Source organism: Copidosoma floridanum, unplaced genomic scaffold (genome assembly GCF_036245765.1).
Source record: "Copidosoma floridanum isolate Cflo_tuat_1 unplaced genomic scaffold, Cflo_Japanese_pri ptg000015l, whole genome shotgun sequence".
NCBI classification, from domain to species: Eukaryota; Metazoa; Arthropoda; class Insecta; order Hymenoptera; family Encyrtidae; genus Copidosoma; species Copidosoma floridanum.
In genome coordinates, this window is record NW_028321892.1 from 5163017 (window position 1) to 5235105 (window position 72089).

The 72089-nt window shown below is 33.1% G+C and overlaps 2 protein-coding genes across 2 annotated transcripts; one reads left to right on the forward strand and one right to left on the reverse strand.

The window, feature by feature from the left end:
- Nucleotides 1-7209: 7209 nt before the first annotated feature.
- Nucleotides 7210-15814, reverse strand: LOC149374720 (uncharacterized). The gene is made up of 5 exons (XM_089592273.1): nt 15770-15814; nt 14479-15728; nt 14167-14418; nt 7978-8113; nt 7210-7401 (listed from the first exon to the last, which is right to left on the reverse strand). The coding sequence occupies exons 1-5, from the start codon at nt 15812-15814 to the stop codon at nt 7210-7212; spliced, it is 1875 nt and encodes a 624-aa protein (XP_089448399.1).
- Nucleotides 15815-36916: 21102 nt separating this feature from the next.
- LOC149374721 (uncharacterized) lies at nt 36917-37564 on the forward strand. Its single transcript, XM_089592274.1, has one exon. The coding sequence runs from the start codon at nt 36917-36919 to the stop codon at nt 37562-37564; it is 648 nt and encodes a 215-aa protein (XP_089448400.1).
- Nucleotides 37565-72089: the final 34525 nt, after the last annotated feature.

Here is a 72089-nt window from a genome sequence, read left to right on the forward strand (position 1 = left end):
GCTTTATTGTGTTCGGGCAGTGCACGTACTGATATTGCATGCCGTAAGCTAAGGTCACTCTCTATTTTCATCGCTTCTATAATTTCTTCGCAGAGGATTCTCGGGTTTAGGCATGTAATTTTACATCCGTATGTTAGATGCAAGCCATATGTAAATTGCTTTATTGCCTCTGCCTCTGCGCTTTCTTTCAGAACCTGCTTCTGAATAGGGAGTAGGCTTGGCTTCAAATCATGCTGCATCTCAGCCTGTTATACAATCCTTGTACTCTCCCACCGTAATCCTCTATCGATTTCTGGTTTTGCTGTCTTATTATCTTTAGCTGTGCCATCAGCGTGTCCGAATTGTTTATGCTCCCATATCTCCTCGCAAGTTCCCGAAGAAATTCCTGAACTGTCGAAAATTAAGCCAGTCTAGGCACGAAATGGTCAGCCGCTCTTCCCTTTAGTCTGCTCATAAATGTGCCGAGAAAAAATAATTCATTTTCTGGGCCCACCCTTTCCGCAGTCATCTTTACTATCCTTTCGAATAGTGGCAGGTTGATTGGGTCTCCATCAAAGAACGGAATGTCTCTTGCCATATGACTGAGGGTGGGCAGAATGTTTAGTTGCGCTTTTTACGGCCTGAGTAGGTGGTTATGATTGTGTGTAGCGTGTATATCTCTTGTACGTTGGGGCGCGGTAGGTGCTATATTACTCCGTAGTATGTTCCTATTCGTATCTGAGTTTGCCAAATTTATGTAGTTATTAGTTAGTGGTGGTACCATTACTCTAAACGCGGCTTCTTTTATTTTTTTAAGTTCTTCTCAAATATCTTTGATTCTGTTTCATAGCTGTAAATTATGTACATCTTCTACCCCGCGGTACCCTCGACTTACAAAGGCCAAGAGCGCGAATCAATTCCTGAATGCGCGAATGCCCGACTTTCACGATTTGAGGCTCGCTGGGCCTTGTATTACCTTGTTCTTCACCTGTCGATGCCTTCTTGATAAATTAGCCTCGCTGTTACTAGGGAGAGTCAGTATGATATGCCTTACATATCGTACGTTACAGTCGTTTGTAAAAGAACCAAATTAATTAAGAAAAAGTTTTAAAAAATTTACATTCAAAAAAAGTTATGAACCGTACTCTATTATAAAGTAATCGAATTCTCCATATTGAGACCGCTCAAAGCAGAGTGGGTAAGGGTCTTTGCTAGTGATTAGACGTTCGGAGGTTTAAATCTGTTTTGGATTTTTTTTTTTTTTTTTTTTTTTTTAATCAGTTAAAGAAAAAACCAGTGGACGGAAGGTGCTTGCGTATCTAAGTATGAACTTATAATCCTGTAAAATCAAATGGCAAACAATATAATTTTGAATGTTAAACTTCCTTCTATAAAACAATATTGTGTACGAAGGTGGTGCAATTATTTTGGGAATGAGTATACCTAAGGTAATTGGGTATGATTTTAATAAATACTTAGTGAGTTAACGATAATATACGCTATATTATGACACAATCCAATAAAATAAATATAACACCACATTTATCACACGCGCTCACACAATTATTCCTAGTCCATATTTAATACTTAAAATATAATTGAGTGCAGAATATTAAGAAAAACAATTTTGTAGTTAATTTTTCTTTAATAGAGTAGTATTACATGCCAGTTAATGTCCCTTCAGAACGTTTATCACACATAGATTTTTTTGACATGTATTATTTAAACGTCATACGTATATTAAAATAGCATAAAGAATACCCACAAAAATTGCTGCTTGTTTGACTGTACTATTATTTTATACATGCTACATTTAAGAAAATCGATATTTAACATGTATCTTTATAAAAAAATCTCGTAAAATGGCATTTAAATGATTTTTAGGAATCTCTCAATTTTTTGGGTGTAAAAGATCACTTTTAGAGAAACCTATCGAATTTTTATATAGACCCACAAGTTGATTTTTAAGTTAATTTGGAAAGAAGGCATCAAGTATGAATAAAAGCATGTATGTTAGAACATTTAATATGAGAAATACAATTGCCAGCTTTACTGCATGCTTTAGCGTTCGTCTCACTTCTCTAAGCTTTTCCCCCACGAACTATGTGAAGAACCTTCTTAAGTCAAAAAATTACTTCAATTACAAATAGAACACTTGTAAAAGAGTAAAACACAATAAAAATTAATTATTGTAGTTGTACAGTTCAAAAAACTTTCTTCTTAATTTTTGAAAGTAATGAAAAAATATGAAAAATTCTATAAACAACTATTTACTTACTATAAAAGTTATATATTAAATATATAAGAATAAATGTTAATGAATGTATTGGAAAGTTGCTCTGAATATACTGATTTGTAGGTTTTCTGCAAAAAAAGTTTCTAAAAAAAAGTTATTCTATTAGGTAAATAATCCTCTCCTAAAAGAATGAGTGTCACGTAACTGTCGACAGAATACGCCGTGATCTAATTGGTCTTGAGGGACGAAAGGCGGTACATTTAAATGTACATATGAGATTAAGTAGACAAGCACTGGCTAATCGAGGTCGTTTTATTCGTTTGAGCTTAGATTTATTTTTGAAATTCAATCATTCCATTTAGATTAAATAATTATTAGAAATATGTTTAATCAAAAAAGTTTGGGGGGCTGGCGCGCAGAGCGCGCAGGGGCCCTAGTTTATTAAATTACCTAATAATTAAATCAAATGAATTAATATACATTAAAAAAGAATCCACATAAATATGTTACGAATTACACCATAATATGCAGTAATAAAACTCCGTTAATTGGGACTATTCGTAGCACAGGAGGTAAGGGCCTTGACTAGTGTGCAGCAGAAGGTCCAGGGTTCAAATCTCTTTGGAAACGGTTTTTTTTTTTTTTTTTTTTTTTGTAGATTTGGTTAAAAGAAGAAGAAATTCAATTCATAAAATTTAAAATATGTGGCCTGGTGAAGTAATGTTGTGTCATGTAGTGAAGAGAAAACAGAAGTTCGTTACGATGGACGAGGCAAAAGGGGCAATTTATCTTTAAAAATCTTCTTTCTCAAGAAATCATGGACTAAGTACAAGATTTATTTATCAACGATGGTCTAGAATCTGTCCTAATGATGGATACACCGATGACTTAATTTGATACAGATTCAAACAACATCCTGAATTTATCACATACTGAAGAGCAAGAAAAATGAAAAAATTTCAACAAGTTTTGTACTAGTACTGTCACCTTGAAAAATTAGTCAGTCAAAGCAAGTGACATGGTGACGCAATCTTGAACAGCACCAAGGCATCACAAGATAGCGATACCTCTGACGACGACGTCAATGAGGATGAAGAGAAGCGTAAAAAAGAGGAAAAACAGGAAACCAAGGTTATAGAAATTGTACTGAAATATTTTGTCAAAAAGCTGCAGAGGCACTCTGCATGGAAAACATCTCACAAGAGTGTATTGGAAACGCCTGAGTATTAAAATTACTGATTGATGACGATGACGACAATAATTCAAAACCGCCAAAGAAAAGCCTAAAATTAATGTTGAATAGTGTGAGTTTTTTCAATAAATATGAAACTGAATTAACGACGTCACTGAAAAAATAAGATGATTTGCGTCAGATGTGACGCACCACAGAAGTGTAAACTTGAAAAATTATCAAAATATGTATGAATTAACAGAGATAGCAAAAGTTTGTGATTAAAAAAGTCAGGAGTTGGAGGTTATTGATGTATATGTCCTTACACAAATATTGAAGCAATAATAAAAGAAATCAGTAGTTTTAATATCTCCTGAGATTACATGGTTTTCAGTTTGGAAGAAGCTGGTTATAAAGTAGGATAGTCAGTCTGTTTCGAAACAGCGCGTAGGGAGTTTATGTATCATTTACGATCATCTAAAAAATTACGTAAGATTTCGGTTATGACAAACTTTCATTAAGTATGGAACAGAAATTTTGTTAATAAGCATAAATTAAGTTCAGTACGGACATGTAACCTCTATCGCTGTTAAGGTGATCAAAATTTTATCTGGGCTAGCCCTAAGCCAGGGATAAATAGGAAATGTAAAGAGTCTACATTATTTAATATCCAAGCTATTACCGTATTACTAATTCAACAAGGTAATTGCTACAGGTTCATAAATTTTTTCATGCTAAGTGAAAATTGATGCAAATGGTTCTACGTTAATTATTTTTCTTGCTAATTTTTTAGAATTTATTTTACTAGCAACATGACAATAGGCATGTAAATTTTATGATCCAATTTTTTTAGACTTCATGCCACTTTTGTAATCACTTTTCTATCTTAATATGAATTTAATTTCTGGAGCACACTCAGTTGTGACATAAAGTAAAAATAATGACTTGGGAAGAACGTGAGTAGAACTACTTTTTTAAAAAGTGTGATCCAAACTTACAATTAATAGATTTGTTGGAGTAAAAGTCTTTTTAATTTGCATATTTAAGTTTAATTCTCCATAAATAACAACGTTTATAAAGTATTTTTTGAACTCAATCTTGTTGTCCTTATCATCCGTATTACTGTCATTATGATGCTTCTTGTCTGTAAAATCTTTATCTTTCACTAACGAACCAGTGAATTTTTTACCCAGCTCATACACTCTGCAACTTTCAGGTACTTATTTGTTTCAAAAAAACTAATTTTCTGGCACAAATGTTATTTAAAGTTAACAGCAATACAATGACGTGATAGCAGTGTGCTAGCTTCGACTATCCAACTGTGCACTAGAAGACCCTATACTTTTTCTTAAAAAAATATAAAATATAATAACAGAGCCAAAAGTAAGATCCACTAAGAAGTAAACAATATAGCTTACCGTTGCTAAAAATTATCTAAAAATGTGTGAGTGTAAATTTTAGTTAAGGGTTATCAAAGTTAACATCCTTATACACACTATTTGCTGGAGTTTGAATAACATCTTTCTTTTGACTGTGGGGTATGCTCATTACTAAAGTTACTATTTTTTTGATAAAAAAATTCGTTCAGATAAGGTGTGCAACAAGAAAGACAACCATTAAATATCTCTTGATAAATTTTTGTTACAATCTTATATCCTTAAAAGCTTTGTTATCCATCGATAAACTCTTTTTTCTTTGAGAAATTATATCATTTTTTGCAGTAGCTCCTGAAGTTGCTTTATTCTAAGTTTCTCTAAATACCTCTGATCTTAAATTTTGCAAGATTGTTTGATTGAAAAGATAAAAGCTAAGTCAAGTGAAAGATATGTAGTTCTGATGTACTTGTAGCCTATAGTTATATGTATGTCTATACGCACATAATACTGCACAAGCACAATGTAGTGTTAAAGAGGGAGAATAGTGCGGATAGAAAAGCCTAGGGGTAAAAAAGAGAGTAGAAGACTCGATTGTCCTGCACTGATTGGTCCCGTCATATTCATGAATTTCAGCGGTGCAGACAAGAAGTGTGTGTGTTTACAAATCAGAAGAAAGTATGAGTATATGTTCATTGATGTTTTTATAAGTTGTAGTATGTTTTAGAAAGTTAAAGATAAACCAAGTAAACTGATATATGTTAAAAATAAGTATACAATTTTAAACCTTAAACATTATAGTCATTATTTCTGTTGTAAAATAACTTTTTTTTACTTTCACATAATTCAAATTTCACATGGTTAGAAGACGTCTATCAAGCTAATTTTTTTTTTCAGTTCGAACTTTTTACTTTTCTATTAGAAACTCATAGTTTTGGCTAATACTAATTCTCAAAATTGTGTATCCGTCATTATATAGGAGTGTTGTGAATGAATGATGTAATTTTCCGTTTTGTTTGAATAACAAGTATCAGAAACAGGCTAATTTTATGCCAGTTTCTTTGTGCAGCATTCTCTAAACGTACACTTCGTTAACTATTTATAGTTGATCAACATTGTACTGCTGCAGTACGGTAACAAATAAACATAAAAGTTAATTAAGAATAAACTGACACATGTTATAATAAGTTAAATCGAATTTTATTTAAAGGATATTCAGATGTGACGTCCCCTCTTACTCCACACCTACTAATGTAGCCTACTGACTCGATATTTTGTCAGTCTTATACATTGATTTATATATGGGGATGCATCGTTATTTAACTTGAAATTTTTTTCATTAAATCAAGAAGCTCAAATTTATAAACTAAAATTTTTTTCATTTTGTCTCTAGATTCTTACAAACTATTTGTTTATAAACAAAATTGACGTCAACTTTCAAAGGAATGTGAGGTAAAGAGCTGAACATAAGCAGTTTTGAGCATTACATGGAAAACCATAGAAAACATTAAAATTTTGTAAATGATTTTTATTTCACACGACTTTATTTTGAATATTTTTACTGATAAATCAATAAAATTGATTTCTATCCATGTAAATGAACATAGGAACAAAAATCTCCTCTTTAATGCTAATTTTTTTTAACTATTTTTAATTTATGTAATTCATATACTGCTAGAGAGGTACTACAAGCATCACAAATAATTTGACTAACATATAAAATGTAAATAATACATAACTACATAAAGATATAAAAATTGTAATGGACATGGATCGTAAATAATTAAAAATTCGTTAGTAAGTAAATATAAAAAGCATAATTCATATCAAGGAGTACATTTTAATATACTCATGACATAAAAACCAATTGGTTTTTTTTAGAAAGTCTATTGTACTGCATCTTATTCTCTTGAAAAAAAAAATAATAACTTTATTGGTTTTAAAATTATTACAAAAGTTTCATGCTTTTATTAAGTTCTAAGAGCTTATAGTAAGTATTATTAAAACACAGCTATTTTTTAACGTTCTTCGTTGAATAAGTCTTGCATTTGTCATTCTGGCTTATTTTAAGGATTTTTTTCTCTCTACAGCTAAAAAAATTTTTTTTTTGCGAAGTGTACACAGTTATTGATTTTTTTACGATTGATAAAAGTTAATAATATTCATCGGAATAAGCACTTCTTAGTTCGTCGATAAGAAAAATTGAAAAAATTTATTTTTAGAATTGGCTTGCAGAGGGTTTAGAGGGTAGCACCCTAGTAATCTATATTTGGAGATTGGGTCGTCGGGCGCCCGTGACACGAGGAAGAGGACGGTAGCGCAGGGTGTCGTTAATAAGACGCGGCGCTCAAAGAAGACTTGTTGGTCTTTATTGATCTAATACAGTCTCAGATACTAAAGCACAATCTCTCAAATTAAACACTTGACAAAAGGTAATACACAAAAGTCAATCACGAAGCAATGCTGCTGCCGCCGTACGAGTTGAAACCGGACTGGCACAGGATGGCGTTGTTGCCAGCTAAGCTGGTAGAGCTGGTAGTTGGCCTGTTAATGGGCGGTGGCGCCTCACGGTTAGTTGAGAATACCTTACGCGAAGTAAGTGTCTGCTTGCGTCTCTTCTCGTCGGAGCAGTGCTGGCTTGGCTGAGGAGCCACATATATATATATAACATATGTAAATTGAAGACTTCTCGATAAGCTAAGTTGTTTTACAGGTTCATCCCAATTGTTTTACTTACAACCTTTTAAATTTAAGATTTATCATGAGTAAGTAATCCGGATCTCCAAGTTGATAAGTTTACGTTTAGTTTCTTACCATCTAGGGTCTTAATATTCTAGGTATAATTACTATTGAAATAGTTAGTAATTGAAAATTTTAATCGCCCTGCATGAATTTAATTTTGTTAAATTACGCGCAGTTTCAATTTAATTTTCTTGTCTTACGATACTACCTACCACTCGCTCGATGGTGAATTCTAGTTTCTCATAAATATCTCGAGTATTTTGGTATATTTTTGTGTATTAAAGGGACTTTTCAATAACTAGAAAGCATCCAGCTAGATCACCCGATCCATAGCAATCGCTAGGTCTTCCCTCACGTAATGATACCTATGCAATGGTAGTGGTAAGAATGGAACGTAAGTGCCATAAACACCAACGTCAATTAACACTATAATCTCACTGCGCTTACTCTCACTACTTTCTCTTACTCCTTCTCACCCACTGTGTGTCCTCGTCCTGTGACTTTATCGTCCAAGGACCAAGGGAACAAACTCCAGCAGTACAGGTTGCTGGCTTACCTCGACTGCCGCGTAACTTTTTCCAGTTATCTACCTGCTTCAGTAGCAGCACAGATCTTAATAAAAACAAAGATCAATTCAAGCAAAGGGAGATATGGAAGTAGTCTTAGAAAACGTATAAAAGTGAATAATTTACGAAAATGTTTGTTTCAAATCATAATACGAATTTAGTCTCCGTAGGTAAGAGAGTCCAATCAGGATTTTATGTTAACTTTAAAAAACATTAAGCGATAATTATAAGTAACCGAAGAAAGACCCAAGCCGTAGCAACACGTGTTGGCAATCTATACTTAATGCGTTGTATAGAAAAGTCGATTACACATGTGATATAGTAAAAAATAGTCCTGACATAGGTAAATAGAAGTGTCATTTTTCATATTAAAATGCCAGTGATGTATCGCTCATGATAAACAAAAAATGTGACAAAAGCATATATTACGTTAAAGTACAAGATTTAAGCAACTGTTAAATGTATAGAGCAGCTAAGATGATGGGTATCCCATTTCAAGGTTGCACAACAGTATTAAAAGTGCTATTAGAGATAGGACACACAGCCATATGCAGACCTATAAAAACAGCTTTAAAAAGCGGATCGAGATCCCTCCTCACGTTTGTCGATGACCACACACGGTGTTAGGTATATTTATTGCACAGGAAAAGTGTGACGACTAAAAAATTTATAGAACATTAAAACATGGTCAAAAATCAAACTTGTTAAAAGATAAAAGCTCATTAGTTATGTAGTGGCAAGGAATATTATAATAGTAATCTGTATCATGTACTAAAATAAGCTAAAATATCGTGACAATTCACTGTTCCTCACACAACGTAACAGAATAGGGTTGCTGAATGGAAAAATTGGACTCTTGTCGAGATGGCTCGCTGTTTGCTACATCAATTTGGCTTGCCGCATAGCGTATAGGTAAATCAGACATATTTATAAGAATAAGGAAAAAAGCCTTATTGACGATTCACAAAGATTCATCAATGCCGATTGGGGCTCTAATGTTGTCAATAGACATTCTTACACAGGATATGCATTTTTTACAGCAATAGGCACTGTATGCTTATGTTTAGTTAAGCAACGGACAGTTACGTTGATCAGGGTACGTGTTGAGTAAATGAGCTTTACAGAGGCTTCCAAGAAAAATACATTTTAACTCAAGTTCAAAGAGTTATGAAAGTCTAAAAAGTTTTGTGTTAAGCAATTGGGACAAAAATTGTAAAACAATTAAGCTTATAGAGGAGTCTTCAATTTACAAATGTTATATATATATATATATATATATATATCATATGTAAATTGAAGACTCCTCTATAAGCTGAGTTATATATATACTAGTGGGGATCCGCCTGCCTGCGCGCTCCGGGCGCCAACCCCTTCACCCTTGTTGTCTAATTTTTTCCAAATAAGCTTTGCATTAATATTTTATAAAGACTTAAAAAATGATAAAAATAGTTATTAGTATACAAAAAAAATGTTAAAGTGTGTTTGACAGAATTCGGACTTAAATTTTGGACCATTTCTATTATTTTCTTCGTTTACTTTTACTTCGTTAAATTTGTTTTAATAAGTTAAAAAATGTCTAAGCAAAAATGTGACAGTGAATTAGACTCCCAAATTGCAACGGAAAAAAAATTCTTCCTTTTGCATCTACAGAGAACTTTCTTACAATGGCTTGGACAGGTATCGCTTCTATTCTACTTTCAAAGGAAATGACAACTCACAGAACTTTCAGACTTCCTATAGACTTTAGCACTATAGAAAATGTGTCCTTCCAGTTTGAGACAAATAAACAAAAATTACAAAATGGAGAATTAATTATTTAGGATGAAGCTTCTATGATACCGAAAAAAGCGTTAGAAATCGTTGATAGGACTCTAAAAGATTTATTTAGTAGAAATAAACCCTTAGGAAATGAAATAATAGTTTTAGGTGAAGACTTTTGTCAAATTCTCCAAGTAGTAAAAAACGGAAGCAAAATTACTATTGTTCAAGAAACCATAAAATTTTCCAATTTTTGGCCTTTGTCTAATATTTTTTATTTAAATTAAAAGAAATAAACCGGAAGGTATTCATGGGTCATGGGACCCACGGTAAGAACAAAGTTTTTTAAACATGACATGAGTACAAAGACACACAATTTCTCAGGTAACAAAAAATAAGTACTGCATTCATGTAGTTCACTGAAACAAAAACTTGAAAAACAAATTTAAAAAAAATAAGAAAATTTAGTTCAGTACTCACAATAGTTGAACTTCGTGAGTACGTCATGCATAAATACAGTACTCACGAAGTTTAACTATCTTGAGTACTGAACAAAATTTTCATTTTTTTTTTATTTTTTTTTCAAGTTTTTGTTTCAGTGAACTACATGAATGCAGTACTTATTTTTATAGAGCTTCGTTCTTCCTATGGGTCTGGCGACCCCCTTGTTACCTGAGAAATTGTGTGTCTTTATACTCATGTCATGCTTAAAGAACTTTGTTCTTACCGTGGGTTCTATGACCCATTTATACCCCCTGGTTTGTTTCTTTTAATTTGTTTTTTTTTTTTTTTTCATTTCTTGTTTAATTTATTTTCATATTTCATTTCATTATTATTTCATGTTTCATTTTATTACTCTTTTTTTCATTCTTTTGTATTTCCTTAATTTCATTCCTTTTTTTATTTTTCTAGGTAATTTTTTTTTTTCATTACCTTTTTTGTTTCATTTTTTTTTTATTCCATTGTATTTAAGTATGACTTTTGTGATTTTATTTCATTTGATTTCCATATTTTATTTCATTAATTTTTTTTCTTACTTATTTTTTTGCAACTGTATAGCCAATTAATTTTATTTTTGTTTTATTTTTGTATAATTACTTAATAACATTTTGCCATTGTTTGTTTATCAAATTTAAAAAAAGCGCCCTTTGAAACCATTAAAATGATATGTAACTTAAATTATACGTATATAATCATCTTACTTAATTTATTTATTATCTATTTAATAATTTACTATTTTTATATAATTATGTGACATTGTAACATATTTTGAGTGTCGAATTCCAAATAAGCGCCCTTAAAAACTATTGATACGTTCTTCAACTCTATTGTGTATGTTTACTTTAATATTTTATTTATTTATTAAATAATTTATTTGTAACAGTAATTATTAGCATTCTTTTAATGCCAAAAAAAAGTCAGGTTTCAAAAAAATCGATTTATATTTTATGCATCAAATAGTTGAATGTATTATCAGTCAATGCATTTGAAAATGAAAAATAAGTTACGAACCACAGGATAAGTACAAGAAACCGAATTCCAATAGTCAGCAGCACTCGTAGCAGAGAGGGTAAGGGACTTGACTTGTATTTAGGTGGCCGAGGGTTCAAATCTTCTGATTGGAAAAAGTTTTTTTTTTCTTTTTTTTTTTTTTTTAGAATTGTAGAAGGAAGAAATTCAAAGTTACATAAAAATTATTGTAGAAAAACAAAATTCGTTTAAAAATTAATTTCTTGGGAGTGTGAAGGGAATGGTGGGCCGTGGTGTGGGGGAGATAGGGCAACACAGTTGGAAGATACAGGGCGGAGTTGGGTGAGGGCAACTGTGTAGGGGACTGATGGTGAGGGCGACAGGGTAAGGGGGAAAACTTAGGAAGAAGAAACTTCTAGTAAACCACTTCCTTTTCATACAATCTGTCGTTTTTATAATTCCAGCCCCCCCAGTACGCGACATAAAGAACTTCGTTCTAAAAATAATATACGTTAGATTGATAAAAAAATTTTCTTCATTGCTTCTAGATATAGGAGAAGAAAAAATTAAAATTTTTAGAATTCTTCAGACATGAAAAACAAATGATATATGTTCTAAAATTCCTAATAATGATATTGATTTTTTTATAATTAAAGCTATATTAACATCTTACAGTGAATACACACATTTTTTGAACAAAAAAATTGTAAATAATTTGGTAGGAACATTAGTAACGTATTAAAGTATTAATAAAGCAACTCACAAAGGAGAAGATGATTCAGACGACAGTATTTATATTAATTTTCCTACAGAATATTTAAATAGTATTAAAGAAGGTCTTCCACCACACGAATGGAATTTGAAAATTAACGCTATTGTTATGTTAATACGAAACTTAAACGTATCTGAAGGACTTTGCAATGGTACAAGATTACAAATTACAAAATTATTTAAGTACAACATCGAAGCTGAAATAATCACAGGTGAAAAAAAAGAAAATAAACTCTTTATTCCAAAAATAACACTCAATACAAACAATTTTTCTTCACTACCATTTATATTGTACAGAAAACAAATTCCGTTTACCTAAGCTTTTTCTATGACTATCAATAAATCTCAAGGTTAAAGTTTTGATGCCTTAGGATTATACCTTAGAAAACCATTATTTTCTCATGGGCAATTGTATGCAATTATATGTTGCATTGTCTAGATGTAGAAACCCAAAAAAAATTTTTATCCAATTTGAATCAGGAAACAAATTTGAAATTAAAAATAATGTTTGGAATGAAGTTTTGGAGTAACAAAAAAACAAATCTATAGTTCATTACTACTTTTAAACTTTCTTGCAAATTTTATCTTTCATCAAAAAAGCAAATTTCAGTACCGTCTAGTACCCAGATTTATGAAATCATAAACAATCCGTTATATGTTACATGTTTTCAGATACACCATCATGGATGCTAAATATTATCAGTGTGACAAATGTAACTCAGAATTTTCAAATTTAGAGTGTCTATTATCGCACAAAAAAGTTCACAAAAATAAACTTTTTGTATGTGATCTATGTAGCATTATAAAATTAGAGAAGAAAAACTATTTGCATCACACAAAAGAATGCCAAAACATAGAGAAAAATTTAAAGTGGGTTAATTTTGCTGTAATTCGCTCGGCTAAGGAATGATGCCTGTAGCGAGCCTTGAATTACTTGTGCAAATCTTTTATATTGATTTGTTAGTCAAATCGGGAATCGAGTTCTAGTAACAAAAAATCCAAAATTGAAGTCAAAATGACTTACATCACACTTATAATCAATAAGAAAATCGTGATTTATTCATGAATGTATATATACAATCGCATAAGAAATATGTCGCTTAGCGCGAGGAAAGAACCATGACGTGAGCAAAATTCTTATTCAAAGTTAACAAAGCTTAAAAAGTAAATCTAAAACAATTTAACTTGAACTATTAGAGCTTTGCATGAATCAAGACGACGAGTTGATAGGAGCCATGACCTCGTTTGTTTAATTCTAGACGAAGATTTTATGAAACACGACTTCAAGACGACGAGTCGATAATAAACACGACCTTGACAATTGAATTATAATCCAAAAAACTACTTATGCTGTAATACTGATGCGTGGACTGAGGCTGGCGAACTCGGGCTGAGCGAGAGAGTGGCTGCATTAAGCACTTGAGCTGACAAGGGCAAAAAAGAATAACATTGCCATGCTTCCTTTGGTGAACTCGGGCAAAGCGAGAAGTTGCATACTGGGTGGCTTCTAACCAGGGAATCGGCCGAGGCACTCGCTCGGAAGGAGCTCAAGCCGTCTCGGTTAAAGAGAGAGATAGTGAGAGAGCCAAGAGTAGGGCTAACACACACACACCAAACTGGATCTGAAACGTTCTCAACATTATGAGATTAACAGATGCGGTATTGTGCGCCTGTGTGAGCCCCCTCCTGGCCCCTCTGACTTGTAGTACCCACTCACTGAGCTGCGTGTGTCGCACGCCTCCGTCCAGGTCATACTAATTCGAACATTTCCGCCCACTTTGACAGAATACCGTCAAAAAATAATGAGTAAAAAAAAATACACGGGGATAGAATAGCCTAGCTTCGAATAGAGCTGGCCCTAGACTGCTTCTGGGAGCAAAGCAGCATTACATTATAAAGAAAAATAAGATTAAAATTAAGGGATGGTTGTAATTTACCCTGCTCGCAAAGCTACGTTGCGTTTGAGTTAGTAATAATTTTACATATTGGTTTTAACAAATTGATTGGGAACATTAAACAAAATTCGCAATCAGTATTTTCTTTTAGCTAACATTAAACTATTACAGTTCGCCACACTAATTCACTTAATCATTGAATCACTTATTCAGTTCTGGTTCGTCAAGCAATTTGATAAACCTAACGATTGATCGATCAAACTTGGTGTCTGTTGTTTTGATCGTAGCGACTTGTACCAGTCCGTCAGCACCTGGGTGTGTAGCGGTAATCATTCCCAAAGGCCACTTAGCTGGGGGTGAGAGCTCGTCTTTGATAAGAACGACGTCGCCCTTGGCGATATTGTTTTGGGGCTTCAGCCATTTGTTGCGCTTTAAGTGCTGGTGGAGCACCTCCTTTCTTCAGCTAGTCCAAAAGGAGTTGCGTAGATCCGACAGCAATTTCCAGCGACTGTTCAGCCGAATTGGTTGCTGCAACTCGTCGTAAGGCTCGGGGTGAGACAGCAGCGCAGATCCGACGAGAAAGTGTGATGGCGTAAGGGCGTGCTCTCCAGAGACTTTGCTGCTTAGAGGGCAAAGCAGCCAGGAGTTGAGGCAGGCTTCGATCTTGGCACACAAGGTCAACAGTTCCTCGAATGTTAGCCTTGTTTCTCCGATGACTCGAGTGAGGTGATGCTTTAAGCTGCGCACTACGGCCTCCCACAATCCTCCAAAATAAGGGGCTCGTGGCGGTATGAAGGACCAGTTCGTGCCTTGAGAGGCTACACTCTCGATCACACTGGCGGTGAAGTTTGATGATCTGCTGAACATCCGCTGGAGCTTGGAGGCTGCACCCTTGAAGTTGGTGGCGTTGTCTGAGTACAGGACATCGCACACGCCTCGTTGCGCGCAAAATCGAGCGTAAGCCTCAAGAAATGATTCCGTAGTAAGGTTGGACACCACTTTAATGTGCATGGCACGTGTGACCATGCAAACAAAAATCGCAAGATAGCCCTTTGTGGACTTTGCGCCTCGTTCTCTTGAAAATAGAATCCAGATGGGTCCTGCATAGTCCACACCTGTGTGTGCAAAGGGACGTGCGGGGATATCTTGAGCTGCTGGTAGCTGTCCCATCTGCTGTGCACTACTTCTGGTCGCAAAGCGAGTGCAGACGGTGCATCGATGTAACACTCCGGCAGCGACTCGTGGTCCTTTGATAATCCACATGGATCGACGCAGATGCGACAGCATTAGTTGCACTCCTCCATGCAACGTAAGTCGATGCGCTTCTTCGATGAGTCGCCTTACAAATTGACATGTGCCTGGTAGAATGATGGGTTGCTTCTCACTATAAGGCAGCGACAAGTGATCGAGTCTTCCTCCTACTCGAATGAGACCGAGGTCATCGAGAAAGGGACTAAGCCGACTTAATGCACTGCGATTTGAGACAGTTTGACCTTCTGCCAAATTCTGCCTCTCGGTTTGGAAGTGCTGTAGTCGAATTGCTCTAAAACAATATGTTCTTGCTAATCTCTGCTCTTCACCTGCAAGAGGCACGTCCGATGGCATCAACTGCTTATGCACGATACGTAAGCGCCAACGGCAGCAGTAGGAAAGAATTCTGAAGACTTTGGCAAAGCTGGAGAACTTTTGTAGCTCCGGCAGGTATTCAGGGTACGCAGCTTGCTTCAACTTTTCGGGCTGCTTTCTTTGAATGGCAAAGGCTTGGAGCTTGGTCAGACATCATAGGCGATGTAAGGGTGACCGTATACTTTCTTCTTGGAGAAGCCATTTGGGTCCTTTCCACCAAATATCATGCTTAGCAAGAGCGGCTGGAGTTAAGCCACGTGTAGCACAGTCCGCTGGGTAATCTCCGGATGTCACATGCCGCCACACTTCTGCAGGCAGCCCGATGAGTATCTCACTGGTTCTGTTGGCCACGAAAGTTGGCCATCGAGAGGGATGACTCTTCAACCACTTCAAGACGACCATAGAGTCTGTCCAGCAGTTGATAACGATTGGCTTTGTTGGTACATTTTCCAACAAGTGTTGGACCAGGTGTACTAAGAGAGTACAGCTGCACAGCTCGAGCCTGGGGAGCGTCTGTACCTTCGTGGGAGCCAACTTGGTCTTGGCAAAGAGTAAGTACACAGCTTGGCCTGGTGTTACTGCATATATGGCTGCTGCGTACGCTCATTTTGAAGCATCAGCAAAGCCATGTAAGTGCCATTCGTCCTTCTTTTTACCTCCAAGCCAGCGGGGTATCCGTATAAGTGAGACTTCTCGGAGCTCATCACGAAAGCTTGCCCAGCGATGATTCATTGCCTCAGGCCGGTGAGTCCCAGTTGAGATTGTTGAGCTAATGATCCTGTAAAATTATTTTGGCAATTACCATTGTCAGGGCCAACCAGCCAAGCGGCTCAAATAGACGAGCAACCATAGGCAAGATGGATCGCTTAGTGACTTCAGCATTAACAGAGACAGGCTTTGTGGTGAATGTGAGGACATCAAGATTAGGTAGCCACTTCAAGTCTAAAGTTGATATTACCTTATCGAGCTTCAAACTTATCTTCTTAGCTGAAACTGAAGCTAGACCTTGCAGGACCCTTGAATCGTTTGTTGCCCACTTTGACAAAGGAATACCAGTGGAGGCCAAGAGTTAAATAAGTTGATCTCACCGTTCTTGTGCTGCCTCGATCGTGTCATCACCTGTGAAGAGGTCATTGACGTAGAGCTTGTGTCGCAGTATCTCGGATGCATGTGGGTGAGATTCTGTTTCGTCCACTGTCAGCTGCTGCATGACCTTTAGAGCCAAGTATGGGGCTGATGTTGTACTATAAGTGACTGTAACGCACTTATAATCACGAATGGGCTGATCAATTGTTGGGTGACATAGTACTCGCTGCCCGTCCACATCGTCAGAATGCACCAAGATCTGTCTGAACATCTGCACGATGTCTGTGGTAAGAACAAATCTGTAAAAGCACCACTGTGTTATTACTTGAAAAATATTGGCCTGAAATTTGGGGCCCGGCAACAGGTAATCATTCAACGAAAGACCGTTTGAAGCTCGTTGCGACGCCTTGAAGACAACGCGTATCTTAGTCGGGTTCTAATGTCGTATAACAGCAAGATGCGGAAGATAATTCCTTGGTTCGTGAATGTGTTCAAACGAATAGCTTCTCGCAAAAGTTCTCGTCCTCCGTTAGCAGGGACTTACGGGGCACCTCCTCAATTTCCCAAAAACTTCTGAAGGTTTTCGGAGATAGGGGGTTCCGCATTAGGATCCGCAAATTCAAGACCCTTAATGTGCGGCCAAACTGAATGAACTACTCTTTCACTTGGTAAAAACTGCGAGAGCTTAGGAAGAACCAATGCAGACACGTTTAATTTAAAATCGAGTGTCCTGCTTGAGCTTATGTTTAGTACTATTTCTTTGTTTGTCCTAGACAAAGTTTCTGCACCTACACCGATTACCTTAATGTTGATGTGTTTCCAGTCAAGGCTGACGTCAGAGATGACGTGTTGGGTGATAAAGGAACGCTTCGCGGCTGGGTCGATGAGCACCATGGACAACGTATTCCCATCAGGATTTACGAAAATAATGCGGGCGGTTGCTAACAACACCGAATGACCAACTTAAGGTCTATGAACATTTACAGTCTCCTGTTCATTTGAAATTGACACTTTCTTATCATTCGAGTTTGGGGATCCAGATTGGCAATAAGTTTGATTGCTCTGCTGAGCCTTATTAGTAGCGCTGTCAAAATGCAGCTTCGAATAATGTTTGCTCTGGCGATGAAAACAACGGTTTGGTGAGGGACATTTATCCGCGAAATGCAAGGGTCTTAAGTAATTTAAGCATAGTTTCTCACTTTTAGCAAACTCAAGCCGTTTACTTTGTGACATCGCTTTGAATATTATGTAACGACCTCACACATGATTTCCTTTACATAAACGACAACCAGAGGTTTTCTCTTTACTGTCTACTGATAGAGCAGTATGAGCATATACATATTTTCTTTGATTTTGCGACACTTGAAAAGATATTTGCTTGTTGCTCGTATTTACTGAATCCGTGCCAGTATGTGCTTGTTCTAGTCCGTTCAATATAACGCGACGTTCAATATAATGCGTGAGGTCAGTGTAATTGGAAAACCCTTCCTGAGCCTCTTGCAAAATTTCCCAAGAGTCTCGCAAACTTAAATCAAGGTTACGGACAACACAATGTACTACAAAGTAATTTGTTTGGTCGATTGGAGACCCCAGGTCCTTTAATGATCGTACCGCTTCTTCTGTGCGATCCATGATTTCATTCAAATCATGTACATTTCGCGCTTTGACAGCCAGTAGCTGTATTAGGCTTTCAACACTATTAAAAAGCTGGATACGAACGTTATCATATCGACGTACTAACTTATCCCATGCAATTGGCAAATTCGTGTCCATCACTTCAATACCCTTCAGACGCTGCGCGGCAGAGCCTTGTAAAGCGTTCATTAAGTGTTGCAGTTTCGCGACATTCAGAATAGTCAACTTGTCTTTGACGAGAGATGAAAATCGCTGTTTGAAGCTTTCCCATTCCTTCTGCTTCCCAGAGAAGGTTGGCAGTTGTAGAGGAGGTAGGGAGGTGTGAGCTTCACTTATTGGGTTGAGGTTCAATGGTGGAACTAGATCAGAAGACTCGTTTTTCTTAAATATTGCGATTTTACTTAAAATTAAGGTTTTAGCCGACCCACATGCAATCTCAATTTAAGTATAAGAATCTTTCTTAAAATACTCAGTTTGCTTAAGATCATTCTCATACTCTATCAAATACTCGTGATGACTACTAAAGGTTTTCCAATAAGTCTCTAAAATATCCAATCGCGTCTCGAAATGATAAAGTGTTTGAAGTTCTATGCCTACTTAGGTTATTAAATTCTTATAAAAATTCTGTACATTAGTACACAATTTTAACTGAGCGTTATACATTTTATCCATATTGGAAACGAAAATCAAATTATCAGAGCTAGGAAGATATTGAAAAATACCAGTCGTCTGACCGCAACGCTAACCAACACACCAAATACTTTAAACACAATATACAATATTTACAATGCCAAATTTTGACACGTCTCACGAATGAGGAGTTTGAAAAGAAGCTCTTTAAAAAAAACTGATCGTCCAGCCACGTCACTAACCGAAACACCAAATACTATACACATAATATATAATATTTACAATGTTAAATTTCAACGCGTCTCGCGAATGACAAGCTCAAAAAAAATCTCTTGAAGAAAAACTAGTCGTTTAGCCACGACGCACAGGGGGATCAAATGGCAAAATTTTTCTCAAAATAAGATAACTTTGGACAGAAAATCCAGATCTTCATAATTTTTTTTTTATTTTGAGGGTTTTAAATAGTCGATTCAGGGAAAACTGGTCCGAAGTCGTGATACGACCCTGGGGGGGAGGGGCAGTAAAAATTCTCCAAAGTACCTCAAAATGTGAAAAAACCACTAATTTTTGCCTAAAATTTAGAATTTTCATCAAACACTTAATAAAATAATTTTTTAAGGTTGACTTCAACCTAAAATTTTTAATTATAGATATTCCGGTAAATCAAAGGGAATTCTCAGTATAGCACTACGAATACGGTTACCTCAGTCTTAATAAAAAACTGCAGAAAACTTAAAATGGTGGATTAGTCGCTTCTCTACAACCGTTATGTTGTGGTCATAAAGCAGAAGAGTGAACTTTGTAAAGAAGAAATAAATGCGTCAAATATAACATGATGAATTCTCTGTTCACTTGAAAAAAGTTAAATATATATTACATTACCAACTTGTATTTAAAATAAGAATGTAATAGGTAGTCGCAACACATCAAGTACAATATGGTTAAAGGGACCTCTCCCAGTTCAAAATGGCAGCTTACACAGAGTTACGGCCTTTTTTTCACTCACTATCCTTACAATATGGGTATTAAATAAAAGGGAATGCTGAGCAAAGTAATTCTAAGTGAAGTAAAATTAAAAGCGTTGTGCCATATGCAATTCAAAATGGCGGGTAACTTGGGTCGGTGTATAAGCCATGCCACGAAGGCCGTACTATATTGCACGTACTACCTTCAGGGCAGAGTATGAATGTCATTAAAATTTTTTACCTTACCTATTGCACTGTTGTAACTTGGTCACTGTATAACACTAGATAGTTCAAACAAAATTTTTTACAATGTGTTGCAGAAAAATTTTTAGATCGTAAGCTGCTGGTGCAGAAAAAATTAAAGGATGAGTTTGGCATAAGGGTTGATCAGGTACTCCAAGGTAACGGAACTACCAATACTGGTAATTTAGCGAGAAAGTGTTTCGATGAGCCAGTCAAGTTTGCTGAAGCTCTAGGAATCAATTCAGAATAAGTAACGAACCTAGCGACGATTCTTAAAATTTTCAAGTCCAAAAAAGTCATGAACTTTAAGAAGTGTGATATGTTTTGTTGGAAAACGTACTTACTATTCTACAAAATTTATCCATGGGCTGAAATGAGTCTAACCCTTTATAAGCTGTTACGGCATGGTTGCGAAATAGCTGAAGAATTTCCTGTACCTATAGCCTACTATTCGGAAGATTGTCAAGAATCGTGGTACAGGTTACATCGGAGGAACATAATCATGCACTGCAGACAAAATGACAGAGAGAAACGTCTTCTTGATTTATTTCACAGAGCTATGTACATGAGCGATCATTATAAATCACTTGTGTATATAGAAGACCGATGCAGGAAACATCGAATCAAAGATCTTCCAAAAGAGGCTAATAAATACATCATGTGAGTACCCGTTTGGTTAACCACGCATGCAAATTCCAATTTTCATTGCACTTTAATTATCAGTTATTTTGGGAACTTATTTTTAGTCCTTTCTCTAAAAACAATAAATATTATAATAACGAGTTTTATAGATTTCGAATAAGTTTTAAAATAAGCGAATAAGAACATTCTGAAATTGTAAAAATAAAAAAAAATGCACAACCCAATGCACTTTTCGTTACATAATCTTATAGTAATACGTAATTTTTTGAAGATTGTAGTTTAATCTGATATTCCTCTATTTAAAAGTGGTTAATTCAATTCACTTTTACTTCTTTAAATGATATTTAACTTTAGTTCTTTTGGAAATCATCATTGCAAAACATTATTTCTGAATAAATTTTTATTAATCTACCTTATATTGGTAAAGAAAAAAGAACTCAGCCAATAAAAATCTTATGGATAATTTATATACTCAAGTATGGCTTTTTCACATTATAACCCCTTCAAATATCTTAATTATTGTACTTACACAATTATGTCAAAACTATCAAATTTTTATGCTTTGGCGTTTAATGAATTGTATATTATTTGATTATTTAAAACGTAACAATCTCTTTTAATTGACATACCTCCTCAGTAATTACAAGCAATTTTTTATGATTATTATAAGTCATATGTTATGCTGAACTTGTTTGAATCGATTATTTGAAAAGATGTACAGTTTTGTAAGCCGGATTGTGAAATATTGAAACAAAGATCAAAAATTCTGTGCAAGTATAAGATGTCGCTAGAGCAAAATATTACTTTTAATAAATAAATTCATGTAATATGATGATTAGCAGTCATATTCATACAAGTGTGGTGTAGACGTAACTTGTAGGTCGATATCGAGAATGCCAAGAGTTTTGAGTTAAAATAAGAATTTTGCAAGTCAAATTGATTAGTACCATAGTGCAAGCTGCATGATTATGCTTTTAAAAATTTGGGCTGTGAATAATAGATGATAGTAAAAAAAAAGAAGGAAATCTCTTTTCAATTAATATAAGAAAGAAATATATTCGAAAGAATATCGTAAACATACACTACAATAGTATAATTATGTGTTCTATCAAAAACTTCAATGCTGAATCAATGCTGAATCAACGTTGATGTTAGTGTTGAATCAACGCTGAACCAACGTTGAATCAACGTTAATTCAACGTTGATTCCATGAATGACAGAACACTGAAATCAGTCGTAATTTACATTGTTGATTCAACACTGATTCAACGTTGAATCAGCGTTGATTCAGCGTTGATCAAAACGTTACAATTAAATTTCAAAAAATAACAAAGTAGTATAATAACATTTGGAGCAGATATATTCATGTTAATACGGGGTACTATCCGTATGGTAACACCAAAACAGGGGGGTTCAGTTATTTGATGTTAACTGTATTGAATACGCATTATATTTTTCTATTATTAAATTAACGTTTAAATCACCGCTGATTCAACGCTGATTCAATGTTGAATCAGTGTTCATTCAACGTTGAATCATTGTTGAATCAACAAGTAAATTACGACTGATTTCAGTGTTCAGTCATTAATGGAATCAACGTTGATTCAACGTTGGTTCAGTGTTAATTTATCGCTAAAATCAACGTTGATTCAGCATTGATTCAGCATTGAAGTTTTTGATTGGGAATTTCTTACAGAAGCAACACCAGTATCGATTCGCAGAGAATATGCTAAGAAACATTTTTGAGTACCGTAGATAAAGAAACCGAGGATGACCTGTCCAATGAAGATAGTGACAATAAAGATCAAAGTGAAATTGATCAGAGTATGACAGAATAAAGTGAAACGTTAAACTCATCTGATGAAAAAATGGGAAATTAAGTCAATACTAAGTTACTTCTGCGTACAATAATATAAGTATTTTCAATTAACGAGGTTGCAAAGTATTTCTCTTAGTAATTGTTTTTTTCAGTTTTAAATACATATATTGCCCGATCAAATGCTATCAATAAAACGTATTAAAGGTATATTGTGATGAAGGTAGGCTAGTAGAATGATAAATAATTAATTACTATTACTTCATTAATGAATATTATTTTCTTGCTTTTATAAAAGTCTTCATAAATAGGCTAAAAATAATTTTAAATCCATGGGAAATGTTTGAAAACAAGTCTAGAGACATTTTTACATTTGCAGAAAAATTTGGATTCTTTGCATCAACGTTAAAGTTTTATGATAGGATTTAATAATAGATTTTTTTTTTTATGGATTGCTTGTTTTACGCTTAGTTGGTATTCATATCATAGGGGCCTTCGAAATATGGCTTATACACCGACCCAAGTTACCCGCCATTTTAAATTGCATATAGCACAACGCTTTTAATTTTACTCCACTCAGAATTACTTTGCTCAGCATTCCCTTTTATTTGATACCCATATTGTAAGGATAGAGAGTGAAAAAAACTTCGTAATTCTGTGTAAGCCGCCATTTTGAACTGGGAAAGGTAACCCTTCGACCATATTGTACTTGATGTGTTGCGACTACCTATTACATTCTTATTTCAAATACAAGATGGTAATGTAATATATATTTAACTTTTTTCAAGTGAACAGAGAATTCATCATGTTATATTTAACGCATTTATTTCTTCTTTACAAAGTTCACTCTTCTGCTTTATGACCACAACATAACGGTTGTAAAGAAGTGACTAATTCACCATTTTAAGTTTTCTGCAATTTTTTATTAAGACTGAGGTAACCGTATTCGTAGTGCTATACTGAGAATTCCCTTTGATTTGATACTTATATGGGGGGGGGGGTTATAAATTTTATAATCCGCCATATTTTATGGATCGCCATTTGGGATTTAAAATAATAAAATACATCTAACGTTATTTTACGTATGGTTATTGCAAGTTATATCATTATTTTAAATAGTTTGTGACAAACAAAACCTAAATATTAAAAAAAATAATGGAAATCATGCACTTTTCCTCACGTCCTGGCCACCATATTGCTGCCGCCATCTTGAGTCTATCAGAATGACCATAAATAAAAACTTTACCTAACACACACACACCAAACTGGATCTCAAACGTTCTCAACATTATGAGATTTACAGATGCGGTATTGTGCGCCTATGTGAGCCCCCTCCAGGCCCTTCTGACTTGTAGTACCCACTGAGCTGCATGTATCGCGCGCCTCTGTCCAAGTCATACTAATTTAAACACAGTGTATTGAATGTGGAAGATGTTTCAAAAGAAATAATCACTTACAGAGACATTCGAAAAGTCATAAAAACAACGTTAAAAAAACATTTGTCAAAATTGTGGGAAAGGTTATGTAAGAGCAGAGCACCTAAAGAGACATTTTATAGAATATTATTAAAATAAACGTCGTAAGTAAGTTAATTGTAAAAAAATTTTTTGTTATGGTCAAATAAAATTATACGTGGAAATTAGACCATTTGTAACAGTTAATATGTAAGGCTTTACAAATTTATTCACATTATATATAAGGAATCTGGGGGGGAGTACGGGGGGTAGCTAGAGGAAAGAAGTGGGGAGGTGGAGGAGAGTGGGGGGAGCTAGCAAAAAAGTATGAATACTCGAAAAATGCAACTAAATGAAAGAAAGACTACCTTATTCGTGGGAACTGGGGGGGGGGAGCTATGCATATATATATAAGACAAAGGTTTTTGTCTGAGGACTTTGGGTATCGGAATACACAAATAAGTACTGTAAGTTTATGCTAGTAATAACTGTAATTATATGTAATTATATTACACTATGTACAAGGTATTACAGATAATTATGGAGTAATGCGTGGATACAAAAAACTAAACTAACCTGGATCAAGTACAAGTACGCTTTTAGTAACAATAATTAATTTACACACTTCATTCGTTATGCTACAACTAATTTTAATAATCAGCTAAAGTTGTGAGTACGTTTACTGCATATCAGCGTGCTTGCTATCATCTCGCGCAGAGACAACTGCCTTCTTCAACCACTGCTCGTCTCCAGCCGCTATTTGTTATTTGACACAACATCTAACCGTCGTTATTAAGTTTGAGTATAGTCTCACACTTACATCCCCCCCACTCCTACCTGGAGGGATTAACGAGTGTTACTGCAAGGAACCTTAAGAAACGTAAGGAATCAATTTGCTTGCATGATGCATATTTGTTTTTTTTGTTTTAGAACGTGAGTCTGTGATATAGATTAAATCAGAAATCTTTTTCTTAATTTGAAATGGACCTATTCTAATTGGATCAATTTTTTTCCCATTAAAGTGGTTTCCGTTTTGAATATAAACAAGATCTTCGTATTTCAGTTCGTGAAGGTTATTGTTATAATAAACTTTGTTCATATTATATATTTTTTTTGCGTTTATAATTGCTATTTTCCTATTATCCTTTAAATTTTCTAAGTTATTTTCATTTAATTCAGTTGGAAAAACTGATTTATCAATCCCATTTAAAATGTTATTAGGTGTAAATTTTGTTTGTGGTATGTATTGTATTTTTATAATTTTTGACACACTGTTCAGCTATAACAGACCATGGCTTATTTTTATTTTCGTAAATCTTGCACCTAATTGCATTTACTAATGTCTGATTAGTACGTTTATTTTGTCCATTTGAAAATGGACAATCTACTGCTGTAAACATCTTGGTTATTTTTTTTTCATTTAGAAAATTTTTAAATTATTTTGAGTTTATTCCAGCATATTGATCTGTCAGTAATAATTCAATTTTTCCTTTCTTTTGTCCTTTTTTTAGTAAATTAAAAAAGTCCTTTCCTGTTTGTGTTTTCGATGTTAGAATAAAAGCAAATTTAGTAAAATGATCTACTACCAGATGTAAGTATTTCTTTGGCAAATTGTTTCCACTAAATCCACCTATTGTATCTAATGATACAATTTGAAAAGGATTTGTTGCCAGACCTAATTGTGAAACGGGTTGAATAAAGTTTCCAAATCTTGACTTATTTCTCATACAAGTGTCACACGTTCGACATATGTATTTTATATGCTTATGCATATTTTTAAAATAGGATTTTTAAGTCAACGTCAAATTTCATTGTTTTACTCTTATATGGTTTTCTTTGTGTATAGATTTAATCAGTTCAATGCCTAAATTTTCCGATATTCATATTTTCTCTTTATTGTTTAAGATCTTATAACAAATGTTTTTTTTTCTTATTATTTTACTATCTTTTCTAATATCTAAATTTTTTTGATCATTTAATAATTTTTCTAATGATAAAAAGTTTATTTTGTGAAATACTTGCAATTACGGACCCAAAGTACTATATCATCAATAATTGGGAAAGGGTGACTTTCTGGTATAACTATTTTATTCAATGCACTATAATCTACGCACAACCTTGATTTTCTCCCTTCTTCTTCTTTAAAAACCAAAGTTACCGGAGATGCAAAGGGACTGGTTGAACGTTCGATTAAATCTGCTTCTAGTAAAGAATCTATCTGAGAATTGATCTCGTCATTATCCGCTATGGAACATTTGTACGGTTTATGCGCAATATATCTGTTTTCAGTAAGCTTAATAGTTGCTTCATAGCCCTCTACATAACCTACATTAAATTTATCATCTGTAAATAGATTTTTGTATGTTTCTAATTATTTATCAATTGAATTTTCATTATTTACATTTACCTTTTGAAGTTCACATTCCGTTTTTAAAACAACATTCTGTTAATTTTTTCTTTTTGATGAATCTTTAAATTTTCATCTTGACACAATTATAAATTTTTTATTGCATCTAAACCTAACAGAATATCGTCATGAAAAGAATTACTTTTTATAATATAAAAAAATATTGTCTTCGTTATTTTAAAAAATTTGTTTTTAATTCTATTGCGCCTGAAGTATTTGTTGTACCGGCAAACGTGTTTAATTTGCTTACTCCACTTATTTTCTTTTTTTTTTTAATTTTAATATTGTAGTATAATTTATTATAGCACAAAAAGAGCATGCTTTTTTTCTATTTCTTCTTCTTGTTTTGTTTTTGCTTTTATTTTATTTCTGATTCAAAAAAATTTTCTATTTGTTTTACATTTGACATAAGATTATCAATATTAATTATATCTTTTCTTTTCAATTGAGTTTAAACTTTTCCTGGTAATCCCAAAACAATTAAATTTATTTGTGTATTTTCTAAAATCTTTAAATCTATATCTAAAAGCAGATTTCTTTTTTTTTGCACTTATTCTAAAAAATGACCATTTATATAACAGAAATTATACGCATATTTAACCTCTAACCAACCAATTGTGTCAAATGTGTCTAAAATAAAAAATATTTTGAAAATTCCCATGGCTTATTTATCTTGTTAATTTTTAAAAAACTTTGAAACCAATCTACCACAAAATCACATAAAAAAAATTTTAGCAATTCAGAGAATTTTTCTTGATCAATTTCTAAACGATTACACTGGCTTTCAAATGATTCCATAAACTTACGAGCGTTCTGATTTCGTCCGTTAAAATTTTCTAAAACCATGTCTTTTGCTCGTTTAGTCATGTTTACATGCGAAGCAATTTCAATATTTTGATTTGGAAGGGTATTAGAAACACGGAACTCCGTACACTCACTTAAATAAAATTCTTTGTAACATACATTACCCTCTTCGTCTAAATATTAATCTTTAAGTTCCTCGCTTAATGTGATCATAACTTTTTGAAATTGTCCTCGTGAAGTTAACGATCTTGCTATATTCTTCACTATTGTACTTTCAAAAAGTGCTTATTCCGATGAATATTATTGACTTTTATCAGTCCTAAAAAAATCGGTAACTGTGTACACTACACAAAAAAATATTTTTTTAGCTGTTAAGAGAGAAAGAAAATCCTTAAAGTAAGCCAGAAAGATAGATTCAAGAGTTATTCAACGAAGAACGTACAAAAATAGCTGTATTTTAATAATAGTTACTAAAAGCTCTTAGAACTGAATAAAAGCATGAAACTTTTCTAATAATTTCAAAGCCAATTCAGTTATATTTTTATTTTTTTTCAAGAGAGTAAGATGCAGTACAATAGACTTTCTAAAAAAAACCAATTGGTATTTATGTCATGAGTATATTGTAATGTACTCCTTTACATGTATTATGCTTTTCATATTCACTTATTGGCGAATTTCTTATTATTTCTGACATATATATATATGTATATATATCTTCCTATATTATATAGTTAACTCAGTGGGGCATTCCACACAAACGCCCAACCACCCCCCACCAACCCCCCACAAAATAAGGTAAAAATCTGTTATTTTCTTGCTTATTTTGACATATCGTAGTTTTTCTCAAAACCCCCCACAGCCCCCCACCAACCCCCTACAGCCCCCCCACCGACCCCCCGCACAATTTTTCATGGACCTCCACTGCCCCCCCACAAAATATTATATGAATAGTATAGAAGTATGGTATAAGTCTTTATTCAAGCCAGGGGGCTCAACCACGTATGGCTTGATGGAATAATAACAATGGATGTTTGAATATTTAATCAAATAGTTACAGATTACTGCACAATACTATAATCAGCTAAATCAAAATACAACTAATTGTATTTCGATTTACTGGATCCCTTGGTTTTTTTGTAAGCATAAAGTTTTCGGTGGGCTGACTTTTTTTGTTAGCATTCTGTAACGTTGCATTTTGCCAGTCCTGTCAATGTGTTAAAGTCTATTACCACATTCCTACCAAATCACATGGAAATATTGTATAGTAATTTCTCTCAAAACATCCCACATTCCCCCACCTACCCCCTGTGGCCCTCCCACTGACCCCCACGAATTTTGTCATGGCCCCTACCGCCTCCCCACACCACTTTTTTGGAACCTGACCGTGATCATACCATCTTTACCTATCTTTGGACAAAACTGTCTTATTGCCGAGATTTATTTTATTCTCAAGAAGAAATGTAAAGTCATAAATTGATTCATAGGAGGTTTTTGCGCAAAACATCATTATTTATACAACTAAGTACGTTTAAAAACCAATTTATATAGAGTTAACAATATTTTGAAACCAAATCATATATACACATATATTGGTGCACACGATTATTATATCATCATCACTTATACAGTCCTTTATTACACAATTCTTCTTTTTACGTACATAAACTTAAGTTAAATTTAGACTATCATTAATATAAACAATGAAAGTTTCGCATCACTTCATGAGTCATCTTATGAAGCCTGATAAAACCACGAAGACTTACGTCCATTTCTATTTTGTTTTAAATTAATGATAAAATTTGTACAATAGATGAACACGATAAACATTTATGATATGTATTATTAATTAATAAATTTTACCTATACAAAAAAAAAAATAATTAAATCATGTCATAAATATTAGATACATTATTATATTCAAAACTTTTTTTCCAAACTATATTTTCAATCTCTAAACTGTTTTCTCTATCGACTTGAACAAAAATTCCATTTTTACTTTTGCATCTTGATAAAGCCACGTATAATTGACCATAAGAAAATAAAGGTTTTTTTAAGTATAATCCCACATTATCAAAACTTTGACCTTGAGACTTATTTATAGTCATAGCAAATGCTACAACTAATTGGAATTGTTTTCTATATAAAATAAAAGGTAATGATAAAGTATTTTCAGTATTTAATGTAGTTCTTGGAACGAAAACTTTATTACCAATTTTTTCTCCCGTTACTATTTCGCCTTCTACGTTATAATTCAGTAATTTAGTAATTCGCAATCGTGTACCGTTATATAATCCGTCTGATATACTCAAATTTCGAATGAACATTACTATTGTACCTATTTTTAATTTAAGTTCATGAGGTGGCAAGCCTTCACGAATGTTGTTTAAGATTTCTACGGGAAAATTTATATAAATATTATCATCTGGTATATCAACACTTTTATATGTTGCAGTATCGATGCTGTAATAAGTTCTAGTTTGCCCATGTGATTTACTTAAAATCTTATTGTTTAAAAAAAAAGTACATTTATTAAGTGAAGTTAGTATCACGTTATTGTCAAAACAGTTGCTGTAATTACCAAATATTTTGGTACAGACATCATCTGTTATCCAGGATTTAGGAATGTTAAATGTTTCTATGTCCCCTTCTCCAATTCTTAACAATAATTTTGAAAATTCGTTATTACTAGAACGGACATTATTTTGTAATCTTAAAATTTTGATGAAGTTCCAAAAAAATGATAACTTAATAATTTCTTCTATTATTATAGTTCTATTACCGTTTTGTATAACTGAAAGGATTTGTCGAAAATCTCCTCCTATTACTATTAATTTATCACGAAAGCAAAGTTTTGTATTACACAAGTCTCTTAACGTTCTATCAACGATTTCTAGAGCTTTTTTCGAAATCACAGAAGCCTCGTCCTATATTATTAAATCAACTTCCCTTAATTTTTTTTTTCAGTTTCAAATTCTAAAAATACACTTTCAAAATTATCTAAGTCTAGAGGTAAACGAAAAGTTCTATGACTGGTCATATCTTTTGGTAGTAATACAGATGCAATTTCTGTCCAAGCCATTGACAAAATATTTTTACCTCTAGAAATAAAGTAATAAATGAGTGTCTTATATAAGTACTAATAATAATGTTTTCTGAAATCAAAAACCAAGCCAAAAATTGTCTTAACTGGTATGGAAACATAATTGTAATGGCTTCTTTAAAACTATTGTCGATTTCAGAATCATGTTCTATTAAACCCATTGCAATTGCAGTATCCCTGAAAGTTTTGTATGTTATTCCATTATGTTTTTTAACGTTTTCAAACGATGTAGCCCCATGTAATTTATTTAAAATAAGTTTTAAAAAAAAGCCTTCATGATCTTTTGGAGATATTATGTTTAATCTACCTATAGCAATTTTTTTTAGTGTAACTTTCCTTTTTTTCCAAATTTTAAGTTTATTGTAGAAAATGTAATGTTCTGGAATGTTAACATATTTGAGTGATTTTGCAAAATCGTCTACTTTATTTTATTTCAACTAAGCTGTAAGGGGTGTTTGATAATTTTTTATTACATTTTTGATATTACTTTCTTCAAATATGAGTTTTTGTTTATTTTCAAGATGAACAGCTAGATTTACAACTGTATGACTTCTACCACAAATTAGATATTCTTGAAGTCTCCAAGCTGCTTCCATTGGACTTACATATCTAGCATCTACATAACTACTAATTTTATCTACTATTCTTTCATTTAATTCGTTTGATTTTCCTATTTTAATGTATGTTTAATATCATTAATTAACATGAATAGAATATTGGATTTTATTAAAAATTTACGAGTTTTTTTATTTCAGATAATAACTTAAATGTTTCAAGATTACTTGATGTATCAGGAATCACAAATTCCCACTAAAAATTTGACGTGGTGACTTCAAATTTATCGTATTCCAACATATTTCATTTTCCAACAATTACTTTACTGTGTAAATGAAAAAGTTAAGAATAAATAAGAATAAATAGCCATAAATTGTAAAAATGTATTTCTTATAAGATATTCAGAAGTTGGGGGGTTGGCGCGCAGTGCGCGCAGGGGGGTGTAAGCCCCACTAGTGTATATATATATATATATATATATATATATATATATATATACATATATAGATTACTAGGGTGCTACTCTCTGCACACTCCACAAACCAACTTCCCAGCAATAGATTATAACTTAAGGCTTTTAAGAATTGTCTATTATAATCCTATTTGGATTTCGATTACCTAATGGACTACTGTTCTAGTGTTCTAACAACACTTATAATAATTAGTACTATTAAAATTAATGCTAGGAGTACTCTTAACCAGGACTATGCTTCCTGGATACCCACAAAGATACACTCACGTCACAGAGGAGACAGTGAGTCTACTTTTCCTTGCTCACGTCTGATTTTTGGGGGATCATCTCAGCTCTGGGGTAACTCAGAATGTTAGCGTGGAAACACTGATGCGCAGGCTACCTGAGTTATTGCGAGCCCGTGTAGGTGGTAGGATAAAGCCAATGCTTGGGGTCTCTGTATTACACGATCTCTGTATAAAGCTTGTAAATACAAAGTAGCTGGAAAAGCTTCATGCAGGGAAAGACTTACGCAAATCAGAACACAAAAATTTTAAGTCACAAGAGCTGAATCTACATCAACTACAATGGTACAAAAGCACGTATGTGTGTGTGTTTGTATTTTACTCGATCGCACTAACGAGAAGGCACGTACTGGCAGAGAAGGCTTTTCTCTTGGAGCCGATGGCACACAATAATTGTACCAGGCACAGAGAGAGTTTACACAGCTCATACGCTTTTCACGCACGCGATGCATTTACCTGGCTTTTCATAGCCTCATGTTTACTTTTCAATGTAAATCATGTCAAGCAGATGGTCTGCTGCCAATAACTCTGAGCCCAATTTCTCACTGTTAAATCATTCGGTCGCAGGTGTAAGAGGACAAAAGCTAACAAAGCAGTAGTGTGGCTGTCTTCTGGTGACATTGCATGTGCTCAATAGGCAAGAAAAACATATGTTGACGGTGCAAATATCTAGTCTCTTCTGCTCTAATAGTCAAGAATGTCTCGAGCTAATACGCATATCAAGACACTTGCTGCTCCGTTCTCTTTCTCTCTCTCTCTCTCTCTCTCTCTCTCTCTCTTTCTCTCTCTATCTTTTACACTCACACGCAATATGAAAAACCGGTCTCTCCAGCCTTTCTACCTCGTTTAGCTTAGATGAACGTAAACAGCGCTAAAATATGAATTGTCCTTTACAGTATGCTGTAATAACTACCTGAAACTGTGATAAATACGAGATATAACTTTTATTTACTAAAGAAAAATGAGAAACATATGCATATACATTTTTTATTTAAAAAACTACTAATGAAAAAAAAATTTTCCAACCTACTTTATCTATGAGCAAATTATGTTCTGGCTCATCTTAGCTAAAATATTAATTGAATTTTTACACCTAAAACAAGCAGCATGTAATCATTCACGTCAAAATAAAACCTTTTATTGGTACAAACTGATTTTGTAAGTCCTTATCTTTGTAAATTATTGATTTGCACAAGAGTCTATAGAACAAGAAAAAGAAAAAAGAACAACTCAAACATCGCTGAACAGTTTTATAAGCTTGTGAACGGAACGAACAAAATCTCCATTTTGCGTTTCTACTTTTACAGTTTAAATAACCCCGTCTTTTGCTGAATACATTTCTGTTATCCTACTCTCCCACCAACAGTTACATGGAGCCTGTAAATCCATTATTATAAGTATTTCCTTAAGTTGTAAAGGATTTGTTTCCACGATCAATTTTTTTCTTAGTAACAAAGAAGGCACATATTCTTGGAGCCACCTTTCTCAAAAGTTATCTACCAACCTTTGCACCAAACACCACTGTTGTTTTGAACAAAGTTGTACTTTATCACACATCCCTAATTTTATCTCGCCAGAAGAACTGAAGAGCATGCCGTTCTTAAGCGCGTATGCATTTTGTCTCTTATTATCGAGTTTATCAATTTTTTCTGCTAGTTCTGAACATGCACCTCGAAAATTTGATCCGTTGTCTGTGTTTAGAACCATAGGTGCTCTTCAACGAGGAGATAATCGTTGTACTGTTATGATCGCAGAGCTAGTATTTAAACTCGACGCGAGTTCTAGATGTACACCACGCGTCGAAAAGCACGTGAAAAACACCCACCATAGTTTCTCGCGACTTCGTTTAACCTTCACATACATTGGACCGAAGTAGTCTACACCGCAATGACTCAAGGGTCGTTGTCAGTAAGCTAACCTACCGTCTAGCAAAGGAGCCATCAACGGAGCAATTGGCTTTGCACGCCACATTTCACATACGATGCACTTACTAATAAGAGATCTTAAAGCGCTTCGAAGTCCTACAATAAAATATCTCTAACGCATTTCCTTTAAAATACTCTCATGGCTTGCTTGTTTGAATTTTAGATGAAATTCTAGAATCAAAAGTCTATCATATACGTGGCAACTATCTAAAACAATAGGTGTATTTTCAATGATTGCGTTTTGTATTTTTGTCACTCATTCTCTCGCACGCATTATGCCTTTTTTATTAAAAAATGGAGTGACACTCATTAATTTACTGAATTTTGCGATTGTATTCTCGACTGGGAGCGCAACAATTTCATTTTCAGAATTTTGATATTGAATCATTTTAATTACGAAATACTCAGCAATGGTTAGATCTGAGAGCTCATCTGAAGTCAAAGGCGTTTTAAGCCATTGATTACAATAAGTGACTGCGCGCTGCGCGTGAATCAATAAACTTTTTCAACGCAGAGTTTGCACTAAAAAAGATGGCTTTCTAGTTTCAAAAAATTCGTGGAATTTGTCCGGGCTTCCAAATTGTCAATATTAACCTTTTGTTATTCTGAAAGTGGTATTAGTTTAGGCCATTTCTGTGGCTCTTCTCTCAAAAAATCTGACCTGTTAAACCACAAAGATTGTTCCATTTTATCGGAGCATTTCCCCCTAGTAGCAAAATCTGCCAGATTCATTTTTATTGAAATCCATCCCCATATTGCATCGGCTGTCAACTCATTAATTTCTCCCAGTCTGTGAGCTACAAACATTTGCCTTGTTCGTAGTTTAGTTCGTAACTAACGTAAGAGGGTTTCAGCATCTGAGCACAAAAATTGCTTTTCACAATCAGTTTTAGCTCTTTAGCTACTGTATTAATCGGACAAGCACCTAACAATCCGGCTTGCAACTCCAGATGAGGAATCGATAGTGGTTTTACTGGCGCCACCCTTTATTAAAATGCCGAAGCTTTGGGCGTAAGACATCGGAGAATTCTCAACACGTTTAACTCCGGCAGATTTTGTATCCATTGCATCCACTCCATGTATTCTTTTTCTCTCAATGCTTCATTCCATCCATCTTTATTTCTCCATACATTCTGCATGATTATTCAAGATTTGAAAGTAAAGGAACAAATGAGACCTAACGGATCGTACACAGTTAATGATACAGATGCGCTTAAACTGTCTAGCTCTCTACATTCTATGTAACGTAAAAGTTTATAGTTATTTCGACCAATTATTAATTTACGAGATAAAGTCTGAGTTGAAAACTCAAAATCTGTCCCTTCAATTGCATTATCAATTCGGTGTTTAACCTCGTCAGCGCTCAATTTGAAAGTCACTTTTTCTCCTTTCGCGTTATTTACTTTACCCGAACCATGTATTCCAACAATATTGACGTCTCTGCGTCGTCCAAGTAAACCTAATTTTTTTGCAAAATCTGTATCAATTAACGTGACGCTCGAGCCATCATTCCAAAATGCATGAGTTTTTATTGAACTTTTAGGGCCAAATACTTGAACGGGTAATATTTTGAGTAACGCGTACATATCATCTAGTCAGTAGGTACTAGCAGTTGCAGCCTGTTTAGGTGACTTATTTTGGATCAGACTAGATTCGCTTCGCGTAACAGCTTGCGAATTATTTTTACATCCGCTCTTTCCACGACTTAAGTTATGCAGTAACACGTGATGAGGTTTACTACAATAGGCACAATTTGGCACGATTTGATACAAATACACGTTGCTGTTTCGCTGGAAGCATTTTTTTTTTTAAGTTGGTTGTTGATTATTCGTAACGACATCGGTATTGAAAATACCTCCAGCTACTGCGAACTCGGATTTGCGATACAAGAAATCGGAGAGTTTTTCTAACTCCGTCTTATTAGTAAATGCTTCTACAGCATATCTGTTATAAAAATAGCAGAAAGCTGTTGCCATTTTATTGCCTACGTTCTGCACTTAGTCAGAGCTATGAAGATAACCTATAAAATTGAAGAAACGTAAGGCAGAGATCAGATTCGCTAATTTTGACGCAAAAATAATGTTGATTATGCTGATGTACATGATGATAATATTAATGATAGTAATATTTATAATAGTGTTAATAATGATAATGATAATGATAATGGAGATGATAATGATGATTACGATACTTGACGATACTAAAGATAATGATTATGCTGGAAATGATGATGATATGAATGATGTTGATAATAATTATGGTGATGAAACTGGCAGTGATAATGATGATAATAATGATTTTACTAATAATTTCAATGTTGACAATGATGAAAACGACGACAAATCATGATAATAATGAAGATTATAATGATGTTAATAACAATACTAATGCTAATAATGATAATAATTTAAATGATGATAATGATAATGCTGATAATAATGATTACGTTAATGACAAGCATAATTCCGAGTACGCTAATAATAATGTTGATGGTGATAATGATGATGATAATATTGATGATTATCATAAAGATTATAATAATAAGGATAATGATGATGATGATAGCGATTAGTATAATGCTGATAATAATGATAATAAGGATGATGATGGTGATGATGAACCTAAACGATGCATGTTCGCGGAAGGAGTTGTTCTCAACCTCCTGGAAAAACACACGGCTGGTACTAATCGATAAAGGCAGGGGGGAGCCTAACTCTCCGTCATCTTTCAGGCCGTTATGCATGCTGGACACGCCTGGAAAATTATACAAAAAGCTGCTTAAGGCGCGTCTCCTACAGGCCATACAAAACGTGAGAGATTTATCCGATAGGCAGTACGAGTTCAGAAAAGGAAGATCTACCATAGAAGCAGTAGAAGAAGTAGTAAAAGCAGTTCAGAACACTCGAGACATATGCCATGGAGCGAGACCTCTTGTTCTTCTGGTGATCTTGGATGTAAAAAACGCTTTTAATTCAGCAAGATGAAAGGACATGCTTTACGCTCTGAAATACACATTTAGAACACTAGACTATCTCTTGAGAGTACCGAGAGATGATCTCGAGGACCGCTTCTTGACCTATACGACACCAGAAGGCGAAACAAAGAAGAAAATATTTGCAGGGGCATTGCAGGGATCCATACTTGGACCTGATCTGTGGAACGTGTCATACGACGGACTACTCCGCCAGAAAATGCTAGAGGTGACGTTCTTGGTGGGATACGCTGACGATGCTGCTGTAGTGATCATCAGATGCACGATGGAACTTGTCTAGATACGACTTAACCAGGTTATGCGGAGAGTGGCTCCATGAATGGACAACCACGAACTCGAAGTTGCAGTAGGGCAGACGGAGATGGTACTTTTGACGAGAAAAGAGATAGATACCATCATCCCCCTCAAGGTACAAGAAAAGGAAGTAATGACGATGGATGTCGTAAAATACCTAGGGGTGACGCTGGATAGAAAGCTCACGTTTTGGAACCACCTTAGGCAAGCAGCAGACAAGGCAGTGGCAAGAGTAGTGACATTAAGCCGAATCATGCTGAACGTTCAAGGTCCAAAGCCTGCAAAACGCAGGCTCCTTATGTCTACGACCCAGTCTATTATTTTGTACGGGGCTGAGATACGGGGACATGAGATAAACATCGAAAAAAAGAGACTAAAAATCGGCCAAGTTCAAAGAATAGGAGCCTTGAGGATAGCCTACGCCTATCGCACAGTCTCAGAGTCTGCGATAATGGTGATAGCGGGTGTAATCCCTATCAACCTCCTTGCGAGGAAAAGACGATTAAAGCACCTTACGGAGCAGGATCTAGGGCGAATGGAGGCCAAGAAAAACGCCCGGGAAATTACCTGGGTATGCTGGCAATATAGATGGCAAGAGGAAACTAGAAGTAGATGGACGGCATGCCAAAAAAAAATGTCAAGGAATAGACTGAGCAAAAACACGAGGAAGTAGATTACTACCTTATCCAATTCCTCTCAAATCACGGGTATTTCCGCTCGTACCTTAACAAAATGCGGAAAATACAGACGGCTGCTTGCTAGTACTGCGGCTACGACAAAGATGACGCAGAACATTCGTTCTTTGACTGCATTAAGTGGCAAGGTGAACGAAACGTGCTGCAAGAAAGGATCGGAACCTTCAATCCTACTCAACGAAGAAAGGTGGACTGCAGTAGCCTAATACATACATACAGTTCTCTGGGCTAAAAAGAAGGATGATTTTCTGGACGGTTGAGCGGAGGTGGTGCGAGTGTGGATCCAGTGCCATCGGGGGGGCGTGGGGTTGTGTTTTTTTGCTGCGGTGCCCATGGGGTTCAGGGGGGGTGGTGGCGGGGCCACTGGGGCGTGGCCATGGGGCGGTTGGTGTACGGAATGGTGGCCTGCGTGGGTACTTAAGCGCGTTCAGACTTCCTTAAACCGCTTCGCTTTATCACCTTCCTACCGATGAGCGTCTGTGGCCTGGCGGCTCATGCTTTTGGGTACTTCGCTTCCGCTGCCTTTTTTTTTTTTTTTTTTTTTTTGTCTCCTGGCCGGGCATCTGGGGTGCGGTCGGTGTGCTGTATGGGAGCTTGCGTGGGCGCTTAAATGCAGGCAGGCTCCTGAGAACGGCTTCGCTGTATCACCGTCCTACCGATGAGTGGCTGTACCTCGGTAGCCTAGGTCTTTGCCCCTCGGGCTCTGCGGTGGTTGCGCTCCTTGCGCCTTTGTTGGGTGTGGCTGGGTTTGGGCTCGCGCTGAGAAACATCTGCTAATTATTTTGCTCCATCCCTCCAAATAAATAGAGAAGAGCAGCTCAGATGCATGACAGAAACTAGAAAATATCCTAGAGGACGCAAAGGTTACAAAACAAGTGGGTAACAAAATGCTAAAGGAAGCCCGAACCAGGGGCTAAGCCTCCGTGGCCCCCGCTTGAAGTGTAAATGCGAGAGCAGATTCTGAGCCGGGTGTCCCAGGAGAAAGGTCTTGCCAGTTTAGTGGGTATGGTCACAACAAGCCCGACACAGGGGAGGATCCGAACACTCTTCTATCGTGCATAAACGCATTCTGGACGACCTCAAAAAAAAAAAAAAATGATAATAGTAATGATGATCGTGATGATAATTACAATAATAATGATAATGATGAACACGTTATACATGATAATGTTGATTATGATGGCTCTGATTATGGTACTAGTGTTAATAATGATAACGATGGGATAAATGTTGATGTATATGATGATAATGATGAGAAGCACGATGATTATGACAATAAAACACATGTTGATTGTGATGGTTGTGACGACTTTGATTAAAATACTTTTGATAATGCTGATTTTATTAATGATAATGATGATTACAAGGATAATGATAATAATGCCAGAGTTAACATTATCCATGATGGTGACGGGAATGATGATATTGATGATAATAATAGTGACAATAAAAAAAATGTTGATCTTGATGGTGATCATGACAAACATTATTAGAATAATAATAATAACAATAATAATAGTGGAAACGACAATGATAAAAATAATGAGAATAAAAATAATGGTAACAATGATTATGATTATGATATTGATGATTATAATGTTAATGATTAAGATGATAATGATGATAATAATAACAATGGTGATAATAATAATATAGATAATGATGATTATTATTATAATAATAATAATGACGATTACTATAATGATACTTATAATTTTGATAAAGAAAGAAATGTTGATGACAATAGAAAAAATGTTAATATAAAAATTAACAATGATGATGATGATAGCGTTGATGATAGAGTAATGATGACAATGATAATGATGTTGATGATGATATAAATGTTAGTGGATACTAATAATGCTGATGATGATGTAAGTAGTAATAATGATCGTCATAATAATAATAATAAAAACGATGATGATGGTGTTGTTAATTATGACGTTGGTGATGATGATAATGATATTGATGACGATGTTGATGATGATAATGATGATAATAATAATACTTACTATGATCATAATAATAATAATAACTATAATAAAAACAATTATATGGACAAAAATAATAACAATGATAATAAAAACAGTAATAATAATAATGATAGCAACGATGAGAATATTCTAATAAAGCTGATGAAAATTATGATAATGATGATACCGAGGATGATAATGATATCTTCAAAGTTTATATTAATGATGTAGTGACCATGACGATGATATTGAGAATAACTAGTGTGACATTAAAGATAATGTTAATAATAACGGTGACTGTTATATTGACAATAATTGTAACAATTATAAGGACGATCATAGTAGTGATGATGATGATAAGAATGATGATAATTGAAACGACGATAATACTAATAATGATAATTATGATTATAATGATGACTGTAATGAGAATGGTAATAATAAGAATAATTAAAATAATAATAATAATAATGAAAATAATTGTAATAATAATAATGATATTGATGATGATCTCAATGATGATGATAATGAGAATGTTAACGATGGTCTTAATGATATTGATGAAGATAGTTATGATGATGATCGTAATAACGATGCAAATAAAAATATTTGTAATGATGGTGATGGTGGTTATGATGATAATGATAATGGTAGTGATGATGATGATAATTATGGGAACGATTTTGACGATAATGATGATAATGATGAATTATTATGACAATAATGTCACTTTCAATTATAATGACACTAGTGATAATGACTTTGTACTGCCTTACGTTGGTATCGCATACGTGATGATGCTCTTGATAATGGCGTTAAAGGTGTGCAGCTTGGTATTCTGAGAAACTGCTCTATTGTTGAAGAAGGGCTTTAGTTGCACGAAGGCCCCGTATGCCTTACTGCGAGTGCTGTTGATATACCGGACATATGTGAGTCGTTGGTCCAGCGTGACGCCGAGGTACTTGGCAGAGTAGCTCCAGTCGATTTCTACTTCATTATCCATTATTTTCTGCAGTTTCTTCCTTGGATTTTCCCAAGAGACGAGCATGGCTATAGTCTTTGCCTTATTTACGACCAGTTTCCAAAGACTATATCAGTTATGGAGAGTGACGATATGCTCGCTAGAAAGATGGTGAACCAAGAGTGTTGTTTTGACGTGTAGCTAACAGCAACGTCGTCTGCATAGACGTACGCGTTGATGTTTTCGCTCTGGGGTAGGTTATGCCAAAATGTATTGAAAAGGGTGGGTGAGAGTTTGGAGCCTTGGAAGACTCTGAAGGTAATTGGGCGAGAGTTGGAGAGGGAGTCGCCTACTTTAACGCGGATGAATCTGTCTAAGAGGTAGAATTTGACGGTACCAATGAGGTAGTGCGGAAGACCTTACTAAATAAGCTTGTACAGGAGGCCCTCGTGCCAAACTCTGTCAAAGGCCTGCTGTACATCTAGGAAAGCTATCGCGGTGAAGTTTTTGTGGATGAGGCTATTGGAGAGGTCTTTCGTGACTCTCAGAAGCTGGTGTATGGTCGAATGTCTAGCTCTAAAACCAGACTAAACGTCTAGAAGGATGTTGTTTTCCGTGGCGTGCTTGTTTAAGTGGGCGAGGATGACGCTTTCGGTGATTTTACCATGCAATGAGAGTAAACTAATGGATTTGTGGCTCGAGGGGTTGATGAGAGGTTTTTCCGGCTCAGGAGGTAGATAACGTAGCCTCCTTCCACGCACTTGGGAAGTAACGAAGACGCATTAAGGCGTTGGTGATGTTGCAGATCGCCGTGATAAATTTTTGAGGGAGTATTTTTATGATGCTGTTGGAAATACCGTCTCTGCCAGGAGCTTTCCGAGTTCTTAGGGAAAGATGATACCTTTGATTTCGAAGGGTGTGCAATTTTCGAAATCTGGATTATCAAGAATCTGTTGCTGCATCATGTGGTTGATTGTCACGTGTTCCTGCGCTAGTTCTTCAGCGCTAAGGCTGGGGGAGCATTATTTTACAGCGAATCTGCAAAAATCTCTGCTTTGTGCGAGTCTAACGAGAAGAGTTTGTTCCCTTGTGGAAGGGGGAGAGAAGTCCGTTTCTTACGAAGTTTTTTAACGATCTTTCAAGCATTTCCTGAGTGGGACTCTGCCTCGACTATCAATTTAACTTCTCTTTCAAGGTAATTAAGGTGGCTCTAGTGGCCTCAATGTTAAAATTATAAATAACCCAACCAAGGTTAATAAAATTGAATTATATTCTTTGAATTCCCATCTTTCTATTCGTATAAAAAAAAATTAAGGTTGACGATAAAAATTGTAAGAAATCATGCTTACAAAATCGTAGTTTTAAGACGGGTTGGATAGGAAATGCAAGCTTACGCGATATACAACCTACTGCTGCACTTATATAAGTAACCCGTAAGGTGTAAAAAACATACTATCTTGTATATATTATTACGCAGTTTTCGATGACATGAGAAAAGTGTCTTGTTATCGAACAAAATCTTTAAATAATCGGAGACTAAGTATACAGTTGCGAGTGCAAGTCAGCTCTCAGCTGTCTGCATTCTGCAGAGTACATATATATAGGTATAACTACTCTTGAACTTAAGAGCGTACCGTAACAGTTCATCAATTAGGGCACCATAAAACTTTTTTGTTTTCTTATATTAACTCACTAAAGTAACAGATAAAATGTAGAATATGGCTTACAACAGTCTCTACGATAATTTTGTACCATATTTTAAAGAAAATAATGATTAATTTTTAGTCTCCCCATTTTGATACGGCACTAGGTGCTGGAGCCACCTTAAAGTGAACTTTTAGTTCAGAGATTCACTATTTTTGTCAGAGTTCCTGAACTCTTTTCTTCTCCTTGATGAGACGCAAGAGGTCGCAGGGAAGTTTGAGTGTGTGTTGGGGATCTGTAGTTGTTGTGGTGGCATTTTGTGTGCACCTGTTAAATTCATCTGTAAATTCGTCAACTGCTGTATCGAGTTTCGTTCAGAACCTTATGGAACGACATTTAAATGGGAAGAATTCAAGATTATATCCAAAGTGGACCCAGTCTATGAAGTTGGTGGTAACTGGTATGGTAAGAAGAGACTTAGGGATCTTTAGGTACACTGAGTTATAGTTGCAAGGGAGGTCTGGGGCGGTTTGATGTTCCGTAAGGATGGTCAATTTTTTCGTCAGAAATATGTCTAAGATGTCTAGATCTTGGTCTGGAGAGCTAGGATAGTGAGTAAGTTCACTCGGAACCTCAATGTTGATGTTGAGGTTCCGCAAGTGTTTGAGGAAGGAACGACCTTTAGGATTTTCATGTTTGCATCCCCACGATTTATACTTGGCATTTAAGTCACCAGCAATGATCGCAGGCATTGTTGTTGATCTTGGGCCAAAGTTTTTGGTTTAAGATTGTGATGGGAAGTGGTACCTTATTTTTGGCAATACTAGCAGTCTTCCCTGATTCGCGCAGCATTGGGTCCTCAAGGTGATCTTAGAATGCGCTTTTCCCATCTGGGAAGAGCTAAGTGGTAAAGGTTGGATTGAAGATTTTTCTATCCCCATATTAAAGATTTCTGCTACTGAGTTGTCCACATTGGAGTTGTGTATACGCCTTCTCTTTGGAATTGGCTTTATTACGCTGTTTCTGGTAGCGTGGGGGATTGCTGAACTTCCGTAGTGGATGAATTTAGAAAATTGAAGAAGTCACAATTTGTAGGTGATGGTTCAACAAGGCCCGGGCCTTTGGAGGCGTAATTTTTGCTGTGAGGGGGGACTTTGCAGAGAGTGCTGCAATAGTCGCGTCTTTCTCCGCGTTGGATCGTTTTAGCGCGTTAAGCTGGTGGATGGAATTTTCCAGCTAAACTGAGTGTTCACTAATTATTTTTTTCAGGTAATCGATCCGTTGTTTTTGGCTAGCGAGTTCCCTGGCGATTTCAGGTGGCGTTGTTATATCCCAGGAGAGCGGGCTGCGTTCCCACTGGAAGTTGTGTTGAATAACGCGGGAATCTTGGCTGTTTAGCTTGAGGGATTGCTGGTCTACTGGTCGGCTGTCTGTCATTCTTGACATTGAGGGGAGCTGTGCATTATTGACACTTGCACTGTTGAGCGCGAACATCTCGGAAGATGACGAGTCCGTTTCTTTCAACAGCTCTTCGAAAGAGTTGGTCATACTGACTTTGAATAGTGGATTATCCACAGTGTTGATTGTTTTGCTGCACCCTAGTGAAGGGCCAGCCATATGGGCTATCCCTGAGGGCGGCGTATACGTGGATGTAAGATTTAGCGAAAACACAGTATCGAGGCACGACTAAGTCGTAGTTACCAAAAGAGAGTAGAGGTATCCCTAAAAAGGGCCGTACAGAGAGAACTCAAGTCTGAGTACGAGCGATGCGTAACAGGCGTACGCAGGCGCGCTCGAGTGAGACTAATGTTATTTTTATCATGAACTATCAACTGATGTATTTTCTACACATGTACCGTGTTATATTTTTTTAAAGTTTTTTTTTTAATATTACACTTTTCATGCTAGTTATCCATTGGGTTTTAATATAATAATATTACTAACGTTAATATTTATTTCTTAATAGTTTTACGCACATTATATATACATCAATTATGCACATGGTACTGGTTTTCAATAATTTAGTTTTATTGTTTACTTAAAAAATGTGTTTTTTGATAAAAGATACTTACGAAGCTGACAATCTCACGTAAAACTTTAAATACTTTTAATTCGTTAATACTATTCTTATATTTTGTTTGCCATGAATGTTGATCATTTTCCATGATTTAAGTAAAAAAAACTATTTACTTTTTTAAATTAAACTTAAGAGAAATTTTAAGTTAACGAGTTAAAGTTTTCTTTTTTCTTCTATTAAATAAATTTGTTACGTTTTTAGTGCATTTTCTGTGATTTACAAATTAGTTGCAAAAATATTAATAATATTAAGAGCGATTTGGTGTCCGTTCTAGTTGAGTGATTATGAAAATTTAACTGTCATTTTTTTTTTTCATGAAATTTTATTAACAATTTTTCCCTAACTTGTGGTTGAATAGCCAATACGCGTTAATTTTTAATTTACTAGACCAGTAACTTCTTCGTTTTTTACAAAATTATTTGACATAGTTTTCTTGGCATCCCTTGATAATTTGTTTTCGGTAATAACTAAAGTTACAATAACACGTGGGTTATTTTCACCAGTGAAAATTGGTGTATTGTCTTTGAAGTGCTAGTAAAAATTGAAAAGTCTAAGGGAATAACATTTTCAGAGTTACTAACAAAAATTTTTTTGAAAGTATACATTATGATTTTTTTACTGCGAATATTTTTGTTGTCAGTTATAGTACACTTAAACATCACAAAGCATTGTTTTTTTATGGTGCCTCTAAGCACTTACTACAACTTATTTATTAATTGATATTTGGCAGCGTTCAATGGCAAAATGACTTCATCTTTGTTTGAGTGGAGAGTAACTCAATAAACCGGCCAACCTGTATTACAAAGAATAGTTGTCAAGAAAATGTTACTTTTTTCTAAATTACCTATTAACTGAAGTAAGCTAACCCTGTGTACGTCAAGCTTAATATTTCAATTACCAAATTTATAACAATACATCGTGGTGTAACAATAATATTTCGTTCTATGTTATGTTAGTAGAAATGGTCACGATTAATACAAAATAACCAGTTAATATATATTCAAAATTGTAAAAAAATATAATGCATTAATATAAAATAACATTTAAATAAAATTCTCAGATTTCTGACTTTTTCCACGTTTAAAAATAAAATTTATCTCTCAAGACCAAGCTTTGGGCGTTTTTTTTTACGCTTGTAAATAAATAAATTATAATCAATTTTTTTTCAATTTATGAAGAACCTTACTAGTATTCAGCTTTATGTGATTCCATTAACAAAAATAGTTTTATTTTTTTACGTTTTGTTATAATTTTCTCAAGTAATGGGGACCTTCATACCTAATTTGTATATACCTGTGAATATATTAAGCTTTAGGGCCATGAGTTATATTAAGACTGCTCATTTTTTCAGGTTTAATTTAACTACTGTTGAGTTAAGACACTTATTTTGAGGGATTAGTTGAATTCTTACATACGTTACAGGTAAAAAAGAGTTTTTAAAGTATTATACAGTTAAGAGCATCTGTCTTTTCTCCTCACCAGCTTTTTTAACCGTGCATCAAATAATATTTAAATTTTGAGTGGTATATTAATTTTTATTTATTATTTTTCTGCTGTATGTGCTACTCAAGAGAAAAGTACGACAGCTAGTTAAGTAAAGAAATTATTATTTTTCTTTGCGTACAAAGCTAAATGCATTGTCTTACTTGAGAAAAAATACGCACCTACGTATACAAGCATGTTCATGAGAAATAATACGTAGTCCTTATCACCCTTGCACGAGCAAGCATGAATTTACTGTCCAACCCTTCTTAGATCTTGGTAGTGGGTATATTTATGCGTGAATGTATTGTAATGTGTGTATATCTCTGTCTATAAACCTATGGCTGCTGTTGTTATGGATCTCATAAGGCTGCAGCTGTAGCTGATCGTAGCAGAGTAAGAAAAAGGGAAGCAGAGTAAGAGAGATAATGATACAAAAGAAGGATAGAGTGTAGAAGGGAGAAGGAAGCTGGAAGCAGAATATTCAGTTCATGATGAGGCCCGCCACAGATTTACGAGCGGCATCCTTTCTCTTCGGGACTACTGCCTGTGTGCTCTTTTTTATCTCTTCAATTTTTCTTCTTTCCCTTATCCTGCCGACCTTCGGCTCTTCTCTCAACGTCTTGCATCATCAGCTTTCTTGGGTTTGCCAGCTCCTTGTCTCTTTTTTTCGTAGACCATCTCTGTTCATTCATCGGCTGGAGAGGTAATTCCAGCGGACACGCACACAAGCACACACATGAACACATACACTTAAAAATTAACAGGGACACACACATATTCATATTCACGCACAGATTATTAATTAACTACAAACAACCTGTGTTATAGTATGAGCTCTTATCCCAGCTACCAAATATACATTTTTTGTTTTATATACATGTATATTTGTAGTTTTACACAAATTCTCCTCACCTACTTCTGTTGTTACATTTAAGATTATATTGTGACTGCTGCGCGATCTGTTTATTTTATGATATTTGAATGACTGACCTTTTTTTTACTCTCATTAATACAATATAAAGATAAAAAATCTGATGTTCTAGCTAATAGACTTTTCGTTATATTAGTTTTCTCAATCACACCTTACTTTACACTAAGTTACACTCTTATTTACACTAAGTTAGCATACTTTTGCTTTTCAACTTTTTTATACCAGCAAATGCTTATTAGCTTCAATTTTTAAATCGAATGTATTTAAATTCTGGCACAAAGTTTCGAAACTAAATGGTGCAAATGAATACCATTATTTGCTTTGTACTGAAAGACTTACAAGCATTTTTTTAAAATACGGTTATACATTTCTCGTTAAAATTACGCTAACGGAGGTCATAAAAAATCCATGGTCAAGTGAATTGGATGAGTAGTATTTTGTCAAATTTTTTTGTATATTATTTGGCCTAATAAGCCTCTTTATTAAGTGCTTAAAAAGTAACGGATTTCTCAGTCCTCATGCACAGTTGCTCACAAACTCATAATGTTAATAACTTTTGTGCTACATTCTCTGTTGTATTAAAGAACACTTGTGTCTTCAGAGACTTATTAGTTCTATAGTATGTGGGGGGACTTAAAAGTTATAAAAAATATAAAATGAGAAGTAAAAGGTAATGGATTTAATTTAATAGGTTTGTCTTACAAGATACAAAATTCATTATGCAATACAATACTACAGACTGAAATATCATTTTTGCTTTTCCTAATGAAATGGGGACTCGGTCATTTGACTAGTGAAAAAGTTAATCTTAGAAGCTAATTTTTCTACCATTAAATTAACTAAACAACCGCATTTTATGCTAAGTATACCATTTCAAAAAATTTTACTCAATAGTTGTTAATTTTTTATTTTGTGAAAGATTTGAGAGAATTTTTTTCTTTTATTAGTTTGCCTTCTTTACACACAGAGTTATACTTAGAAGCTAATTTTTCTACCATTAAATTAATTAAACAACCACATTTTATTAAAGTATGCCATTTCAAAAAATTTTACTCAGTAATTGTTAATTTTTGATTTTGAAAAAGATTTGAAAGAATTTTTTTCTTTCATTAGTTTGCCTTCTTTACACACAGGATAATATCTAACTCACGATTAATGTAGTAATTTAACGCCCATCCTAGTTATTGAAAGGTTCAAAAGTCTCTGTAATAGCGATTTTCATAAAATGTACACACTGCAAAGCAAAAGATCAATTTAAAAAGAGTGACGAAAAAAATATGAAAATTGTAGAAGATATAAGGAAAAAAAAACTTGTTCAACAAACGTCAAAATATTAACATTCCAAACCTTATAGCAATGAATCATACAAGTATAGTCTAGCGTTAAGTAAAAATTATGTTTATAATAGACTGGTGAGAGTAAATGTTTTCAGGGGCTTTAATGTTGAAATTGGTAAGTACACCTACCCAGATAAAGATAAGTCCAAGCTTGGTCGAAGCTGACTGATTCTTTTTGTTTTAGTAATGTGTCATTTACATATTTATAGCAAAAATATTTGTTTTTGCAGTAAAAAATGGTTCAGAGAGATCAATGGAATATTAAATATTAAGAGTTAAGTTTAATTTATAGTCCGTTATTTTAATTTATCTTACCAAACAGTAACAACTATCGAGGAATAACATCTTAAAAATCGTAACTCTATAATAATTTTAAAGGTTTTAAAGTTTCGGGTATTTAAAAGTGGTATAAAACTCATGGTTTAAGGACTTACATAATTAAGTCTATGATATATTTAGGAAACTGTTAACAAAAAACAAAGAGTGATATTTTATACTTTAGAATTTTTTTTACTTGGGCTAGTTTCAACAAAAAATAATTTCAACATTATCACATTTTCAAACCCAAAAATCCTTGTGAGAAAATTTTACTAAAAATTCAGAATCAATGCTACAAATTCATTAGTGAAATATCGATATTCTTATGGACTTCTTATAATGATTTCTAAACTAAACTGCTAATGTGAAATTCTCCGACAAGCTAGGTCTGATGTAGATACGCATCAATCGTTGGACATGGTAAATATGATTAAATGAACTATTGTTCTTATGTCTACGACTGATTCTTATAGAGGATTTGAAACAGTTGACAAAATACCTTACAACCGTGTAACAGTGGCCAATCAGTATAGGTCCAAAGTCATGAGAACATGATACGAAAGAATCTTATATACGCTCTTGTGTATTTTATCTGGCAGACGCTTTATCGGCACGTCAAAGAGTTGACTTGGACTTTCTGAATGTCCAAATTATTCAGAAGAATGTGAGGTCTTCTTTTTAACATTGTTTAAGCGGCTACAATGAAGAGAATACCAGGCAAAAGAGAAAAGACGAATAAAAAAGAAGGACTAGGCAGAAAAAAATTTTTTAAAGAATTGATGCCTAATCTTGCTGCTGTTATATGTGTGTGTAAGTAAGCGTTCATGAAAGAAATATTCTATGTGACTAACTGAGTGCTTTGTAGCATTGCACTAACTTGTTAGCTTCTTGACTGACACTACTTCGAACCATTTTTTCCTACCAGCTCTAGCTAACAAATTTATTCATCGAATACTTTCTAGCTTCACAATTATCAAAGGTCCTTCTTGAAATACAAAAAGTATTTTAACACATATATAACATCAAATAGCTTTTTTAGCTTCTTTTTTCATAACGTGCAACTTTTTTTAGTATTTTCTTTGCCACAAAATGAATAATCAGTTTATTCTAAGAAATAAACCGATAAAATTGATACTTTCAGTAAATCTGTTAAAAATGATATAGGAATATGTGAAGGTACTACCAGACATTATTTCTGAAGAACTCTACGTCTGATTTACGATTACAACAATATCAGCATTACTTGTCACCATAATGTATAAAAAAATATGTTATTAACAAATTAGATACCATGTTGTTAACAATTAAAGCTATAATTAACATGACTTTAAAAAGTGTTTCTTATTACTTAACGAGTTATAAGTCAACTTTTCTGCAAATAATAGACAATTATGTAGAACTTGACAGTACTCTAAATTACATGCGTTATTAAGTTCAGAATATTAGACAAATCTTCTTAGATACTAGTTTCTGACATTTTTAACTTAAAGCTTATATCTTAAATTATGGACTTAGACATAGTTCAGCTTAAAATGTATAAAAATCATAAGTTTGAAAAAAAATGTTGTTTGTAACATTGGTCTTTTGAATACCTTTACAGTTAATTATTTTTTCAGAGTAAGAGATCTTGGCTTTTTTTCTGTAACTCTTAATACCATATGATTTGTTTAATATGAAATATTTCATTGTATTACATTCCACTACGAAAAACAATCGAAAATTCCTGTAAATTTGTTAGTAATAATAATCTAAGTATAATAAAAATAAATCAAAATCACCTATTCACATGCAGGAATATTCAGAATAAACACTTTCTGTTTTTCGTAATTTCCTAACATTTTTTGATAGACTTTAAAAATACAACTATTAATTTTATTCGATCAAACTCGATGCATATTTTATAACTAAGTTTTTAGAAAATTTTTTTAATACGACAAACTACGTAGGAAAGAACAGGTAAAATTATTAGAAAAATGAGTTACAGTTCTAAAAACGTATTGTAAAGTAAAAGATGAAATTCATGTAAGCTTTTATTTAATGGCCTTTAGAATACAAACGTAAATTGAATTCAAGAATTAAGAGTGTTGTTGAAAATTAGAATTTTCATAAAAAATTGTACAATAAATGTATAGTATTCTTAGTAAAATATACATACATTTTTATGTTGAAGTTAGGTATGGTTTGCAGACAAATTATTTACTTGTAATGAGTAGTACGGAATTTTATTTAGTGAACAACTACAAATAAGTATTATAGATTAAGTCCTTATTAGGATCAATTCAATTTTTCATAAGAAAATAATTCATGTCAATAAATAATAGAAATTGGAGTGAAGAGTAAGCACAAGTAATGCGGAGAATATTAGTTTGAACGTAAGGCTTATTTTCCTTTTTTTTTTTGGAAATCCCCTTGATGTCTAATAAGTAGTATTATCAAGGAAACTTAAAACAACTAAAGAATCTCGCACAGTCCTGAGTTCTTTCGAGTCAACTGCTAGCTAAGAAATTTGTAACAGCAGACAATTTTCTACAATTCTAGCATTAAAACCTTTATAAGGAGTTTTTGATTTTTCCTTGTGTAAAGAAGTCAAGACGTACATACGACTTATCCTCTTCCTTTCTGGATCATTATTTTGTAGAATATATTTCCGTAGCAATAACCGAATTAAAAAAAAGTGTTGAATAATTTAAAGTGGGAGAAGGCATAAATATCAAATTAAAAGCATTTCAACAAAATTTGTTATTCATAAGGACTATTATTATAAGTTTTTATAATAAGTGTTTTTATAATATAGTTTATTATAATTAATGTTTTTTTAAACTCTTTTGAATTAGAGTAGCAGCATTTTTATTAATAATCAATGAGAAATTATCACAATAAAATAATCTAGATAAGACGTTTGTCTGCGTATGTGTGTGTGCTTGTGCGTATGTATGTGTGAAATCACTGACGTCTCAGGATTCTCTAGACTAATTTTATGAATCTTGGTCTACTTTTATTCTTTCTAAATCAAGTCACACGGAATTGTGATAATGCAAGTTTGAGGATTGAGACAAAGCCTGGTCGATCGTGTTTACACACTTCAACTTTCGAATACCGAAAAATAATTATTTTTATTAGTAAGCCTTATGTATTTTGGTTCAATTTAGTTTCTTTGATACTACTCTACACCTTAACCGATGTTTGTGTCTCAAAATACTTAAAACGAGATTTCATCGTACTCAGTATATATGAAATGGTCTTATTGTTAAGTTAGCTAAGAACCAAACTTTTCTATGCATGCTTGGGATGGGTGTGATCTCAAAACTAAATAGTACAGCCAATAGTGTGATTTTGGCTACAGGTATTTTCTAAGTTCATACTCTTTACAGCTGACTGCTCACACCGTCACTAAACTGGAAGCTTGCTTGGAAGCAAATTTAAATATATCTAAAAATCAAATATTTTAAGTACAATAAATATATTCTTATAACTCTTTACTACGATCGTCTTAAACGTAAAAAGATTTTAGGTCAGTATTAAAGATAAGGTTATTAATAACTGAATGTTTTATCAGCAAATCAATAACTATTCAATAATAACAGTATTAATCACTTTTATAATTTGGATGGACTTTGTAGGTGGTAAATAAGAATTTTCTGTAAAAGTTTTTCATTTTTTAATAAATATGAAGTATTAAAAATTGATTATGGGTAATCTAAATATGATTAAAAGTTTGTACGTAAGCAATTACGTCTTTGAACTTTTAAGCTAGTTAATCCATATTATTTAATAAATACCCATTGTGTTATAAAAAAATATTTGGCGATATGATTAAAAGCTCATATAGAAAATAAAAAATGAGACACTAGATGATTAAAATATAACATAAGTTTCCATTTTTTACCATGTGTTCAAGGCAAGAAAAGCAATTAGTAAATTTAGTGATGACCATAATGTGAAGTAAAACAACCCGGGTCTTTAATAATTATACATAAATATCAATGATTTCATAGTGGCAAATTAAAAAATTGGTCATAAAAATAGAAGCTACTTGTACATTGCTTCAAAGATTTTCATAAGCAATAAGTAAAAGTTGATTGTAAGAGTTGCACAAAACGTCGTACTAATTTGATAGATATAATTTTAAATGACTTCATTAATTTCTAATAAGAGAGTGATAATAAAAACAGTCGAATAATTAATTCATTGTAGTGTTTGAATAAATTAAATTACAAAATGTTATATCTAAAAAATATAATTAGAATAAATTAATTGAATTTTTATTATAAGCTTAAAGAAAAAAGCGCTTGGGATTTAATCAGGTAACTTATGGAAAAAAAAACTATTATAGACTACAAGTTCTATGGTTAATGTATTCTTTTAAAACAGGATGTTTTGTTTGGAACGATTTCAAAATACTTTTCCCGATTATTTCAGGACAAATTTAGTGGGATTATTTGCGTTGTGCAGCAATTTAAAATATCACTACTTACGTACAAAAAAATGACGGTTCGAACTCTTAAGAACACAGCCAAATAGGGTCACGACTATTTATTTATATTTACCTACATTTACATATTTTCGACAAACAAGGTAATTAATTTCAGTAATAAGTATTACTTCCAAACCAAAAAAAACTCTTTTGAGGCTTTACAGTGGAGAAGAAAGTATTCTCGTAAGATGAACACGTATTTTGTTAATAAAAGGGTACTAAAAAGAGGCTTGTATTTAATCAGATTGCCTGTCCAGGTTGCAAGGTAGAGCTACACATAAGACTATATATATTAAACTATATTCATACCTGAGAACAACAGTATAACTATAATTAAATTAATTAAAAATATAACAATAAATTATAACTATACTTCGTATCTTAATACTTAACATAATATTGAATAAATTAATAAACAAGTAAATGAATTGCAAATTGCTTACACATTCAGGATGCAAAATCACGATGTCCGGTTTTTACATTTTATTTTATTAACATTCCATTACATTTACAAAAATCTTAACTCCTCTAACACATTAATTATACCACAACAAATTTTTTTAACTTCATATCACTTCTAAAAATTAGTACAATTAATGTTAACACAATAAATTGTTCTTTTGTTTTGAGGCTGATAAAAAAAATTGTTTTTTCAAGTTAAATAAGTATACTGCCAGTATGTACTCATGACATAACTTGATAGGCTCTATGTTGAAATTTTCTAATGAACAAATACTTTGAACTTTTACATGTGCAGAAGTTACAATCAATACATTTATTGATATTAACATTTCGTCCGACAGCTACTGATCGTATATAAAATATTCTAAGGTTGTTCATAATTGCTTTTTGTGACCCCCCACCTACATGACCTCCCTAATTTAAATGATTGGTTAGAATTTGTAGTTATTAAAAAGTGTATGAAAAAACTATCAAGCAGCTTATTTTATTTACAGCTTACATTATCGACACATTTGAGATACATAGTGAATACTCTACGCGCGATTCATGCCTAATCGTGCATAGTTTTTACGATTACGTTAAAAAATGTGAAGATTTTTAAATGAGTGTCTTGAAAAATTAAACGAACAATCACCTCCTTACTGCTTATTTATCGAAGGTTTGAAGGTTAAATACAAAATTAAAAAATAGAGCCTGACAAGTTATTTCATGAAAGTACAATAAAGCTACCATATATCGTTTATCCTTGTTATTAGCTTAATAATATAAAAACGATTTTTTATGATTGCATTAATCACCACATTATTTGCAGAAATGATGTTTAGTTAAAAAATAAAAGTTTTAGTATACTTGATCTGTTGCAGAAGTTAAAATTTTTTGAAAAGTTTTTATTCGTAAAACTCTACTACATCATAAAAAAATTAACTTTTCAAAAACGATTTTATATCTTTGCAAGTCAGAAGTTGTATCTTATAAAACTGTTTCAGTTTTCCTTGTGTAATATCAAAAACTTATACGAAAAGCTGTTGTAGTAAATGTAAAAATAGGACGACGTGATTTCGCATCCTGAATGTTTAACTAATTTATAATTTATTCATTATTGTATTTCATATTATGATAAGTATTAACACATAAGTATAGTTACAATTTTTCTTAAAAGACTACATGAAGTACAGAATGAAAAAACGCATAATTGAAGTAAAAAGAAAAGTTATTTATTTATTTATTTCTCTTACGGCAACTATGTTATCACAACAAATTGGTTACTACTTAAATTACTCACTTAAATTAATTGTGAAAGTAATTTATTGCAACATGTCAAACTTGCCTAACTTTTTACTTTTGTTGAAAGGTACATTTCATGTGTACTTTTTACTGTTAAATCAAAAAATTTAAACTTTGAATGGAGAATACTTTAAATTTCATTTTATCGATTTCGAAAAACTTTTTTTTCAAAAAAGTGCTATTGAAGTTATTATTTTTTTTTTAATGCAAGGTCATGTGGCTGTTTATATCCATACGTGTGATTGTTGATACAATAGGACCTACATGATAAGTCTTAATAAACATTGGACGATATGTTTTGAAATGTGAGACGTATTTCTGCTAATGAAAAAAAAAATTTCAGTTAGTCATACCGAAAACTTAGTAATTTATAGAAACTCAAATATTAGGACACAATCATTTAAAAATGTTTCTTAAAGTTAAAAATCAAAATAAAGTCATCTGGCAAAAGTAAGTTATTGTTAGTATATGTGTAAGTACGTGTGTGCTGTTAAATAAGTTCCATACTGCGATTCCCACGACCCTATTTTTAATCTTTTGTTTTTTTTTTGTCATACCAAAATTGGGACTTACAGAAATATATAAGCATGTAGGGGGGGTGTAAGGGTGTGAATATTTAATAAATCCGTATCTTAAAATTCAGTAAGAAGATTTTTTTCACCTTTAACTATTTGTATGTTTCTCGTTACCAATCTCTTACGAAGAATAAAATCTTAATTTTGTCGAAATTTAAAAAAATGTAATCTCATCAATTTTCGAAAATGCGATAAAATATGTTTTATAATGCACTTCATGTGTTTGCACGCATTTTTTTACGAAAAAATATTTTTACGTAATAATTAAATAAAGACGTATGAGAATGTACGTCAATGTAAGTAGGCGTATTTACACAATTAGTCATATTTGAGGATCACATTGATAAATTTAAATAAAACTAAAATATTTTCTTATTCTTGAACGCAAACCTCTGCATTAAAATAAGGTTCAAGTATAAACGACAACTATTTTGTAGTTTGATGAAATTTAAGAAGATTTTTCTCATTTAATCGTATTTTCTTTTATAAAATATGAGTGTATGATATTGTCTGTTTCTCAAAATCCAAGATTTGTAAAAACAAAAGTCTTTTTATAATTTTAGTTAAAAAGATTTTATATTTGCATATGTGTATTCTAAATTTATTATTTATTATGAGAGATCTTCATGACTTGATACAAAATTAAATATTGGAAGTTTCCCTCTCAGGATTTAATTTATGGGTAAAGTATTGGTGATATGCAAAGATCACAGTGATATAAACACAACTACAAACTGAGAAGACCAAGAACTAAATATCACAGCAAGAATCTGTTGTACAAACTAAACTTAAAAATGATAAAATAGAAAACAAGTTGATTAAGCAGATGATTGACAGGGCACAAGAAGCACATAATATTACCATCATTGATGAAGATGCAGAATTTGTGGTACTAAATACAGAAAGTACATTGTTAAAAAAATTAATTTATATATTAATGTAAACAAAACAAAAATTACTAAACAAAAACCAACAAAAGATTATTGATAAAGTAAATAAAAATTTGTATACAAATGCATTACTAATACATGTACCACAAAAACGGAGACTAACTAAAATAATTGTAAAAAATAACGTTAAAACACAAAATACACAAATCAAAAATTTAACAAATAAGGTGAAGCAAAATTTTTTCTAATGCAGAAAATACTTTAACAAAAAACCTCTTTTCCAAAAATAATGAACTGATCCTTAATTTTATGAATTTAGATAGGTTTATTAAAAGTGAGCATTTTTTAAAATAATCATTACAAGATAACTGTGAAATTATAATGATAAATTAAACAACTTTAAAATAAAAGTGTCTGGAACAACTCAAATAGTATGGAAAGTATAAACATTGAGAATAATATCAACACAAGAAACTTTAGCCATCATGAAACAAAAGCTAATGTTGAATACATGTACACAATCCGCATTAAAAATACTGCTACTGTGATTCTAGAAGTAACATAAGTTATCAACAGATTAGAGAAAATAAAAATAAAATCCTAGTTGTATTTTATCGACAGTAAAAGTATCAAAGTTTGTATCAAAGTTGTGGAGTTCATGACCTAGTCAACATAAAATTTTGCTACAACTATGGTAAATTTGAACATAATGGCTCAAAGTGCAATAATGAAAAAGACTGTCTGAAATATACAAAGAATCATAAGGTTTTAGATTGCAAAAGTTCACAGTTGACCCGTATAAACTGTAATTATAATAAAAATACATACAACACGAAATACAAAACAAATCATCACACAAGTAATTCTACAAAATGTACAATACCCTAAAAATAAATAAGAATATATATAAGTACAACGGATTACCCTTCACCTCCATTATTACCAACTGTGCTTTAAGTAAAAGATCAACAGGACAGCAGACACATTTAACAAGACAGATAACTTCCACAACATCATATCACTACTTTTCCTACGTTCCAACAGAATACAGCAATACCAAAATCTTTCTGCATTCAACTAGACTACAAGAAATACAGCATGAGCCTCTTAGAAGATAATTAAAATGGAATAGTAAGACACGAAATGTCTTATTCAGATCTTCAGTCACTCAATAAATATAAAGATACAAATAATCTTATTTTATACCTAAATGTATGAAGTCTCAACGTTACTTTCGAAAAAATTAAAATCCATATTAAATGACTGAAAATAAAACTATTAGTTATAGTTAGTGATGAGTCTTGGAATCTTAATAACTATGAATATTATAAAATACGCAGGTAAAACATATATTCTAGTTCTAGTTGACTGAATTAGGCTGATTACATTATTATTTACATAAAGCAGGAGGTTAGAGCAAGCACTACTATGTATGAAATTAAGAAATTAAAAATATAACATACTAGAATTCAACAAGATTTTACCATAAACATTAATAAGTCATCAATTTATAAATGTCATGATTTTTCTTGCTCTGAATTGACTTTAAATTTTAAAACATTTCTATCAAAATATAATAAATTTGAGAATAATTTATTCATTCGTTATTTGAACATCAATATGAAAAAAATGGTTTATCGAATGAAAAATTTTTTAAGCGCTTAGATGGATACTATCCTGGTTATACGGAAACTACGAGACAAAGAAAGGAAAGTGGAATAGAAATATTTACTGACAATATTTTTAGAAAAAATAATTCTATTCAAGAAACAAATTTAAAACTAACTGCACTAACACCTGTTGTTGTTGTTAATCACTATCAGTTGTTTATTAAAATGAGTGAAGGGCAAAAATTTACATAAAAACATAAAAAGAACATAAATTTAATTATAACTTTAAAAAATTTAGAACAATAGTAAATAGAATTAATTGGAATATACTACAGTCAAAACATGAACCCAATAAAGCTGTAAATATCTTAGTTAATGAAATACGAGACTGTGTAAATAAAGCCGAGTAAAAAGAAGGAAGTAACGGCAAAAAATAAAGCTCAGTACCTATAAAACAGTAGATCTCTGACGCCATAATAGTTTCGGAAAAAAAAAAATTGTTTAATACATTAAAAAGATGAAGAAAATACAATACTAAGGACTGACTTTACAAACTATGTGGAAAAGTTCAATAAAGTGATAAAAAATAGAAAAAAACACATACGAAAAGCAAATTACTGAAAGAAACTATAAAGATAATAAACAGTCTCGGAATGTAGTCAACTCAAAGGTTAGTAAAAAGACAATTTCAAATTAAAACGTTATAAGTAGTATACATAATAAAGATAAAAGACGATTTGATTGATACATACAGAAAGCGAACTATTTTAAAAATATTTTTACACAACTGATAAAAAGTTGTCCTCACCTATCTCAAAATCGCAATCAGATCCGTCTGATTTCTCGTCACCTTTTACCTATAAATATAAACTCAATTTTCTTACTTTTAACTAATAACATTAAAATTCAAGATACTATACTAAAATTAAGGAATTGAAAAGGTGAAACTGATAGTATACATAAAAAAGTATTTAAACATCTAATAGATTACTAAATAAAGCTGAGTTAATTCCTGTATACAAGGCTCGTCACTCAAAAGATGTATTCAACTGCATACCAATACATATTACATCAAATATAGCTAAATTATTTAAAAGAACTTTATATGACAGATTAATTACCTTCTTAAATAAAAATAAAATAATAGCAGACAACCAACTTCAATTCACCGAAAATAAAGGTACAGAGGATTCACTAAGTTATGTAATTAAAATATAACATAAAAAGTAAGACCACAAAAAACCGATAGCGACTACTTTTATTTACCTAGCCAAAGCTTTTGACACGGTCGATCATTCAATTTTTCTAGAAAAATTATATCGCTACGGTATTCAAGGAAATGCATTCTGCCTAATTAAAAACTACCTATGCAACAGAGTACAGAGAGTAAAAATTGGGCATAGATTGTGTGAAAAATCTGTATATTTAGTTGGAGTACCTCAAAATACTATCCTAGGCCCATTGTTTTATATAAATGTCTGTTAATATGTATGCCACAGGGCTCTGTATTGTCGTGTGCTAATCATACATTCATTATTCCTACAGATTATACTTGGACAGAGGTTGCGAACCAAATGAATGGATGTCTTCATCAGGCTTCAGATTGGCTTAATTTAAAATATTGTCACTTAACACAAATAAACCTTTGTATATGATTTATAAATTACTGTGATAGAATACCATTGACAATGGATATAAGAATAATTAAAACTAGTCTAAAGATAGTAGAGAAGAATAAGTATTTGTGCTTAATATTTTTCTTCTCATTTCTTTGGAATTTCCCATACTGATTTGGAAAGCATCTAGAGCAAGGACTAACGTGCATCTGGATGAGAGTAAATCACCAGCCAGTTTACTTGTAGTCGCTGTACTAAGACCAAACATGACGCACATGCACGCTTTTCTATACTAGCCAGAAATAAGAAACTGATATTGTCTCATACATAGATAAACGAAATAAACTTTAGAAACTAATAGATGCAAAAATTTAGCTGGAAACAGCTACACTGAAATATGATATTAAGCTCTAAAATAATTAAAATCAAATTATATAGACTTAGACAGAACAGAAATAAAATTAATAGCAAAAAAACGCCTACATACTTAATTTTTTAGACCTAGAGAGGGTAACGACTATAAATGTCTATCTATATACATATGTTTTTGTGTTCTCTATCAGGAATCTTCAACTAGGTAATATCAATAAATGGTAACACTATAAAGACGTTGCATTTTGTAAACACGTTTTTTATCCAATGTAGCTTTAGTTAATTGATGATCAAAAAAATATTTTTACAATTATATGTGAGCAAACTAATGTAACTTTTTTTTATTGATGGTCCTGGAGGGCGAAAAAAACTTTTTTGTACAAAACATTGATTTATTACTTTCTTTCTCAAGGTAAAAAAATTTTACCAATGGCTTGGACTAACATGATATCGGTATTGCTACCAAAAGGAATGACCAGTCATAGAACCTTTCGTTAACCATCAAACTAGACAGTATTGAAAGTGTACTTTAAGAGATGTAAAAAAAAAAATATAACGAGAAGTTGATTTATTAATTTGGGATAAGGGATCAATGAATTTAAGAATTTAAAAAAAGCTTATAAAAAGCAGATAGGACTTTTGGTTATCTATTTAATACAAGTATACATTTTGGAACCCAATTAATTAAGGAGGAGATTTTTGTCAAATTCTTCCTGTTATAAGAAATAGTTATAAAATTAGAGCTATAGCTGATACTATTTATTTATTATTTCTAGAGAAAATTTTCATAGTTTGGCATTAACTGTCATTGGTGTTTGATGAATATAAATTTCTCTAAATTGTCATTAAGAAAGAAAAAATTGAAACGTTTTTAACTTCCAGATATTGGAAAAACTAATAATGTATATTTAAATATATTTAATAAGCATAATAAGTGTTCCACTCGTAAAGTCATACTGACTTTTCTTACTAAATAGACTAATTTCCTAAATAACAAAATTTTAAATTGACTGAGCAATTATATATCAACTTACTATAACATACATCATGCAACTTACGAAGAAGTTGATTAATCTGGCAGTAAGATTTACATAAATTTTGCAATTGAATTTTTAGTATTCGAGAAAGTCTCCCACCTCATAAATGAAATTTAAAGCTAGGGGTAGTAATTATGTTACCAAGAAATTCAAGGATCTGCCATGGCTTTGCAATGGTACACAATTGGAAATGACAAAATAATATAATACGAAGCAGGAGTAATAAATAAAGAAAATTCAGAAACAGAGTTTTTTTTACTTTAAATACGCGGAATTCTCTATCATTACCTTTTATACTGTACAGAAAGCAACTTCCTGTAGTTTTAGTATTCGCCATGACAGTTATTAGATCGCAAAGACAAAATTTTAACAGTGTTGTTTTCTATTTGAAAAAATCTTTAGTTGCCCACGGACAATTGTATGTAGCGTTATTACGATGCAAAAACTAAAAATGGTATATTCATACAAATTGTAGCATAGACATATATAAATAGACTGCGCATTCAAGCAGGTACTCTGAAGTCATCATCACAGTGGTGGGGGAGAGTGGCTCAGAGATTCTGTCTCTCTTTATCGAGGAGAAGTGGGAATGTAAGTGGAGAGCAGGGGAGTGAGCTCGTGAGCTGTATATATGAATCATATATGTATATTCATATGTGTATACGCAATAGTAGTATAGTAGTATAGTACCGTATATTAAGTATTTACTCCTGATCAAATCATTTATCGTTAAGTGAATTAATGAAAACTCTTCAAGTCGAACATGGTTGGGTATTGCTGTGTATGCAAGTTATCCAAAGGAGACATACGAAATGTATCATTTCGCAGGTAATGAACTCTTAATGATTATTTTTTTGCACTGGAGTGATAGAGGTTATGTCAAATGTAAACAGAAATATGTATGAATATTATTTCTGTCAAAAGCATCCCGAAATCAGAAGCAGTTAGAGAAAAATGGTTGTTGGCAATTAATAAGGATGTAACGAAGTCAAGCACTGTATGCAGTAGGCATTTTAAAATAAATGATTACGATTATGAAATAAAAAACGATACAGTAAGGAAAACGTTGTCACGGGGGGCAATACCCTCATTACTCCTGAATTCTGAGACATCTATGAGGTAACATAATAACAATTAATTAATTACTCAGTAATAATGTTTATTTGAAATACGACTTTTTTTTCTCGTAGTAACGGAAACACCGACAATCCTATGAAAGTTATGAATTCTGACTGCCATGAAAATGCTATTGAAAATCCTGTTAGCGATCGTATCGTCCAGCGAGAAAATGAAACGTCAAGTGTAGTGTAATGAAAAATTTGATTTATGTTCAAGTATTTATCATCACATGATTATTACTTTGTTTATTAACACATATTGTTTTAATTTCAGTGGTAAGGATTTGCTAAGAAATTCAGGTGGTGGAGAAGAACTGCAGTTGTCTTATCTTGCAATAGATAATTCTAATAATATAGATACCAATTTTTCAGTTTCTGATACAAATCTTGAACGTCCTAACGATGAAGACCTTGAAAAACCATCGAGGAAGCGTAATTTTAAAGGGTACAATCTGTTTCTATAGGACAATTATAATCTTTTACGCTGTAATACTTATTTACTAACTTATTGCAGGTCAAGTATAGAATCCCAAGATAGCAATGGTCCAAAAAATTTTCGATACATAGGTGATTTATTCCGGGACGATTTCACATCTGATCGTGCACATAAAATTGTAAAAAAGTATTATAATGACACAAAAACAAAATTAAAGTCAAAAACACAGAGCGTTGTTCGGCTAAATAAAAAATTGGGTGGTTTTAAGAGTATGTTACAACACTTAAAAGAGGCTGGTTTGATAACCCAAGAAGGTTTTAGTGCTCTGGAAGTAAGGCTGTGATACATATACGAGTATTTTTTCTTTTTCGACGCTTTTAATGATTTTACATGCAAGAATGAATTTTTTTTTTGTTTGATTTATACACAACAGTTTTAAAATTATACTTTAATTAACAAATGGAGTTAAAATAAATCTATTTTTTATACACAATTTTTACTAACATGCAATAATAGTACTACAATAATGATAAATTAATTATTATTCATTAATTTATTGTACTTTGTAATGCATGCATACTACTTCAATAAAAAGGTTCTATTTGTAAATTTATTATGGTATTCATACTTTCATCCTTATTTATATAATATTTTATTTAACCTTCTCGTTTAATGTTTTTCTCTGTGCAGATGCATTCATCACCAATTTTGAATGATATTTTCAAGAATGTTGTGTCTTCCAAAAAAATTCAGAAATATTCACCAGCTTTGAAATAATTTGCATGCTCCTTGTTATTTTTTTCAACACCAGCGTATAAGTATGTAAGAGAACAATTTTTAAAATCATTGCCAAGCCCACAAACAATTAGAAGGTGGTTTTCCAAGCTTGATCTGATTCCTGGGGTGAATCAACCTGTGTTGACATCTGTTAAATCGATGATAGAGAAAGAGAGAATTGCTGGGATAGAATTACAATTTGGTCTACAGTTAGATGAGATGTCTATAAAAAAGCAAGTCGAACTCCGCAATAATGAATGGTATGGAGTCGTAGACTACGGTATATCAAAAAAAAAATCTTCAGTAGAACAGGCATCTTATAAGTTTGTCTTTAAAATTAAAAGAGTAAAAAAATCTTTGTGACATACTTTAAGAACCAGAACAAAGGTAGTATAAATTTGATAGATACTTTTTTTTTATGTTTATAAGATAAATTTTTATCTGGTTTTTAGCCTCAGAAATTTTTTAAGCATTTGTAAAAATCTAATAAAATTTGAAAAAATTTTTTAATCAATTTATAGATTCCATACTGTTTCCTGTCCTTTCCAACTGTTCTTTCTACTTTTCTTAATCTTCCTAGTATGGAATTCTAATGAGCCCTGATGTCAAGTAAAAATGAAAATAATAAAACAAGTAATAAAAATGATATAATTGTGGTTGTTCTCTCTGGTCGTAAAGTACGTTTGATAGTTAGTACACGTTGACAGCGTCACCCCATCATGTGGCATTACCATGATCTATTATTGCTGTTAGACCAAAAACAGATGCCATCATTGCTGTAAGACCAAAAGCAGATGCACGAATGTGGATACGGATGTAAAATATTTTTGTTACATTTGATTCTGGTAAGGATATGGGTATTCAAATAGTGAAATTTCGTCAATTTTACGTACCAGCCGCAAATTCACTCAACGGATAGAAAATAAAAAGATGCATACGAAAAGTGCAATGTGCGACAGTATTGAAACCAATCGTCAACTCGGAAATTGACATTTATGAAAATGTACCCCCACACAACAATAACATGCAACGGACTGGTATAGAATAAATTTTACTACCAAAAAAAGTTACCAGTCATAAAACATTTTGTTTACCATTAGACTTAAACAATATAAAAAGTTTTCCTCTGAAATTTAAAGCAAAAAAAAAAATCGAGAGAAGTAGATTTGATTAAATGAAATGTCTGATAACTGTTTTTAATACGTTTTTTGAGAATCATGAAAGCTCTATTTCTAAATAATTAATTCATCTTCTCGTAAGTTTTTTGTTTCATGAGTCAAACATTTCATTACTGAAAGATGTTTCTGTATCGATAAGATTTTGTGTATCTTTAATTTGTTTTGGTCTAGATAGATTGGAACAGCTGCATGATTCATCTTCTTATTCTAAAATTAAGTCAATATGTAAAAGAGCACGATTATCTCTATTTTCAACAAAATGTTTTGTGGTATTTTTTTTGTAATCATTTAGTATTTTATTGCCGTAAATATTTTCTGGGATTAACAACCACGCAAAAAATGTCTTAATTAATTAGAACACCTAAAAGTATCTTTAAGTGTCTGGTATTTAAATTCTTTATATGTTTTAATGTCTTTGAAGGATGTTAGACCGTTTATGCTGTTTAAGATAATTCTAAGTTCATTGTTTAGAGATATTTTGTTGACTGTACGTTTTGCAATAATTTTTATTACATTTTTTCGTTCTTCCCAAATTGTAAGTTTGGTATTAAAAATGAAATTTTCAGAAATTTTCTCATACTTGAAAGATTTTTCAAAATTACCAAGCTTTTTGAATTACATCTATGCTGTTAGTGGCGTTTGACAATTTTATACTATTTTTAAAATAATTTTTATCAAATGTTAGTTGTTGTTTCTTGTAGTCATGTAGTAATGTAGTCACAAATATATTTTGTGCTTTTAAGTGATGCACAACATTTACATATTAATAGGAATTTATTATAAGGTACAACCATTTTATCATCTACTAAAATTTTAACATTTGTACAAGTTTTGCGAATATGTTTATCAGATACGTGATTTGTTTTTTTAAATTATGGGTAACCGTTTGTTTAAAATGTATTTTTAAATAAAGTGTGTTTGTAAAAGGTTTTGGAAAATTTTTTATATACATTTGATAAGAATAAGCCATATGAAGACTGAGTTTTGTATGAGGACCGTAAAGCGTGTATTTAATGACTAATTTTGTACGTTCCGCAGTACCCAAAGAAATTCATGCAGAGTTAAGTGTATCTATTTGTTCAAGCGTAATATTTACTTTATAGGATGTAGAGTTATTGAAACGTGTGCATAAGGTAGACCACATTCCTAAAACTCAATTCTACAGATCTATGGCAACATATTACCGATGGTATTATTTTTAATATGAAATAATCTAACTATAGTACTTAGAACATCATTTGGTATCATGTTTTTAAAAATTTTAATAAAACTTACTTTAATTTCTTTCTATTCATGATAAAATGTTGTTATTATGAATAATTCTGATCTACTTAATTCTCGTATAATAGCTATTGTATACTGATAGTGCTTCTGCATATACTTTGGACTTCCGATGGAATTAGATAGCAGTGTGAAAAGATTTACAATTTTTTACCTTTATTTGAAAGTTTTTAGAAATATTAGATGCTTTAGAAGTGATTGCATTTAATAAACCTTAATAAAATTTAGTTTTGAATTCTTCCCGATCATATCTTAAATAATTAAAATGGATGTATTTAGTTACGATATGGAAATTCATAAATAACTGTTGAGTCAATCTTCCTCCATTATAATGGACTAAAATTCTCGTAATCTGATTTATAAGACAGTCTGTATCCATAATATTAAAACATAGCAACTAATTAAAACATAAAACATTATATTTAATAATAGCAACACATTCTGGTACTGTAGCCGGCACTTATATTTAATCAGAAGAGTGTGTCCTAGCTACACTGCTTCTGTCACATATACACCGTCTGGCTTCCCACTGGATCTGTCGTCCAGCTGGGGTTCGGCTATCTTAGCCATGATGTATACGTGAAGACGCTGATCACCTTAGACCAATCATAAAAAGCAAGTCGTTTAATCGCACATATATTGAAAAGTGAACTTAAAGTGCAGGGTTCTTTTGCCCGTTACTCTAGCTTGCTGGGGCGAGTAATCTAGCAAATCGTATTATAAGATTATGGAGTTGCGCCAACATTTTGCGGGTGGAAAGGTCTTGAAAAATTAAAAAGTAGAAAGAGAGAAGAGTCGAATGTAACTTACTTTTTAGTTAAGTTTAGGTCGTCAAAAAAATATGGTGGGTCAGCTGAACGCGCGCAAGTAAGTCTTGAGGTCGAGTACATATCCTGAAAAATTTCTGGTCGCTCGTTCACTCATTGACGACGATCGCTGGGTATAACGTATCGGGGTTGTCCTCTGATGTGAACGTCCAAACGAAAGAGTTGTCTCCGGGTTTATCCTCCATACGACAGCTCTGATTTCTGCCTAAACGCTTGACCTTTTATACGGTTCCAACACCTTGCTATACAGTTCGGCATTAGGAAATCGCTAATGACTAGTTCTCCAATAAAAACTTCTTCAAGTTCCCCTGCTTTACTTGTGTCGTTGGGAAGTGGAGCGTCTTCCTTTTTTTATCTTATCGCGTTCAGCTTTCCCATACAAAGTTGTATTAAGTACAATTTTTATACCATAAATTTTTATACCGTAGTTTGTAAATCTTAAGGTAAACTTGCATAACCAATCTAAGCGAATCAAGCTGCTTAAAAATGAGAATGATAAAAAATCTAACTGCTCTAGCTTTATTGGCTCAAATCAAGTGATTTTACAGTTCCTTATAAATTCGTTTCGCGTCATGTATACATACACATATTTATTCGTTCTCATTTGTTGATGTCGCAGTTTTAGGAAAGTGGTTCATTTGCAAAATGTAGTGCAAATTGCATAGGACCACGATGTTATTGAAGTCTTTTAGAATATTTCTTATGAATTATTCAGTGATCGGCCGTTACAAGTTTTTAGTTATGCTGTTGGGGACAGATAATCGAAGTGCACCTTTTATCTTAACAATGGCTTATCTATTGTATTTGTACATAGTTAGTGGAGCTAAAAAGTAAACATTTAATTTTTAATGATCTTGAAATTTTGGTCGTTGCACTGAACAATAAACAAGAATTCAAACATGCGTCTACGAGGTTATATCATGTTAGCCCATGCCATTAAAAAAATTTTTTTAGTTTGAGGAATAAAATAATAAAGTATCGTTTTATGTAAATAAGATTTTTCTAGTCATTATTTAAACCTATATACATTGAGTTAAATATTTCTCCACTAAAACGTGTTTCTTTATTAAAATCATTTTTTTCTCCTTTTTTTTCATGTAAGTAAATTACAGCACAATTTATTTTTTGATTTTAAAATTTGGTGAATACGTAAATCAGCTTAATTATTTTTTAATTATTTTGAGCATCAGGCAAGTCGTCTTTGGAAAATTCTTTACATTTATTTTATATTCTATCACCTTGAATGTTGTCTAGAATTAATAACCAAGCAAAAAAATGGTCTTAGTTATATAGAAACATAACATCAGTGGCTTCTTTAAAAATGTCATCTACTTTTTCATTATGACCAATTAAACAAATTGCAGTTGTAATATTCAGACTGTCCAAAAGTTTGGAAGAGCGCCACCACATTGTCCATATAGTCATTGGCTGTATAGTCGAAGTCAATGGACCGAAGATAATGCACGAAAATGGCAATTTCTCTTTTTTAATCTAATTCTACAAATTTATCGAGTTTAAAGACATTTATGCAAGTAATAATGGATTTTCCGTTATCTCCGATAGGCTTATCCATTTTTTTGAAAACAAACATCACAAAAAATATATAACCTCAATACGTCTAGAAAAAAACAATGAACTAGATAATGGAACATTCATAATTACTTGTATAAACATCTTCCAACTTGATAGATTTGTAAGATAAAACTATTAAAGAGAAATTGTTACGTACTTCCGTACATTATCTCCGATCCAGTGACTCTGACTATCGCCAGTGGTAGCGCTCTTCAAACTGTTGTACGGTCCGAATATTTGAATGTTTTATATATTATTACTTTAAATATTCTAACATCTTTGAGCAATGTCAAACCAATTACTTTACTTAACATAAGTTAAAAAAAAGATTTTTCATAAGCTTTTGGAAATTTAATGTTTAATCTACATATTGCAGTACTTATTATTACTTTTTTTCTTCTTTTCCAAACTTTTAATTTATTGTTAAAAATGTAGTGGAATATTTACATACCTTATGGATTTTGTAAAGTCGTCATGTTTATTTAATTCAAACCCAGATGTTAACTGCACTTTGTATTTTTTTTATAACACATGAAATTGTCTTTCTTGAATACAAATTTTCGTTTGTTTTCAAGATAAACAGCTAAATTTACAACTATATGACTTCTACCACAAATAAGAAATTCTGGAAAATTCCAGTCTTCTTCTAAATTGTATAACATTGTGATTGCAAATCTGAAGCTTTATTATTTATACTATTTGTAAAATTAACTATTTCTGGCTTTTCTAAACTTATTAAATCGTCAGATAAGACATAACTTGGTTTTTGATTAAATTAATTTTCTTAATTTAAAAACATTTCAAATGCTAAACTGTATGAAACATTTCAAGATCTAATAATTCTAATTGATTGACACATAATTCTTACCTTAATCAATAAAATGGACACTGTATGGTATAACAAAGACCTTCACAAGGACGTGAGATAAAAAGACGAATAAGATACGCTACTACCGTATGACATAAAACAAACTCTAACAATAAGTCAACGCTAGCTCAGCGTACACCACTCCATACACGTCGGTGAAAACTAACACCACAACGCCGAGTCAACGATTTAAAAGAAAAGTAAACTGTAAGTAAAAGCATATAAAGCCTTTGGGCCAATGGCTTGTTTCTGACGAACAAAAATTTAATTTATTTGTTTTTAGAACAAATCTACAAGTTCTGCTCTTCACTTAAAGAAGTTTGGACGTAACACACACAACACATTCCATCAAAATTTCAAGATTTTCACATAAAATTGTAACGTTGTATTTTCAGCCCCGAATCGACGTTTTCACGTCGACGCGAGGCCGTCCCGATACAACGCACTAAAACATCTCAGATCACATACGACACCTAAAATGACTAAACTCTGCGACCCAATACTCTCTCGAATGCTTTGGCTTGGCTCAGCTCTGCTCTCCTGATGGAGACTCGTTACCTAGAGGAGGCCCCGCCGCGGACTGTCCGTCGGGAGGCGGACAGTTCCCGAGGGAAATGATCAGGATGTGAATATCTCACACTCGTACAAATAAATACACCAACACGAATTTCATCTTTAGGCTACTTTTTTTTTTATTTACAATAGATGAACACTTCTGAAGAATCGACGCTACCTTCGGCGATAACTCACACCCCCACTTTTGCTCTCATCCCCCGCATTCGAATACCTACCTACACTTACACGCACACGCACACCCAAAATTCTCGCACGCGAAACTTCGCACTCTTGGAGTCCAACGGAAGACCACCGCCGAAGTGACGAACATCCGGCTCGCCCGCGAGAATTCTCGATCGTACCGTAGCACCTCTACCCGCAAATTACCCCGGGGTTATCCCAGCTTCGAGAGCACCCTACACCTGTTGAATTGCGCCCTGTGGCCGGACAGGCGGCCGCACGCCAGCTGCTGAGGCCCAGGTGATGCTTTGAAAGTAACGCACACGCCGCTTTACGAATCCCGCTTCACGCACACACACGATTGGCCCACTTTACTAATTCTGCTTCCCACACACACGATTGGCCCCTCACTTCGAAGGGCCAAACGAAAAGGGTACCAAAGCCGACCTGGTAGGGCTCCCTTTTCACCCTAGCTACTCATGTCAATTAGACTTCTTTAATTACCTGAATGAGTCATGGTCACGATCTCTTACGATATTGTCACTACTTCAGTACTTCACTACGCTTTCAACTTTTTACAGCAGTACTTCACTCTTCATTCGTTGCCTAGTCACATTGGGATTGAGCAGAAGAGCAAGGTTTTCAAAGGTAATGCTCCTGAAGTACAAACATTACCCCGCCAGGTGCTTTCAGCCTACGGAGATCACTTTCGATTACTCCGCATTCCCCACCAATGCCAACTAGCAGAGAAGCAATCCCGACTTGGCAAGAGGATTTTGTACAACTAATAGGCTATACTACGTTCCCTTACGCACCCCTCAGTCGATATGGCGTATCCACGTTGGGTCCACAACGTACGCTAATACGATGTCTCCCCAACGCTTCAACCTAGGTTGACCTCAGGGTTATTGACAAATCTGGAATAGTAGTGGAACAGCTCTGATTTAACAATTTTTTCCCCTCTTTCTTTCTTAGACCTCAAGGAACACTTATCACCTTTTACCTCTGCCTCACTCGAAAAATTAAATATAGGGTGGTGGTTTTAACCCTCTTAAAAGCACCCCCAGTGAAGCAGTGAAAATTTTTTTTTTTTTATAAGAATTTTGCCTAAAAAATCGTAGTCAGGGGTTTTCGAGGTTTCTGATTTCGAATCCAAGGTCTGATTTAAAGTAAGAGTAGTGTCAACCCTTCAAAACGACCCTTAGACGTGATAGTAATAGAAAATTAAGTTAAAAAGGATATTTCTGCTCGGAAATAGTCTCTCAGGAGATTTTGGTGCCACTGATTCCAAATGCAAGATCTGATTTTAAGTAACCTCTTAAAACTACCTCTAGACACGATAATAATGAAAAATAAGGTTAAAAATAATATTTTTCTTCGGGAGTCATCTCTTGGGGGTTTTCAAGGTCGCTGATTCAAAATCCAAGGTCTGATTTGAAGTAAGAGTATACATATACCAAGACTTCATTTCATGATTCCACTGAATATTGTTTGTATTGAGAATCATTCTTAAGTACTGCTGTTGCCAGAGTGGTCAGTCCTTCTTCTAACACATTTTCCTACGATAATATCAACACAATTAAACTCAATCTCAGCAGTACTACTTATTCCAGCTGGCTCACAGTTATTGCAGTTAATGCCGTAGCAAAACTTACATGTAGCTGAGTAATACACACCGTTTTTTCGGCAACCACAAGCTATCCCACACCCAGATTTGCATCCACACAAGATCGCATCAAAAAAACTTTTTGGCGCAGGTGGTTCAGTCATTCGTACAGGATGGAGGACATCGTAAATTGATTTCTAACCTCAATCTATTAAATGTAATGCTGTTGTGCTACTATTATTCACTATCAAGCCTATCTAAGAGTGCGCTTGATAATACACTCTTTTTTAATTCTTTTAAAAACTTTTGACTGATGGAGGCAAAGTAGCATTGTTAACTGTATTTTTTTTCAGTGGGTTTTATATTATAAGTATTTTTTTTTACTAAACATATGGTATCTTGCTCCATGCAGCTTCTCTGTATCAGTCAAACTCTCGTCCAATTTATTAGTTTCGTAGTTGTGAAGTTATTATAAGCACTCGATTCCACCATCTAATAACTAATCGATGTCGTCAACTTGTTTTCTGAACGAATCCGCAATACAACGTAGCTTAGTTGACACTGGAGTATTTCTATTCAAGGTACCAAATGGCAGTTTTCGTCGGATAAGTGCTGTCATCTCCACGGCTATTTTGCGGCCATAAGGTAGCCGCGGAGCGGTGGCAATTATGTCACGAATCCTATTTTTCCTACCGAGGGCACACCAGCCTCTCAAAAACGCCCGAGGTAGAAAAAATTATTTTTTCTCTCAATTAAAGAAAGCTTACGTTGTATCGTAATTGGCGAATGCATGAATAAAAATAATATGCTGTTTTGCATTTTTATATTCTTTATCAAAACTTTTTTGTTAAAAATATTTGTTGGTCGACGGCTGCACTAATGCTTCGTGGTTTAAAAAAAAATCTCGCTCATCTGCTTATGCTGTCAAAACTACTAAAATATTGACTTCCTCCAATATAACTACGGCTTTTTTATTATCGTAGCCATTACTAGTAATTGCTTTATCAGCAATAATCCGGTCAGCATCACCCTTACAAATAATAGATTAAAAATGTTTTT

What these genes read in the sequence shown, in the direction of transcription:
- LOC149374720 (XM_089592273.1), bottom strand. Translation starts at nt 15,814, where the DNA reads ATGATATTTGGTGGAAAGGACCCAAATGGCTTCTCCAAGAAGAAA. An exon ending in GAGTTGCAGCAACCAATTCG is followed by an intron (nt 14,419 to 14,478) that starts GCTGAACAGTCG and finishes GACTAGCTGAAG; the next exon opens with AAAGGAGGTGCTCCACCAGC. An exon ending in AGGACGAGGACACACAGTGG is followed by an intron (nt 7,402 to 7,977) that starts GTGAGAAGGAGT and finishes GTGGCTCCTCAG; the next exon opens with CCAAGCCAGCACTGCTCCGA.
- LOC149374721 (XM_089592274.1), top strand. Translation starts at nt 36,917, where the DNA reads ATGGACAACCACGAACTCGAAGTTGCAGTAGGGCAGACGGAGATGGTA.